Source organism: Panthera onca, assembly GCF_046562875.1.
Source record: "Panthera onca isolate mPanOnc1 chromosome Y unlocalized genomic scaffold, mPanOnc1 haplotype 2 h2.ChrY_unloc_1, whole genome shotgun sequence".
Taxonomy (NCBI): domain Eukaryota; kingdom Metazoa; phylum Chordata; class Mammalia; order Carnivora; family Felidae; genus Panthera; species Panthera onca.
This window is the reverse complement of record NW_027675864.1, coordinates 2,096,235-2,168,323: the sequence shown is the minus strand read 5'-3', so window position 1 is coordinate 2,168,323 and position 72,089 is coordinate 2,096,235.

Sequence of the window (72,089 nt, the reverse complement as noted above, 5' to 3'; positions counted from 1 at the left end):
CCCCTATGTCTCAGCACTCCTGTACCCCTTGGGTAAATTCCTAGCAGTGCTATTGCTGGGTCTTCGGGTAGATCTATTTTTAATGATTTGAGGAATCTCCACACTGTTTTCCAGAGCGGCTGCACCAGGTTGCATTCCCACCAACAGTGCAAGAGGGTTCCTGTTTCTCCACATCCTCAACAGCATCTATAGTCTTCTAATTTGCTCACATCAGCCACTCTGACTGGCAGGAGGTGGTATCTCAGTGCGGTTTTGATTTGGATTTCCCTGACAGGGAGTGCTGTTGAACATCTTTTCATGTGTCTCTTGACAATCTGGATGTCTTTTTTAGAACAGTGTCTGTTCAAGTCTTCTGCCCGTTTCTTCACTGGATTATTTGTTTCCCGGGTGTGGAGTTGGTGAGTTCTTTTGATAGGTTTTGGATACTCACCAATTATCCAGTATGACTTTTGCACACATATTTTCCCATTCGGTCATTTGCCTTTTAGTTTTGTTGATTGTTTCCTTCACTGTGGAGAAGATTCTTATTTCGATTAGGTCCCAATGGTTCATTTTTGCTTTTAGTTCCCTTGCCTCTGGAGATGTGTCAACTAAGAACTTGCTGACGCTGAGGCCAAAAACGATTTTTCCTGCTTTCTCCTCCAGGGTTTGATGGTTTCCTGTCTCACATTAACGTCCTTCATCCATTGTGAGTTTATTTTTGTGAGTGGTGTAAGAAAGTGGTCTAGTTTCATTCTTCTGCACGTTGCTGTGAAATGGTGTCTCTCAGCACCATTTGTTAAAGAGACTGTATTTTTTTCCATTGGATATTCTTTCCTGCTCTGTCAAAGATTAGTTGGCCATAGGTATGTGGGTCCAATTCTGGGGTCTCTATTCTATGCCATTAAGTCTATGTATTTGTTTCTGTACCAATACCATGCTGTCTTGATGGTTATAGCTTTGTGGTAGTGGCTAAAGTCTGGCATTGTGGTGCCTCTCACTTTGGTTTTCTTCTTCAGTATTACTTTGGCTATTCAGGGTCTTTTGTGGTTCCATACACATTTTATGATTGCTTGTTCCAACTTGGAGAAGAATGCCGGTGCAATGTGATTGGGGCTGCATATAATGTGAGGACTGCGTTGGGTCGTATTGACATGTCGTCAATATTTATTCTTCCAATCCACGAGCATGGGAGGTTTTTCGCTTTCTCTGTATCTTCTTCAATTTCCTTCACATGCTTTCTATAGTTTTCAGTATACAGATCTTTACATCTTTGGTTAGGTTTATTCCTAGGTATTTTTTGACTCTTGGAGCATTGTAAATTGGCAAGGTTTTCTTCCTTTTCGTGGCCGAATAATGTTCCACATTGAGTGTGTGTGTGTGTGTGTGTGTGTGTGTGTGTGTGTGTGTGTGTGTGAGTGTGTGTGTAATGCTTGAGAGAGAGAGAGAGAGACAGAGAGACAGAGAGACAGAGAGAATGTGTGTCTGCCTGTGGAGCATATTTTCTTCATCTACTCATGCATTTATAGGCACTTAGATTGCTTCCATGTCTTGACTATTGTGAATAATGCTGCAGCGAATATGGGCTGCAGATATCTCTTCCAGATAGTGATTCTGTTTCCTTTGGGTATATACCCAGAAGTCGAATTTCTGGATCATGTGGAAATACTATTTTTAACTTTCTGAGGAAACTCCATGTTGTACTGGTAATGGCTCCATGGTAACAGCTGTACCAATCTATATTTCCACCAGTAGTGCACGAGGGTTCTTCCCATTTCTCTACACCTTTCCAACACTCGTTATCTCTTGTAATTTTGATGATTGTCTGTCTACTCAGTGTGAGGTGATATCTCATTGTGGTTTCCCATGATGTGCATTTCCCTGATGTTTAGTGGTAGTGACCACTGTTTTATGCATCTGTTGGTTATTTGCAGGGCTTCTTTGTAACAATATCTATTCAGGTCCTTTGCCCATTTTTAAAGGGGATGTTGATGATGAGGATGATGAGGATTTTGCTCTTGGGTTGTATGAGTTTCTAAATATTTTCGATATTAACCCCTTATTTGGGACATGGTTTGCAACTATTTTCTCCCATTCTGTACGTTGCCTTTTCATTTTGCTGATCATTTCTATTGCTGTGCAGAAACTTTTTAGTTTGATATGGTGCCGCTTTTTTAAATTTTTGCTTTTGTTGCTTATGCTTTTGGTGTCACATGCAAAATAGCCTTGCCAAGACCAATGTCAAGGAGCTTTTCTCTTATGTTTTCTTCTAGGAGTTTATGGTTTCAGATCTTGCATTGAAATCTTTGTAATCTATTGCCAGCTACTTTTTGTGAATGGGATAAGATAGGAATCCTAACTTCATTCTTTTGCATGAAAATATCCGGTTTTCTCAACACCATTTATTGAAGATGCTATCTTTCTCCATTGAGTATTCTTTGCTCCCTTGTCACATAGTATTACTTGACAGTATATGCATGGGTCTATTCATAGACACTCAATTCTTTTTTTTTTTTTTCTTTGAAGGTTATTTATTTATTTTAAGACAGAGGAAGCACGAATTGGGGAGGGGAAGAGAGAGAGGGAGAGTGAGGGAGAATCCCAAAGAGCCCCCACAACACTGTCAGTACAGAGCCCAGTGCGTGGCTCAAACTTACAAAACCCGAGCCGATCGTGACCCAAGCCGAAACCAAGAGTCAGGCGCTTAACCGACTGAGCCACTCAGGCACCCCATGGGCTCTCAGTTCTGTTCTGTTGGTCTATGTGTCTGATTTTGTTTTGTTTTTGTTTTGCCAGTATGATACCGTTTTCGTTACTATAGCTTTGTAACAGTTTGAAATACGGAAGTGTGATGACTCCTTTTTTTTTTTTCCTTTCTCAAAATTGCTTTGGCTTTCTGGGTGTTTGTGATTCTATGTGAATTTAGGATTGTTTTCTTTATTTCTGTGAAAAATGTCATTGGAATTTTGGTAGGAATATCAGTGAATCTGCACATTGTTTTAACTACTATGGGCACTAACAATATTCTTCCCATCCATGAACATGGGCTATCTTTCCATTTCTTCACGTTTTCTTCAGTCTCTTTCACCAATATCTTATAGTTTCCAGTACACAGATCTTTCACCTCTTTGGTTAAATTTATTGCTAAGTACTTTATTGTGTTTGATCCTATCATAAATGGGATTATTTTCTTTTTCAGACACATTGTTGTTAGTGTATAAAAATGTAATTGATTTTTGTGTGTCAATTTCGTATCCTTCAACTTTACTGAATTTAGTTTGAAGAGATTTTTGATGGAGTCTTCAGGGTTTCCTATAGGTAAGATGATGTTATCTGCAGAGACAAACTAACTTCTGATTTATAAACATTGTATTTCTTTTTCTTGACTAATTGCTCTGGCTAGGATTTCAGTACTAGGTTTAATGTAAGCATCTTTGTCTTGTTCCTGATCTTACGGAAAAGCTTTCAGCTTTTCACCATTGTATGATGTTAGATGTGGGTTTATCATATATGGCTTTTATTTTGATGAAGTTCATTCCCTCCAAATCTAATTTGTTGAGAGTTTATCGTGAAGGGATGTTGAGTCTTGTCAAATGCTTCATCTGTGTCCGTTGAGATGAGCATATGGGTTTTATCCTTTATCCTTTTCATACAGTGTAACACCTTTGTCGATTTGTACATAGCGAACCATCGTTGTCTCCCAAGGATAATCCCCACTTGATCTTGGTGTATGGCTGAGAAGGGCTGGCCATTTCAAGGTACACACCTGGGACTGAGATCTATGGGCCTCTTAGCCAGTGCAGATATGGGTATAACTTCTCCCAGAGCCCTTGACGTACGGGGCTGGTGACAGGAGAGATGGCAGATGGCGCTATAGCTGAGCCTGCAGGGGCATGGACCTGTTTCTGGGTATATAGTTGAGACTGCAGTCAGTGAGTCAGCCACCTGGCTATGGGCCTCCATTCTCAAAATAGCGCTTGGACTGCATAGGGTTTCAGAATTTCCTACCTGGATCCCAAAGCTCCCAGAAAAGCACTGTTGTCTGTGGATAGATGCCAGGTTTTTATTGCTGAGGGGGGGTGGGGGGGGGTGTGGATATGAACAGGGGACCTCCTGTGCTACCATCTTGCTGATGTCATTCTCTCAGCCTGGTTTTTAAGAGTCAGCACTGGCAAGCCCTAGATAAGCATGCTAAGGGAAGTTTAGAGGCAACTTCAGATAGATGTGGTTACTTCCCAGAATTCAGGAGGTTCTGTGAGCAAAGACCAGGCTTCATAACTTGTGTTTGTCATGAATATAACACAAGTGGCTCCTAACTGCTCCATTCTTTAGGACTCACTAACTCCCATTATTATCCAGCTGACAACAGAAGGGCCTATTTCTTGTTTGACCACTGAGGCCAATCTTTACTAGATCAGGCTTCAGGAAGGAAATAGACCACAAACTGGCAAAACAGAAGAATCAACAGAGATATTGTCCAGAGAGCGGCACATCGAGGAACCCCTGGGCTAGTGATAATGGAAGAACCATTTCCATCCCAGGACCTGAAGGAGTGGGGAAGGGGGCAGTTACAGGGCTCCATGGAGGAGAGCTGTAGGGAGCCACGGCAGAACTGAGAGCTTCAGAAGGAGGACGAAGCCAGCTTGCAACAGTGGAGCAGAGAGGAAACCAGAGGAATCAGTAACTCAACCATTCTTCCTCTTCAGCTGGGCTCTCTCGTACATGGGCCAACCAAAGCCAGCTACCAGCCCCTCTGTACTTACAGCACCTCCCCAGCAACTTTCTCAGCCAGCATCTGATGGTTCCAGAGAAAGTCCCAGGGATGCTTTGCATTGGCCAGGATTGAGCCAGTAGGAGACCACATTCTGAGTGGCTAAGTCTGGTGTGCAAAGGGCTTCAGGCTAGAAAGAGAAGTTCTAATGCCAGAAGAATGAAGACAGGGAAGGGAACCGAGGAGGATTATATCCATTGACATCCACTGTACTTGTTCTTCTCAGACAGACCAATGCTCTGCCCTCCACACATCACCAGCATTTTGCAGTTACATTCTCCGGAAGGGTTAAGGTCCTCCTCTGTTTCCTTAAAGTGGGATTAAATCAGGCTCCTTTCATGTTTATCAAAACTTCACGGAAAGCTTGGAGGGACCAAAGTTGAAAGAAGGCTGTGATCTGAAGCCAGGTCCACCATAGCCGCGGGTCCCTGCTAGATGTGCTTCTCTTTAACCCTCAACCTGATACCATGTTTCTGCATCCAGTGCACCAGTCCCAGGACCCACCTCTTGCCTGCCATCAACCACAGCATTTTGGGATCAGCAGAAAGAATGCTGCCCGCTTCCCCCTATCCCCCCACACAAAGTCCTAGACTCATCTCCCACATTACACTCCCAGCTCAAAGTTGAGTTCCATGCACAGCAGTGACACACTTCACATTATCACGCAAGGCTATTTCACATCTCCTTAGTTAGAACCTCTCCATTCCCAAATAGGGGTTTGACTTCTCCTTTGTAAAATCAAAAGGCTCATTGAAATGCTTTGGTTTGTTTTGTTTTTTGGAAATAAAGAGCAGTCTTCCTTTCCAAAGATGGTTCAGAAAATTGCTGAGAGATTTAAAATAGCAGCATGTCCCCACTCCCACCCATCAAGTATTAAAAAATATGAGGGTCTAGACTCAGAGTATCCAATTTACACAAGGATACATTAAAATCAAAATGCTTTATTGTAAAAATCTGCTTCCTGCTGGGAAAAGTTGACCTGCCATGTGTCAAGGGGGAAAATTCTAGAGAGACACCACAATTTTCCCTATCCATAGGGAATCATAGCTGGTCCTCAGGGAGCTACAGGTCAGGAGCTCTGTCAGTTTGGCAAAATGCATTCTTTTTTCCTCTACCCATATCTGGAGCTACCTTGTAATCAGTCCCTCCTGAGTCCCGTTCTCATGTTTTCTTTTCTTTTGTTTTTAAGGTTTCTAACAGATGAGTTCTCTGCCACCCCCAGCCAAGTCCTTGCAGCTTCCATAATCACAGAGGTAGTAGATCAAAACAGAGGAGATTTTGTTCTGAGGTTGGGAGTGCATCTCTGGCAGTCGGGGACATTTTGCCCAACAGAGATTTAATTGCTACCTTTGCATTCTGAATATAATGCTACTCCATTATCTGTTATTGTTATAAACATTTTATGATTTTAAAGACAATATTTCCTCTTCTTTTTTTTTAATGTGCCTATGCTCAGATTTCCTTGTTGTCACTTTTATTTGGGGAATGTTTACAACTTCCTCTGGAACTGCTGATTGTCAGTGAGGAAACCAATTGAGATCAATATGGGCGTGAAGTATTGATCTACAAGTGGGGGCAATCCGTGGTACAGACCTCCAGGTGCTACCATGTCAATACAGTGCCCCCCCACCCCAACTCCTGATTCCTCCCCAAGATGCCAAGACATCCAGCCTGCCTCCTATCGAAGCCGCACAGTGCCAGCGTCTGATTGTCCCCATTTCTGGGTTATGCCGAGCACACTGGGAGGCTGTGATGGTTTCAGCAAGGGGATGGGCCTGCTTCAAACCATTTCAGAAGTTCCTCCTGGGTCCCTGCTCTTTGTGCACAGTCATAGGTCCCAGTAGACAGCCAAAGAACTCTCTGATGAGCACTCTTTGTTGGAGAGTTATTGACTTTCTATTCATGATACTGAGCCCAGGTCCAGTGAGCAGCTAAGTGTAAGGCAGAGACCGATTCTAAGGTGCTTCCCAGGCCCCAAGCATGTGGTCACCATCTCTGTAGGGACCCAGGGAGGGGCAGTGTGTGTGCTCAAATGTGGGCAAGCCGTGGGTGCAGGGTGGACGTGAGAAGGAACGTTGGATGCATGCGGCCACCTTGAGGGGGTGGGAGGAGCAGCCAAGTCTTCAATCCAGGCAGGTCTTTCTTTTAATCATGTATTGAACACCTAGATACACTGGGTACCATTCTAGTATCAAGGCTACAAATGCAGCAGGGATTCATCAGGTTCCCAACTCTGAAGTGCACGGAATACCTAACCCCCTTACTTTCTGGCCATCAAAGGAATGAACAGGCTGAGCCTTCATCCTTCCTGGTGAGAGGAAAATTCAGCCACACTTCTTCTTGGGGGTCAGCTTCTGTCAGGGTTTTGGAGAACTTCCCTTGTTGGAGGCTGTAGCCAGGCGTGGGGGACACTGCTCTGGCCACTGGTCACTAGGCCAGAGTGCTTGCGTCCCAGCATGAAGGTTCATGCTGTTTTATGCCCGTCCTGGACCGCAAGAGTCTTTGGCCAAGAGGTCTGCGGTGTGAAGCAGGTGTACTGCACAGGTGTGCCCCTAAGATACAGCCAAGGCTGGGGCTGCTTCCAGAGCCCACCTAGTCCCCTCCTCCCTGCCTTTCTGCTCCCAGAAGACACTTCTTTTCCTTTTTCCTGCAAATTCAACTCCATTTAAGCTTCTCCACCTCATCTTGTATTCTCCCTGCTCTCTGCCACTTCTAACACTTGCTGAGGTCTTCCCTGACCCGGAGCCTTTGAACCTGCTATTTCTTTCTGTCATCAGTGCTGTTTTCCTTGGTTTAGCTCTGCCCTCCTAATTCTGATCTCATCTCAATATGATTTTCCAAAGGGCTTCCGTGGTCACTTGATTTCCATAGCCTTCAGTCATTGTCACTTCCTATCAGGCATGCTGTTGGCTTCTCTTTATAAAGGACACTGCCATCTTACTGTTTTAAACTTACTTCTTTGTTACAAGTCAGTCCCAGCAGAATGTAAGCATTTGAGGATAGTCTCATCCTGTCCTGTTCACCATTGTGTCCTTCTCAGTGGCCAGCATTTAGTAGTTGCTCAATAAATACCTGTTGAGTGTGGGGTGGACAAACCCAGAATGTCTGGCTTCTTCCACGCTAAGTAGAGCTCACTGAAGATTCCTACCTCCCTCCTCCAGAGTCCCTCTGATTGGGGTGGATTGACTAGAGAATAGGGCTGTTTTTATTTCTTTTCTGGATCTCATAGAATACATCTATTTCCAGCTTAATTAAAAAAAAAAAAAAAAACAAGAGACAATAAAAACGCATTGTTACAGATTGGATGGGTAAAACAATTGGCTTGACAGAAATCTAGGAATTTAATTATAGCAAAACATGCCCATGTAATACCCAGACTTGGGAAAGAAGAGTTGAAGGGGTCCAATAAATCATTGTTTGTAAAAACAGAAGAAGCCTTTGTAATCGTCCAGTTACTGCGGATGAGGCCACAAAGAAGGCCTAAGCAGGCTGGGCACCATGCATCGAAATCTTTAATGTGCAGGCGGCTCTTTGGAATGGGGAGCTGTCTGGGAAAGAGCTGAACTATGTGGTTATTTGTCTCCAATGGAAAGCAATCACTCACGATGGTGGGAGCTATTTAGTGAAGATCCTTCATGGCCAACCGCACGGTCCCGCACATGTTTGGGCAGGAGTCTAAAGGAGCAAGGGTGGGGGGGAGACAAAGATGGCCAGGAAGCGCTCGCAGCCCCACTTGGGCAGAATTCCCTGGTAGACAGCTTCTGGAAGCTCGCCTGCCCCCAGCCGGGCCTGCGAACACATCCTCCGGGATCCACTGCCCGGCGAGCGATGCCGGTCCCCAAGTGCCCCTTCACGCCTCTTTGCGATGGCACCTCCTTCATGCACCAGCTCCTCAGAGAGACCTCTTGCCTGTCCACGTAAAGAACCTGCTGCCACCACCCCTCCCCCTCCCCCAGTCCCTGGTTGATTTTCTTCAGAGCATTTATCACCGTTGGAGAGTGTCTTACCTGAGGGTTTGTTCACACATTATCGGTCCCCGCAGTGTGACGTAATCTTCGAGAAGGCGGGGGCTAGCTCACATTGCCACAGCCCCACATCTGGTACCTGGCACGGCGCCAGGCCCGCTAATGAGTGCGTAGCCCGTGGAGCGGTTCTCTAGCTGACCCAGGGACAGGATGTCCTGCCACCCACCCCCTCTTCAAGAAAGTGAGTGTGGAGAGGGCAGTGCAGGGGCGTTAGACACTGCCCGAAGGACCCGTGGCTTGGGATCATAATTCATTTTTAGTTTTTTAAAGTGCTTATTGTGGACTAAGCCATGTGAATTGACTCCTACTCTCACATACATGTGCACACACACCACACATATGCATAGAGGGGAGTGTGCGTGTGCACGTACACCTGTGCACGTAAGTATATGTACATGTAATGTTATCTCTATACACAGGCAATATGATATGTATACATATACTACATATTATTATTGTTTATGAGTGCTCTAGTCGTTAGTATGAAGCAATACTCATTTCTCTGTAGATGGTAGAAATACATCTATGTATATGGTCCCTCTCTGTGTATCTGGTAGAGTTACCTTTCCTGGCATGTCCCCTGTTGTGGGGGGGAGGGGTCAGGTGACCACTCCTAGGTGGCCCAGGAGTTGTGAGTGGAGTCAGCACGTGTCACTTCCACTGCTGGTGTGACATCCACGAGGCCCTCCCTCCCTCCACTGCCTTGAGCAGCAGAGGTGCTGGAATGGGGTCCCACTGGGGAGCAGAGCAGAGCTCCCACCCACCCGCAGACAACGTGTTGCTTCCTCAGACATAAACCTTTGCTGTTTTAAGCCCCCGTATTCAGGAAACCGTTTGTGACTATGGCATGGAGTTTACAGCCTGGTCCGTCCTGACTTGCAGTTTTTTTGTGTTTTTTATTTATATAAAAATAAAGTACAACATTCAAATTCTCATATCACAGCAATTAGTGGAATTCTTCCAGGGTGCATGCGTGTGTGTGTGTGTGTGTGTGTGTGTGTGTGTGTGTGTATGTGTGTGTGTGTGTCTGTGTGTGTGTGTGTGTGTGTGTGTGTGTGTGTCTGTACCCACACCATACGAGGCAGGCAGACACACCTGTGTGTCTATATGCCAGACTCTATCATCATGCTCAGTGCTTCTACTTCCCGGTCTTCCAACCCTAACAAGTGGGCACATCTGAGCACAAGGCAAGGTCTTCATGCACTGAAGGTCTCTGCACTGAGGAACAGAGCTGCCTGGGCCCCAGAGTAGATCTTCTGACTCCCCAGAGAGAACCGAACTGCCCACCTAACCATTTCCATCATTTCTCAGTTTCTCCCAGTGATGGGGGTTTTCCATTGTTTTACCTTGGAGCATGGCATCGAAGGTATTTCAGACATCTTCATTTCTCCTCAGTAACCGAGCCCTCATTCATCTTGCGTCACACCCTTCTTTTCCTCTGATTCTGTGCATTGCATGCATATCCTCGGGCTGTTTTCTTCTTCTACAGATAATGAAACAATTTCCCAGGCCGTGGTCACTTCTCCATGGATTCAGCCTGGCTTTTTCAAAGCACTGTTCAAGGGCCACGTGCGTCAGCATTATGTGGGACGTTGGCTGCACACTCAGATTCCTGCCTTGTCCTGCGGACCTCCTGCAGAGTTGGGGCCCCAGTTCTGGGCATGTTGAGGGGTCCCCTCCAGGAGGAGGTCTGCTCCCACCCTGAATTGCACACCATCGAAATGATTGTTAAGCATGCATAGTCCTGGGCCCATCTTTCTTCACTGTAAGGTAAGCATTAGGCGACTGGGGGAAGCAGGGCAAGGTGGGACTCGGTATTGAGGAAGAAGCCGAGGTGTGGGAGTGACATTAAAGATATGATTTGTCCTCCAGTGTCTTTGACACGGTTGGGTCAGTGGGCAGGTATGCTCTTCCCCTACAGTGGACAGCCGCTCCTGGGTGTTGGGGTGAGGGTCCTCACAATTTCCTTTGGGGGACCACTCTGTTCCCACACTTTGTCTGCGTGGTTTGGGTGGGGCTAATTCCACCCCAGCCACAGAGAGCACACTTGGCCCAGGCCTAGCCAGTCAGCTCTTCCACTCATTGGCCTGTTGAGTGGGCCCTGGGAATTGTGCTCAGCATCCAGGAAAGGCTTCTCTCTTCACCTGGACAGGAGCCAGTGCACTGTGTCACCACCAGGGAAGCTTCCCCAGAGTGTAGTCCATGGAGGTGAACATAAACCTGACAGCAGAGGTTGGCCCCCTGAAGCCGGCTTGGTGCTGAGTCGCCAGGTCATGGGAACCAATAATGTTCTTGTCTTTAATAAACCCGCCTGTGTTTAGTTTCTGTCACTTACAACCAGAAGGGTCCTGGTAATGCTGGGGCGGCCCCCTCCCCATCCTTGTTCTCCAAATGCCTAGGATGCTTGGCCAGGGGCTGTGAGCTGGCAGTGGTTTCGGCAGGAGGTGATGGGCATTCCTGCAGGGCCTGATTCCAGTGACAATCAGGCCAAGCGACTCTCGCTGCCAAACGCATCACCGGGGACCGTCACACACAGGTGGTTGCTTTGTCTCAGTGGATGATGGTACAGGCCCCCTCTGAGCCAAGACCCTGAGCCTACAATAGACCAATCTGTCTGCCCCATCTCCTGTCGCTTCCCGAGGACACAGGGACTCCTGCTTGGAGGCCTTCATGATGTGCCCAGAGGGCCTGCCGCTCATTTCCTGCTGATCATGCAGACCCTGGCTCCAGCACACAACTTCCTGTCTCCTCCCCTGAGGTGTGGAGGGGGAAGGGAAAGTGCCTACCCAGGTTTTACTTTGTCTCCAGTTTTAAGGATAGGGCAAAGCAAGAATGCTTCAAGGCATTCTAGTTGCAAAAGATAAAACAGGAAAACTTCTCTTCCAAAAAAAGACTGAGTTGTGTGGTTCCAATAGGTTGGGGCGACACTGGTTTAAAAGAAGTCAAATAGGGGCACCTGGGTGGCTCAGCTGGTTAAGGGTCCAACTTTGGCTCAGGTCATGATCTCATGGTTAGTTCAAGCCTGCGTCGGGCTCTGTGCTGACAGCTCAGAGCCTGGAACCTGCTTTGGATTCCTTGTCTCCTCCTCTTTCGGCCCCTCCCCTGCTCATGCTCTGTCTCTCAATAACAAATAAGTGTTAAAAAAATGTTTAAAAGCAGTCAAGTAGATGTTGCACAACAGGAAGATGCTGAATTACTAACACACCATGTGCTATGACCCCAGAAGAGTATGTGACTGCCTTTGCTAATCTCACGTGCTCCTAGGACCTCTGTTTGGGGAGCATCTCTTGGGATCTTGTGTTCTGTAGAAGACTCCTGGGGAACGTTTTAAGGAGAAAGGTGCAAGAGTCTTCTCTCTGCCTTTGGCTTGGAAGTTCTGCAGGGTGACTTTGTGGGACTGGACCCCACGGTATGAGGAATAGATGCTCATTGTCTACACACTGGTTCATAAGCTTCAGGTAGCCTGTCTGGTTCACCACTCTGTCTCCGGCACTGACCGCGGCGTCTGATGCGTGGTGGGCCCTTGAAGCGTTTGCTGGATGAGGGAATGAACAGTGTGTGGTCGAGGCCACATACACCCAGCATGGGGACAAGGTGGAGCCGGAGAGCTTGCTTTCTGCCACCTCTGAAATTCTTCCGTGTGAAAGGAGGGATTATTTGTTCCCTTTGTGGCTTTAGAAAACAGAGCTGGAGTTGGGGCATCTAGCTGGCTCAGTCGATTGAGTGTCTGACTGTGGCTGAGGTCATGATCTCACGGTTCATGGGTTCAAGACCCGTGTCAGGCTCTGTGCTGACAGCTCGGGGCCTGGAGCCTGCTTCGGATTCTGTGTCTCCCTCTCTCTCTGTCCCTCTCCTCCCCCTCCAAAATAAAAAAAAAAAATACAAACATTAAAAAGAAAAAAAAAAAAAAAAGGAAACCAGAGCTGGGGTGCAAGGGTGGAGTTGGCACCGAAGAGGAGTTCAGCCAGGAGGGAGAAAAGCATCTCCAGCAGTAGGCAGTAGCTCAGCAAACGGTAGGCTGTCTCCAGAGGCAGGGGCCCCCGTGCGTTACTGCAGATGTACTCACGCCTCAGATGGGGGCTTGCCCTGTGTGGTCTCCAGGGGCAAGTCTCTGCACTGCGTGCGTGAAATAGCGACACGTTCTCCCTGTGTGACTTCCTCAGTGACGAGCCTAGCTGCCTCCAGAAGCTGTTGGCACTGAACTCCACGGTTCCTGAGCTGCCTTCAAATATTTGAGGACACTGGGAATGTTTCTTATTTGCCATGAGAAGCCCTGGGTGTGTTTTCCTTTCATAAATTCAACCTAGATAACAACACAAGAAGGAATTAGAAGACCCAAAAGAAAAGCATGTCTTGCATTTCCTAGGGCTCATTTGTGGAGTGACCTCTTTCTTGGTGAGCTGCATCTTGGGTCAGGGTGTCCGGAAGCACACTCTGAGCAGAGGATCCATGAGCAGGTGCTTCAGTACGAAAGTGATCCTGGGGAGACTGGCAGGAGGAGGGGGGAGGGGACTGGGCTGGGGTGGGAAGGGAGGGAAGAGGAACCCTTCCTGACCCCACAGGTGAGCCCCAAGTGCAAGGGACCAGACCTGTCAACATCAAGGCCAAGGATGTCACTGGAGAATGCCCTGGGTCTCGGAAGGTGCTCAATGCTTAAGTAACAGGGGTAGAGGATGTGGTGTCTGTAAGGAGCTTTCTTTTCTAAAAATTTTTTTTTCAACGTTTTTTTTTTATTTTTATTTTTTTATTTTTGGGACAGAGAGAGACAGAGCATGAACGCGGGAGGGGCAGAGAGAGAGGGAGACACAGAATCAGAAAGAGGCTCCAGGCTCCGAGCCATCAGCCAACAGCCCGACACGGGGCTCGAACTCACGGACCAGACCGCGAGATCATGACCTGGCTGAAGTCGGACGCTTAACCGACTGCGCCACCCAGGCGCCCCTGTAAGGAGCTTTCTAACACTTCAGCCTAAAAGAAGAAAAGTGCCTTTATGTATATACACATATAAGTGATTTTCTGTTAAAATTCCCTACGTAATTATTTTATATATATATATATAAATTACATTTACATAATTTATATATATTCATATATAATATTTCTATATACATACTTATAAATGTCCCATATCTATATATCCACGTAGATACATAAAACACACGCGAATCATGCAAGTGAGAGTTGTACTTTTCACTCTTCTATAGGCTTGAAATTTTTAAAACAAAATGTTGGGGAGAAAGTGAACCACAATTCCACCTTCCGAAACTAAGCACTGCGTGAGTCCTGTTAATGTTTCAGTCTGTGGTTCTTTCCTCGCAGCTGCGGGCACATGTGTCCAGGCACATGCTTGCAAGATGCATCGGGAGTCTCTGTTAGCCTGGGGAGTTGGTTCAGGGATTAAGGTGTGGTTTGCACACAGGACCCTGGGTTGCCCAAACCCTCCCCGAGCCCAGGCACTCGTGTCCAGAAGCCCAGGCGCAGAGCACCAGTGAGCTGGCGCGGGAGGTTGAGGGAGTCTCCCTTTCGTGCAGGTCCCCTGGAATGCCCAGCTCCCCCGCGAATGACCCGGGCCCCCACGGTCTGAGGAGGCCAATGGCGGCCTGGCACCTGGCTAGGCAGTATGCATGTGGTAGAGCCCCGCGTCCTCCTGGAGGGGTGGGAGGCCCAGCCTACTCCTGATTCCAGGACTCATTTCTTAATTTATAACCCGGGAATTTAAAAAAAACAAGAATAAACGAGTACTGTTTCACTGTTGCATCATAAGACGCAGAACAAACTGTGTGTCATGAGGTCAGTGTCATGCCTCCTGCCCCAGGAGCAGACTCACAGTGAAGCCTCCAAACTATAAGCTTACGGTGAAGCTTATAGCACAGTCCTCCACATCAAGGCACTGCAAGACCTGTGAATGTGAGGCCAACCAAGAGGCAAACGGGCTGTTCACGGAGAGCTGCAGACACATCACACAATCTCTGAGTTGACTTACCCAATGTACGTAGACGTGGGATGCTCTGCGTGATGTCATCCTTGCCCACAGAGGGCACGGAGGTAAAGGTCCTTCTGGGCAGCTGGCGTCCTCCCTGGGACAGTGCCCTTCACACCTGACATTCAGTCTTTCATTTGATGCACTTATTGGGCACCAGCTGCATGCCATATGTGACATAGGTGCTGAGAGGAAATCAGTGAACAGATCATTTCCTCCCTTCCTAAGAGGGGACGGCGGCTGAGCTTGTTCTGCCCCAGGATGCAGAGGGCTTCCATCCTGTAAATTCACTCCACACATTCTAGTACTCACCGCACTAGATGCCTTTACCACAATTAACGATGTTGGCCATTCCTCCTTTTCCAAACACCTGTCCCCTTGGAACTGCGAGAATGAAATGATCCATGTGGGAATCCAGTGGCCAATATGGAGAAGTTTTTGCAAGTTCGTGGGAATTCAGATCAGGAACAGGCTATGGTCTGATTTGTTCTTGGTTAAGACACTCTGGCTTCATTGTGGGGGCTCATGAGAGAGAGAGGAGGTCCTTCTGACTGACTTCCAGATGGGACACATGGGAAATTCTCCTCACTGTCTTCTGGACGAGAGAGTGGTGCTTCTCCAGACCGACTTCCGGATGAGAGAGAGGGGAGGTTCTCCTGACTGACTTCTGGGCAAGAGAGGAGGGTTCTCATGTACGAGAGAGAGGGTAGGTTCTGCTGACTGAGTTTTGGACGAGAGGGGGAAGATTCTGCTGACTGAGTTTTGGATGAGAGAGGGGAGGTTCTCCTGACTGACTTCCTGGCTAGAGAGAGGAGAAGTTCTCCTGACTGTCTTCTGGACCAGAGAGTCGAGGATCTCCACACCGATTTCTGGATGAGAAGGGGAGGTTCTCCTGACGGACATACGGATGAGAGAGGGGAGGTTCTCCTGTCTTACTTTTGGATGAGAAAGAGGGGAGGTTCTCCTGACTGACTTCCTGATGAGAGAGAGGGGAGGATCTCTTGATTGCCTTCTGGAAGAGGGAGTGGGGTTTCTGCTGACTGACTTCCGGATGCGAGAGAGGGGAAGTTATGACTGACTTCTGGAGGAGAGAGGGGAGGTTCTCTTGACTGAATATTGGAGAAGAGAAAGTTAGGTTTTTCTGACTGACTTCTGTACCAGAGAGTAGATGCTCTTGAATGAGAGACAGGGGAGGTTCTTCTGACTGACTTCTGGGCGAGAGAGGGGAGGTTCTGCTGATCTACTCCTGAACGAGAGATAGAGGATGTTCTCCTGACCGATTTCTGGACCAGAGAGTGGAGATACTCTTGACAGAGAGAGAGAGGGGAGATTATCCTGACTGACTACCAGGGAAGAGAGAGGGGAGTTTCTCCTGACTGATTTCTGGACCAGAAAGGGGAGGTTCTGCTGACCGACTTCAGGATGACAGAGAGGAGCGGTTCTCTTGACTGATTTCTTGATCAGAGAGTGGAGGTTTCTTGAAGGACAGAGAGGGGAGATTATACTGACTGACTTCCAGGAGAGAGAGAGCAGACTTTCTCCTGACTGATTTCTGGACCAGACAGGGGAGGTTCTCTTGCCTTACTTCTGGATGAGAGAGAGGAGAGCTTCTCCTGACTGACTTCTGGGCCAGAGAGTGGAGGTTCTTGAATGAGAGAGACGGGGGAGGTTCTTGAAAGAGAAAGATGGGAGGTTCTCCTGAATGAGTTCCAGATGAGAGAGAGGGGCGGTTCTCCTGACTGACTTCTGGACTATAGAGTGGAGGTTCTGCTGACCGACCTCCAGACAAGAGAGAGGTGAGGTTCTCCTGACTGATTTCTGGACCAGAGAGGGGAAGTTCTTGAAAAAGAGAGAGGGGAGGTTGTCCTGTATGACGTCCAGACGAGAGAGAGGGGAGGTACTCCTGACTGACATCTGGACAAGAGAGTGGAGGTACTCCTGAGTGACTTCTGGACCAGAGAGGGGAAGTTCTTGCACACGAGAAAGGGGAGGTTGTCCTGTATGACTTCGGTACGAGAGAGAGAGGGGAGGTATTCCTGACTGACATCTGGACGAGAGAGGAGAGGTTCTCCTGACTGACTTCTGGACCAGAGAGTGGAGTTTCTTGCATGAGAGAGAGAGGAGGTTCTCCTGATTGACTTCTGGACCACAGAGGGGAAGTTTTTGAACAAGAGAGAGGGGAGGTACTCCAGACTCACGTCTGGACGAGAGAGAGGGGAGGTACTCCTGACTGACATCTGGATGAGAAGGGAGGTTCTTCTGACTGGCTTCTGGACCAGAGAGTGGAGTTTCTTGAATGAGAGAGAGGGGAGGTTCTCCTGACTGACTTCTGGACCAGAGAGTGGAGTGTCTTGAATGAGATGCAGGGGATGTTCTCCTGAACTGACTTTTGGAAAAGAGACAGGGGAGGTTTTCCTGACTGACTTCTGGACCAGAGATTGGCAGTGTTTGAATGAGAGTGAGGGGAGGATTTCCTGACTGACTTTTGGACGAGAGAGGGGAGGATCTCCTGACTGACTTGTGAATGAGAGAGTGGGGGTTCTCTTGAAATAGAGAGAGGGGAGATTCTCCTGACTGACTTCAGGCAAGAGAGAGGGGAGGATCTCCTGACTGACTTTGGTGGAGAGTGAGGGAAGATTTTCCTTACTGACTTCGAGGTCAGAGAGAGGGGAGGTTCTGCTGACTGACTTCTGCACCAGAGAGTGGAGGTACTGCTGACCAACGTCCAGAATAGAGAGAGAGGGGAGGTTCTCCTGACTGATTTCTAGTCCAGAGAGGGGAGGTTCTCCTGTCTTACATCTGAGTGAGAGAGAGGGGGGTACTCCTTACTGACTTCTGGACCACAGAGCGGAGGTTCTTGAACAAGAGAGAGGGGAGGTTGTCCTGTATGACTTCTGGACGAGAGAGAGGGGAGGTACTCCTGACTGACATCTGGCCGAGAGAGGGAAGGTTCTTCTGACTGACTTCTGGACCAGAGAGTGGAGTTGCTTGAATGAGAGAGAGGGGAGGTTCTCCTGACTGACTCTGGACAAGAGAAAGGAGGTTCTCCTGATGGAATTCTGGACCAGAGAGTGGAGGTTCTCTTGAAAGAAGAGAGGGGAGATCTCCTGTCTGACTTCCAGGCGAGACAGTGGAGGTTCTCCTGACCAACTTCCAGGTGAGAGAGAAGGGGGTGGGGGGTTCTCCTGACTGACTTCTGGACCAGAGAGTGGAGAGTCTCCTCACTGACCTCTGGACAAGAGTGTGGTGAAGGTTCTCCTGACTGATTTCTGGCCCAGACCAGGGGAAGTTCTCCTGTCTTATTTCTCGACAAGAGAGAGGGGAAGATTTCCTGACTTCCGGACCAGAGAGGGGAGGTTCTTGAATAAGTGAGAGGGGAGTTTCTCCTGAGTGACTCCCGGATAAGAGAGAGGGGAGGATCTGTTGACTGATTTCTGGATGAGAGAGGGGAGGTTCTCCTGACTGACTTCTTGACGAGAGAAGGGAGGTTCTCCTGACTGACTTCTGGACGAGAGAGGGTAGGTTGTCCTAACTGACTTTTACACGAGAGAGTGGGGAGGTTTTCCTGATGTCTAGACCAGAGAGGGGAGTTTGTTGAATGAGAGAGATTGGAGGTTCTCTTGACTGACTTCTGGACAAGAGAGTGGAAGTTCTCATGAATGACAGAGAAGGGAGGTTCTGCTGACTGACTTCTGGGTTAGAGAGAGGAGAAGTTCTTCCTGACTGACGTCTGGACCAGAGAGGGGAAGTTCTTGAATGAGAGAGAGGGGAGGTTTTCCCGACCGACTTCTGGATAAGAGAGAGGGGAGGTTCTCCTGACTGACTTCTGGACGAGACAGAGGGGAGGTTCACCTGAGTTACTTCTAGACCAGAGAGGGGAGGTACTCCTGACCAACTTCCAGATGAGAGAGAGGGGAGGTTCTCCTGACTGACTTCTCGATGAGAAGGAGGGGAGGTTTTCCTGACTGACTTATGGATAAGAGAGGGGAAGTTCTCCTGACTGACTTCTGAACGAGAGAGGAGAGGTTCCTCTGGCTGACTTCTGAACCAGAGAGAGGAGGTTCTTGAACAAGAGAGAGGGGAGGATCTCTGAATGACTTCCGAATGAGAGAGAGGGGAGGTGCTCCTTCCTGACTGCTGGACGAGAGAGGGCAGGGTCTGCTGACCGAATTCTGGATGAGAGAGAGGGGAGGTTGTCCTGATTGAGTTCTGGATGAGAGCCTGGAGGTTCTCCTGACTGACTTCTGGACCAGAGATGGAGGTTCTGCTGACCGACTTCTGGACGAGAGAGAGGGGGGAGGTTCTCCTGACTGACTTCTGGACCAGAGTGGACGTTCTGCTGACCAACGTCCGGATGAGAGAGTGGAGGTTCTCTCGACTGATTTCTGGACAACAGAGGGGAGGTTCTTCTGACTGACTTTTGGACGAGAGAGATGGGAAGTTTACCTGACTGACTTCTGAACCATAGAGTGGAGGTTCTTGAATGAAAGATAGGGGAGGTTCTCCTGACTGACTTCTGGATGAGATAGGGGAGGTTCTCCTGACTGACTTCTGGATGAGATAGGGGAGGTTCTCCTGACTGACTTCTGGATGCGATAGGGGAGGTTATCCTGACTGACTTCTGGATGATAGATGGGAGGTTCTCCTGACTGTGTTCTGGAGCAGAGAATGGATGTTCTGCTGACCAACTTCTGGATGAGAGAGAGGGGAGGTTCTCCTGTCTGAATTCTGGACCAGAGAGTGGAGGTTCTCCTGACTGACTTCTGGACGGGAGAGAGGGGAGGTTCTGTTGAGTGACTTCTGGACCAGAGAGGGGAGGTTGTTGAAGAGAGAGAGGAGACATTCTTCTGAATGACTTCCGGATGAGAGAGAGGTGAGGTTCTCCTGACAGAATTCTGGACCAGAGAGTGGAGGTTCTCTTGATGGAAAGAGAGGGGCGATTCTCCTGACTGACTTCAGGCAAGAGAGAGGGGAGGTACTCCTGACTGATTTCCGGAGCAGTCAGGGGAGGTTTCCCTGTCTTAACTTTGAACGAGAGAGAAGGGAGGTTCTCCACACTGAATTCTGTACCAGAGAGCGGAGGTTCTTGAGAAAGAGAGAGTGTAAGTAGTCCTGAATGACTTCCGGAGAGAGAGAGGTGAGATTCTCCTGACTGACTTCTGGACGAGAGAGGGGAGCTTCTCCTGACCGACTTCTGGATGTGACAGAGGGGAGGTGGTCCTGAATGACTTCTGGATGAGAGAGGGGAGTTTCTCCTGACTGATTTTGGATGAGAGCGAGGGGAGATTTTCCTTACTGACTTCTGGACCAGAGAGAGGAGTTTCTTGAACAAGAGAGAGGGGAGGTTCTCTGAATGAATTCTGGATAAGGGAGAGGGGAGGTTCTCCTGACTGACTTCTGGATCAGAGAGGGGAGGTTCTGCTGACCGACTTCTGGATGAGAGAGGGGAGGTTATCTTGCAGGATAGAGAGGGGAGGTTCTCATGACTGATTTTCAGGTGAGAGTGAGGGGAGGTTCTCTTGGCTGATTTCTAGACCAGACACGGGAGGTTCTCCTGTCTAACTTCTGGACGAGAGAGATGGTAGGTCTCCTGATTGATTTCTGGATGAGAGAGGGGAGGTTCTCCTGACTGACTTCTGGATGAGAGAGGGGAGGTTCTCCTGACTGACTTCTGAATGAGAGACAGGGGAGGTTTCCCTGAATGACTTCTGGACCAGAGAGAGGAGATTCTTGAACGAGAGAGAGGGGAAGTTCTCCTGAATGACTTTCAGATGAGAGAGAGGGCAGTTTCCCCCAACTGACTTCCAGATAAGAGACAGCGGAGGTTCTTCTGACTGACTTCCAGAGGAGAGAGTGGAGGTTCTCCTGACCGATGTCGGATGAGAGAGAGGGGAGATTTTCCTGACTGACTTCGAGGCGAGAGAGAGGGGAAGTTCTCCTGACTGATATCCGGACCAGACAGAGATTCTCCTGTCTTACTTCTGGATGAGAGAGAAGGGAGGTTCTCCTGAATGACTTCTAGACCAGAGAGGGAAGGTTCCTGAATGAGAGAGAGGGGAGGCTCTCCTGAATGACCTCGAGACGAGAGAGAGGGGAGGTTCTCCTGACTGACTTCTGGATGAGAGAGGGGAGGTTCTCCTGAGTGGCTTCTGGAAGAGAGACTGGAGCTTCTCCTAACTGACTTCTGGACCAGAGAGTGGATGTTCTGCTGACCGACTTCCAGATGAGAGAGAGGGGAGGTTCTCCTGACTGACTTCTGGATGAGAGAGGGGAGGTACTCCTGACTGAATTCTGGATCAGAGAGTTGAGGTTCTCTTGCAGGAGAGAGAGGGGAGATTCTCCTGACTGACACCCAGGAGAGAGAGAGGGGAGGTTCTTCTGACTGATTTCTCAACCAGACAGGGGAGGTTCTCCTGTCTTACTTCTGGATGAGAGAGTGGGGAGTTTCTCCTGACTGACTTCTGGACCAGAGAGGGGAGGGACTCCTGACTGACTTCCAGATGAGAGAGACTCATCTCTCTCAGTCTCCTGACTGACTTCCGGAGTTGAAACCAGGCAGGTGCTCAGCATGGCTATGTCAGCACAAGGAAGCATCTTTACATTTGAAGGTGCTTGGGGAATGATGGCAAGTGGGAAGTGCCAACTACCTCTTCTCAGGTGTAACAACAGTGGTTGTAGTATTTGATCATTTCACCTACAGGCTGAGCAGATTCAGACAAATTGTGCCCAGCCGGCTCCAGGGGGCTGGTGTGAGCAAGACTCTGTCACGATGGTCAGCAGGTGTGAGCAGGTGCCCTGACAGGATGGTCAGCAGGTAGCATGTTGCAAGAGCCTGGCAAGGACAGTGTAGGTGAGCAGTGTTCTGGGGATGATTGCTGGGGTCCTGTCTTTCAAATGGGATGGATGTTGCAACTGCTCACAGACACACTCCAAGGGGAATTACAGGGGATTTGGAAAAAGTTGTAGGGACTAGCAGTCCCAGAGGGTCACAGGGCCTGAGTGGACGGTCTGTCAGCCCAGGTCATGTGTCAATGCTTTCAGGAGGTCAGTACTTACCTGGGACACCCTGGTCCTGTGTTTAGAGGATGGGACAAGGGCACAGTGGGAGATGCCAGCTGCAGATCAGAGGAGGGGGCTGGACTGGAGAAAATCATGTGAGAATCACACATTCCTGTGTGGCTGAGGCCAGGGCCTGGGTGAGGTTCCAGAGCAACAGTGAGGATGTCACCCATGAGGGAGTGAGGCCCACCATCTCTCTGTCTCTCACTCCACACTTCTCTCTGTCTCTGTCTCCCCCATGTCTCTCCATGTCTCTGTCTTCTGTCTCTCTCTCTCTTTTGTCTCCCTCTGTCTCTCCTCTCTCTCCCCTCTTGTGTCTCTGATGAATGCCATGGCTGCCAGCTGGGTAGAAGAGACTATGCCTTACCAGCAGGCTGAGGAGCAGCGGGAAGGACACTGGAGACTGTAGCCAGGGGAGGAGTGTTTCTGGAAGGAAGTCGGCGCTGGGAGGTCCAGCAAGGGTATGGAGGATGGCGGTTGGGTGTGGGTGGGTGGAGGCCTCAGGAGACCCTGGGCAGGTTCCCGGGCCAGCCGAGGGGTAGGAGCAGCGTGGAGTGGACGCAGCAGTGGATGCGCATGAGAAGCTGGCCTGGCACCCTCAGATGCCTCCAGAGTCTGTAGCTGGGGGAGCACTCGAGAGAAGTGGGAGGAGTTTTCAAAGGGAAGTACTGAAGCTGCCTACAGGTTGATGCAGCCAAGAGGGGAGTTTAAATGTGAAAGAGAGAGAGAGAGAGACAGAGACAGAGACAGAGACAGAAAGAAGGGAAACAATAGAGTAATGACCTCTGAATGTCACTCTCCCACTAAGAAAAGATGGCCGAACTGGTCAGAAGAAGCTTTTCCACAACTCTAGAAATTAATCAAAGTCTTACAGGAACATAAGTTTTTCTGTGTTCTGGTTTTCCATTGTTGTTTTGAGGAAAAGCCGTTGAATTTTGTTAAGAACGGTGAGAATTCTGACTTTCCCCATATCGCTCCTGCTCTGCAACTCTGGGTGACCTTGAGCACCAGCAGTGCCACCCAAGAGGTGAACAGAGCCGGGGCTCGCCAAAACCTCCTCCTCAGAGCACTGCCCTCACCATACATGTCCTGCAGTTGCTTGGACACCTCTGTCTACGAGGCTGTCTGTTTGCCTTGACTGGAGCTCACCTGGCGTGAAGTCAAGGAGGGGCAGGTGACAGACAGAGAGCCGACCACTCAGTGATGGAGCACAAGAGTATTTCAGGTGGAGGGCACAGGTGCAGGTCCTGAGGCTGGAGTGAAGCTGGTTGGGATCCCAGAAGGAAGATCGGGGATGAGGCAGGTGTGGGAGTGCCAGAGAGGAGGGCTGGGGACCCTGGATCTCACCCCACGGGCACTGACGATTTCTGGCTGCGTTTTGAGTTGGGGAAACTGCTCTGAGGTGGGGTGTTACTTTGTCTTTGAGCCACGATCCCACTGGCCTGTGAGTGATGTGGGAATAGAGACTACCTCTTACATCCTCAGGACAGAATCCTGCCATCCATCACAGGTCCTGTCGTAGGGGCATTTGGGGAAAGAAAGAAGGAAGGAAGGAAGGAAAGCTAGCCGGGTGGCCGAAGCTCACCCTGTTGCACCTGTGCCCTTAGCATACTGGAGGGGGTGCTCTGATTTGGGAATTGAGGCCTTTCCTGACTGTTTAGTTTAGAATCTGTGCCTGTTGGGCCTGACATGCTTCTAAATTCAGTACCCTCTTCCTCTCATATTTTATGCCAAATTTCTTTACCTTGGAAATTCTAGATCCTTTCTTCTGGGAAAAAAAAATTGCATATTTTTGATGCCATAAAATATAATTTACTGGGAGTTACAGATAGCTTTTCCATTTAATCATTATTTCATTTGTTCAATTTTACATTTCTTCTATCAATTTTATACCACTATGTTTCTCTCGGTTGTTAATTAGAACCAGTGTGTATTCCAGGCATTCCTGGAGTCAGAACACACAGGTTCATTGTTTGCAAAGGTGAATGGGAGGTGCCAGCCTGTGCCTGCCCCCAGTATGCCCCAGTATGCCCCAGTATGCACAGTATACTCTGCGTTTGCACATTCTCAGAAGGCAACATATGTCCCCATATCTGGCTGGGGAAGCTGTTGGTGGCAGGGATGGTCCTCACCTGGTGATGATCTCTTTACTGCATCTGTTAAATAATGTAGTCACTTTTATTAATTCTCAGTCCATCTATGCAGGAGAAAATACCTGAACAGGCATATGGTTGACTTTTAAAAAAAATAGTGTTTATTTATTTTTAGAGAGAGAAAGAGAGAAACAGAGCATAAGTGGGTGGGGGCGCTAAGAGGGAAACACAGAATAGATGCAGGCCCCAGGCTCTGAGCTGTCAGCACAGAGCCTGACACGGGGCTCAAACCCACAAACCGTGAGATCATGATCTGAGCTGAAGTCAGACTTTTAATCAAGCAAGCCACCCAGGCGCCCCCATACGGTTGACTTTTTAATGATTGCAAAATTCCTTTTTTTTTTTCTTTTATGAAATTTATTGTCAAATTGGTTTCCATGCAACACCCAGTGCTCATCTCAACAGGTGGTCTCCTCAATGCCCATCACCCACCTTCCTCTCCCCGCCACCCCCATCAACCCTGAGTTTATTCTATGTTTTTAAGAGTCTCTCATGGTTTGGTTCTCTCCCTTTTTTTTTTTTTTCCTTCCCCTCCCCCATGGTCTCCTGTTAAGTTTCTCTGGATCCACATATGAGTGAAAACATATGATATCTGTATTTCTCTGCCTGACTTATTTCACTTAACATAATACCCTCCAGTTCCATCCACGTTGCTACAAAAGGCCAGATTTCTCATTGCCAAGTAGTATTCCATTGTGTATATAAACCACAATGTCTTTATCCATTTATCAGTCAATGGACATTTAGGCTCTTTCCATAATTAGGCTATTGTTGAAAGTGCTGCTATAAACATTGGGACACGAGCGTCCCTATGCACCAGCACTCCTGTATCCCTTGAGTAAATTCCTAGTAGTGCTCTTGGTAGGTTGTAGGGTAGTTCCAATTTTGTTTTTTTGAGTAACCTCCACACTGTTTTCCAGAGCGGCTGCACCAGTTTACATTCCTACCAGCAGTGTGAGAGGGTTCCTGTTTCTCCACATCCTCGCCAGCATCTAGCGTCTCCTGATTTGTTCATTTTAGCCACTTTGACCAGCGTGAGGTGATATATCAGTGTGGTTTTGATTTGTACTTCCCTGATGAGGAGTAATGTGGAGCATCTTTTCATGTGCCTTTTGGCCATCTGGATGTCTTCTTTCGGAAAGTGTCTATTCATGTCTTCTGCCCATTTCTTCACTGGATTATTTGTTTTTTGGGTGTGGAGTTTGGTGAGTTCTTCATAGATTTTGGATACTAGCCCTTTGTCCGATATGTCATTTGCAAATATCTTTTCCCATTCTGTCGGTTGCCTTTTAGTTTTGTTGATTGTTTCCTTTGCAGTGCAGAAGCTTTTTATCTTGGTGAGGTCCCAATAGTTCATTTTTGCTTTTAATCCCCTCGCTTTTGGAGATGTGTCAAGTAAGAAATTGCTGCAGCTGAGGTCAGAGAGGTTTTCTCCTGCTTTCTCCTCTAGGGATTGATGGTTTCCTGTCTCACATTCAGGTCCTTTATCCATTTTGAGTTTATTTTTGTGAATGGTGTAAGAAAATGGCCTAGTTTCATTCTTTTGCATATTGCTGTCCAGTTCTCCCAGCACACTTTGTTAAAGAGACTATCTTTTTTCCATTGGATATTCTTTCCTGCTTGTCAAAGATTACTTGGCCGTACTTGTGTGGGTCCAATTCTGGAGTCTCTATTCTATTCCATTGGTCTATGTGTCTGTTTTTGTGCCAATACTATGCTGTCTTGACGATTACAACTTTGTAGTAAAGGCCAAAGTCTGGCATTGTGATGCCTCCTGCTTTGGTCTTGTTCTTCAATATTACTTTGGCTATTTGAAGTCTTTTGTGGTTCCATATACATTTTAGGATTGATTGTTCTAGCTTCTAGAAGAATGCTGGTGCAATTTTGATTGGGATTGCGTTGAACGTGTAGATTGATTAGGGTAGTATTGACATTTTAACAGTACTTATTCTTCCAATCCATGAGCATGGAATGTTTTTCCATTTGTTTTTATTTTTTTTCAATTTCCTTCATAAGCTTTCTATAGTTTTTAGTGTACAGATCCTTTACATCTTTGGTTAGGCTTATTCCAAACTATTTTATGATTCTTGATGATGATTGAAAAATTACTGGTGTCACATGAAAGATTCTGGATGCGTGCACATTATGCCTGATTTTCTGCTAACTACCAAACCTAGTTCCAATCCCCTCCTGGGGGACCTTTACTACCTGGCTGTGTATTTAAGAAAAGGGGACAGTTCACAGAGCAGGCACAGAGCTGCAATGCATACTTAATGGCTTGCTCCAAGGAGTAAATGAAGCCTGGAACTGTCACTGTATTAAACTTAGCAGAGCAGGTCTTGAGCATTAAGGAGAGACATTTCTGAGAGAGAGGGTTCATTCTTTCACATTGACTGAATAGTAAAATATAGTGAACTCTGACAATGTGATTTAGCAAAGACTCTAAAACATAACATGTTGGAGTGGCTGTGTATCAAAAGTTATTTTTCTGTTCTATTATCTTTAATGAATAGCTTAGATCACCAAGTATATTCACAGAGCTATGGCCCAGTACATTTTTGATAAGGAGAAAAAAAGTACCCTGGGTTTTGGTGTAATTTTATATATGCCGACGTTGCGTGCTCAGTGTCCTGTGCGTGCAGAAGTGCCTGTCCCGCAGACAGTGTCCATGTTTGTTTACACACAGGGGCACGTGAAGACTTTACCTGTGGGGCTTCGACTGAATCAGGATAGGTTTGATAATAAAGACCTTTATTGTGTTTTTCATCTTAAATAAATAGAGGCGCACAAAACCCTTTCTTGGAAATTCACTGAAGGGAGACACGTCATCAAATTAGTCCCCACAAGGCCAGCTGTGAGGTCAAGTGGTGAATCTATCTCAGATGAGTCACTGCTCTGTGAAAATGCCTCAGATTATTTAGCCCATGGCCTTGAAAGGACTAACTGTCTCCCAATGCATAGTTTCAAGCAGAGTTCAAACCATCCATTCTATATTTTCAGAGTTCAGGTGGGAAGTTTCCACTTGCCTTCTGGGCTGAGTCTCTTCTCCCCTTCCAGCAGCGTCTTCAGCTGTTGGGCGGGGAAGACAGTCCATCTGCCCCGAGGATGGGTCGGCCAGTGACTGCCCTGCTATAGGACCCCATCCTGTACCGGGGACCCCTCACCTGGGTGGAGAATCCTGGACAGGAATACTCTCCGTGGGGGTTGTGGTAAAGCCCTCTCCCCCATCCCCCGCAGGCTTCTGCCTGGTGTGGGTCAGCATGCCTCAGCTGGGACCACAGCTTTGCCGACTCCACGGTCACTGGAGACACCCCCACCACCACCCCTCTGGCCTTTCGTCACGCTGCCCACCCCTCAGGGCTTTTGCTCTGACTGCACCTTTTAGCTGGAACACCCCAAGCCTGGTTGCCTTGTCCACATTCCTCTAAGATTTTTCTATCTTCTGAATCTATGACCATTCATTAATTAATTAATTAATTAATTCATTCATTCATTCATTCATTCATTCATTCATTCATTCATATACTTATAACGTTTATATTTGAGAGAGAGAGAGAGACAGAGAGAGAGAGAGAGCACTAGCAGGGAGGGGCGGAGAGAGAGGGGGACACAGAATTGGAAGCAAGCTCCAGGCTCTGAGCTGACAGCACACAGCCTGATGTGGGGCTCGAACTCAGAAACCATGAGATTATGAACTAACCTGAAGTCAGACAACTGATTGAGCCACCCAGGTACCCCGACACATATTTTTTTAAAATTTACTTATTTTGAGAGAGAGGGAGAGAGCAAGAGCGAACAATCAGAGTGCACATGAGTGGGGATGAGGCAGAGAGGGGGAACCCCAAGCAGGCTCCACGCTGCCAGTGCAGAGCCCCACACAGAGCTTGAACCCATGAACCGTGAGATCACAACCTGAGCCAATATCAAGAGCGGACTCCCAACGGACTGAGCCACCCAGACATCCCACGTCCAATCCATTTTTTTAATGACTTCCTCTGGATGGGAGGCACCAGGTAGAGGTGTGTCTCTGAATGAGCAATATGGGAGGATCATGTTCTAAGCAGGGGAGACAGTATACGTTTCATGGACGAGGACATGCATCACACACAATCTGTCCTGTGCTAGGCACAAGTCAGGCATCACATGGGTTCAGGGGTCCTCATTCGGGCTGTCATAGGCATTTGTCATGGTGTGCACCACGCTGTATGAGAAAAGACATTTTCCACTCCACTGTAAGTTCTGCAGGGCAGAGCCATGCTGTTTTGATCTTTTTATACATAGTGTGGTGCCTTCTTGGCGGCTTCTAGAAAATACTTTCAGTAATCCATCCCACAAATATTTACTGAGCTCCTGCTGTGCAGCTTGCCTCATTCTAGGTACCAGAGATGGAGATAGGTGAGGCTGCCACCCCCTGTGGAATGAGGGGAGGAAAGGAGGCTCAGTCAACTAGTGCACCTGGGACCCACCATCTCCAGAGTCTCTGATCAGGCAGGCGTGCCACGGGGTTTGAGAATGTGCATTTGCAGCAATCCCTGGAGCTGCTGCTGCCGGTGCATAGGACACTTGGAGAAGGGGACGTGGAAATTGAGGCCTGGAGGAGAGGAGGGGGGCAGAGTATTTCAGGGAGGGGCATCGAGGGAAAAGTCCCTGAGTAGGAACAACCGGATCATAACACCAGGGGCCCTGAGCCTGGCGTCCAGTGAGAGGGGAGGAGGGACGTGACACACAGGGGATTTGGTGTCAGGTAGGTTCCCCAACCTGGGGCCACTGAGCTCAGCATGGAGCTGATATTTTTGCAACAGCAGTGAGAAAGTGTTGTGGCCTGTTAAGCAGGGAGTGGCATCAGCTGATGTACATGACGGAAAACATTGGCTTCAAGCAACACTGTTCTTCCCAGCTCCGGGCTCACCTGTGGTCTCATGGGGCTGAAGTCACGACACCCACAGGCCGCATTCCTCTTGGAGGCTCCCAGGGAGACTCCCACCTCCTGGTCTCTTCCAGCCGCTAGTGGCCCTCATGGGCTGGAGTCCGCCTGCTCCTTTGTTCAGACCCATGACGGTGCACCCGCCAGTCTTTCTCTGCTCCCTTTCCCACCTTCAGGGCTGACCCACTTGGGTGACCCAGGGTACTCTCCATATCCTGCGGTCCAAAGACGAGCCATCTTTGTGGGGAGCACTGTTCTGCCCGCACATCTCGTTTACTTTAAAGTGAATACTGTGGATACAGTTCAGAGGTGTCAGCACAAGGGTCCCAAACTGGTCCAGGCATGGAATGCGCGGGCAGGGGTGCCATGAACTGAAGGACGAGGAAGATGAGGGTCAGAGTCAAGTCTGTTCAACCTAGCTCACTTACCAGTATACACACCGGGCTTTAGAAGCACATAAACTTTATTTTTTGAACCAGAAGATGAATCTTGGGCTCTAGTGTCTTAAGGAAATCCATCACTCTGTGGGCTGGCACTGATTGACCTGTGGGACAAAAGGAATCTGCATCAATTCTGGAATGTTTCATAAAGAGAAAAAAGATGTTTGAAGACTGTGCTTGAAAGGAAGTGTGGATTCTGGGATGGGCACAGGCTGACCTGAGTTTGAATCCAAGTTGGCACCTCCTAGTTAAGATATTCCAAGAACTTGGCTGACTACCCTGACTCCTTCATCTGGAAATATGCCCTGAGAAATCAACCTGTGGGGTTGTCTACGACTGGGCATGCTGTACATAAATGCCTCACAGCTCCTGAGACTTCATTCTTACACTCTTCTGGTCTCTGTTGAGTTCTAATGAGTTGGAAAGCATTTGTTCTGACATTAGTACTCTGAGGCAACGGCGTTTTCAGGGTGCTATACAATTACTGATCCAATTGATATGCCCTCGAAGGCTCCTCAAAGCAGCCAATAATTAAAAAATTAAGCTTTGTAAAAAAGTTCAGTATCCTTAAAAATATTTGTATTATTCGCTCTTCTTTATAGGCCAGCAGGTGTTAAGAAAAGTTTTATTTAAAAAAAAAATTTAACTTTTTTTTTTTTTGAGAGAGAGAGAGAGAGAGAGAGAGAGGGAGAGAGAGAGAGAGAGACGGTGAGTGGGGAAGGGACAGAGAAAGAGGGACACACAGAATCTGAAGCAGGCTCTAGGCTCTGAGCTGTCAGCAGAGCCCAATGTGGGGCTGGAACTCATGGACCATGAGATCATGACCTGAGCCAAAGTCGGACATTCAGCCGACTGAGCCACCCAGGTGCCCTAAGTTTTTCTCTTCTTTTTTTTAGATGTTTATTTTGAGAGAGAGAGAGAGAGAGAGAGAGAGAGAGCAGCAGAGGTGCAGAGGGAGAGGAAGAGAAAATCCCAAGCAGGTTCCGCATTGTCAGCACAGAGCGCTACGCGGGGATTGAATCCTGGGATCTCATGAACCCTGAGATGATGAACTGAGCCAAAATCAAGAGTCAGATGCTTAACTGACTGAGTCACCCAGGTGCCCCCACAAAAAGTTTTTCTAATGAAGAATTTGGGAATCTCTGTGAAAGTCCAGCAGCCCTCTTTGAGAGGTAGGAAACGTTACGTACAAAAACAATACATCATCTGATGTTTTCCAAACTGCCTTACTTTCTCCTCCCGTGTTCTCATCTCTATGTACTCTCCCATCTGGCGATGCGCACAAGTACTCGTCAAAAGTCAAAGCCATATTCATATGTTTGTTTTCTCACACGGTTGACAGTGAGTGAACAATTAACAGTTGATTATGGTTTTAAATTCAGTCCCGCCTCCTAGTTGCCAAGCATGACAGGCTTCACGACCCACAGACACTGTGAGTTTATTTTTCATTTGTATTCATGACACTCATGATCTGAAATGGTCATTTTCATGTGTCCCCACTCCTCTTTGCAACAAATGAGTGGAGTCAGTTGCTTCTGGCCCGAGGCCTCGTTTGTTGTGCCAAATGTGACCCGGATGCCAAGTTCCGTCTCAGCATTGGCCTTTATAGCACATTGGACATAAAGAGACCCTGAAGGCCCTTATCTGTGGTCTGGGAAGGCGCCAGCAGTGCACTACCATGGACAGCTGCCTGAACTCGCCTCCTGACACTTTATGTCTAGGGATACAGTGACCACAGGCTGTCCCTCCCACACAATGTTTGCTGATGAGAGGGGACAGCTCCACAGGCTCTACTCCAGCATGGGGGTATTGACGAGATGATTCCTGGTTTTGGCAGGGTTTGGGGCCAAGGAATTTCAAATACCTTTACTTTCCTTGTGATTATTAATGCAGAACCTTCAGGTTGCTGAGTGTAGCATTTAAAAAAAATTAATGTTTATTTAGTTTTGAGAGAGAGACAGAGTGCAAGTGGGGGAGGGGCAGAGAGAGAGGGAGACACAGAATCTGAAACAGCCTCCAGGCTCCCAGCTGTCAGCACAGAGCCAGATGTGGGGCTCCAACTCACAAACCATGAGATGGTGACCTGAGCCGAAGTTGGACGCTTAACTGACTGAGCTCCCCAGGCGCCCTAGTGTGGCATTTTTAACCACTATTTAAAAATATTATAAAGGTAATATATACAATATATGACTTTTACAAAGTCAAATGTAGAGAAGAAGGTAGAAGATCGATGCTACACACAGGTGTGGTTTCTACCGTTCTAAGTAGGATCTCAAAGATGGGGAGGATGTAGAAGCCTAAGTTAGGGTTCTCTCCACCCCTTCCACTGTGTGCTCGTTTTCTACACTTGACCTTCCACTGTGTACTCATTTTCTACACTTGATCTTAGCCAAAAGGGTGAGAAGCAATGTAAGTTTATTTTCTAGAAGTAGTATTTTTAGCTTTTAGCTACTTTATTTCTTATGTACCTTTATAGAAATACGTATGCATTTACCACAATGTCATCTATATAATACATATCTATGGTACTTATAAGGCATCTCCATATGTATACATATGCACATTTGAGAAGCCTGATTTAGATGAACGTTTCCCATTCTAAATGCACCTTTTTCCTTATCCGATCTTGAATATTTCATATGTACAGAAGAGTACATATACTGGGTGCATTCCTTAAAGAATGGCAATGAATGGATTCTCTACCCTACTCAGGTACCCCAAAGAAGCCCATGAACACCCATCAACTGTACCCCTTCTCCTGTTACCCCAAATGCTATAATTATTTCTTTGCTTTTCTTATAATTCGTCACATATGCATACATCTCCCCCCAAAAAACACAATATTTTCTTTTACATACATGGAATCCTCTGTTGTTCTGCAGTTTTCTTTTTTGGGGGTAGAATATTTTTGTGAAATTAATCTAGATTGACTGATAAAGGCAGATATTTGGATTGGAGATAATATGGGCCAATCAGGGGCGATCGATGATGCTGACCGGGACGCTGAGAATAAACACGCCCCTGAGGTTCCCATGGCTCTTTCTTCAACGCATCTGGTTGGACCAGAACCCCGTGATTTCCCCACACAGCACCACCCCTCTGGCCTGGGCCACCAACATCACTCCTGCCTGGGTTATGGTAGCCAGCCATCCTCACTGCGCCCCCTGTACCCATGTTCATGTCCCATCAGCCTTCAGAGCATCGAGGGCCACATTGTATCTCAGCACAGAGCCCGTCCGTGGACTCTCATGTCACCCCAAGCAGAAGTCAGGGTCCCTACAATCCTCTCCACGTCCTGCCCATGAGTCTCCTGGACCTCTGCACCATCCCCCTCCTTGCCCTGCAGCCTCCAGCTGCCCCCGACACTCCTCCCCAGCCAGCTTCCTGCCAGCTCACTAGTCTCTTTTAAAATGTAAAATGGGGCACTTGGGTTGCTCAGTGGGATAAGTGTTCAACTTTAAGTCAGGTCATTCATGATCTCATGGCTGGTGGGTTCGAGCCCCACGTTGGGCGCTGGGCTGACAGCCCAGAGCCTGGAGCCTGCTTTGGATTCTGTGTCTCCCTCTCTCTCTGCCCCTTCCCTGCTCCCGCTCTTTCTCTCTCTTTCTCTCTCTCTCTCTCTCTCAAAAATAAATAAACATTAAATTAATAAAAATTTAAAAAAAAAAGTGTAACCTTCTGCCGAGGGCTCCTTGAACCATCCTCTAAAGAACTACATCCTACTGCCCTCTCCCCCAGCTCCCTGTCCCATGTCCACGGTATGTTTTCAGTACTACTTGTTATCCGCTAACATATCATGTAATCTAGTCATTTGAGCTGTTAGTTGTCTTTCAGAGCAGAACAGAATCTCCTGCTAGAATATTAGTGGGGAGTTGTGTTTGTTTTATTCTCTGATACATATCTACCATGCAGAAGAACGTGGGGCACGTGGTAGGTACTAAATCAGTCTGTGTTGTATAATTGAAAGGAGGAATAAAATGGGACAGCCAAGTGTGCCCCGGATGTTTGTCTGACTGCGTCGGTGATGTGGGCTTCAGGTAGAGCCATAGGAAAGAGATGGACACATAGCTGGTGCCGGTAGCCTGAGTGAGCTCAACTGGGAATGAGCAGTGGTGCAAGAAGAGGATGGAACAGTGACTGTCAGGGTAGGAGGTGTCCCAGTGAGTGTGAGCCCTGGGGGCAGAGGAAAGAACATGCAGAGTGCCACCCTGGTGACAGTCTGACTGTGAGATTTGGTGATGGGATCCCTCGGGTCTTGCTGGAGGAGGTGATGGGAATAGGGTATGTGAACGCCCTTCTGTGGGAAGGTTGCAGGGAAAATGGGAGGAACACAGGTGGTGACATTGAGTATGGTCACAGCCTCTGAGACCTTTTCCATAAAGGGGAGAAGAGAGTGAGGTACCTGCTGTGGGAGAAGGGAGCTTACATGGTTTGTTCAAGGTGGGAGGCATTTTTGACACATCTGTGGCCAGAAGGAATTCTGTAGAGAGGCGAGTTGGTAATGAAAGACAAGATGACTGTGGTTGAGAGGTGGCCTTGAAGTTGTGAGAGGCCCAGGCCCCTGGTGTCCACACAGGGTCCCCAGCCTCCGCAGGGCACATGGGTGTGTGTTTGCAGGAGTGAGCAGGTGGAGGAGACATGGGGACATGGGTGCCAGGCGAGCGATGGCTGGTAGGACCTTTGTCTCTTTCTTGTTGCTTCTGTCTCCCTTGGTGATCTGGGAGGGAAGGCCGTCATGGGGAGAGGGGAGGCCAGCAGCCCCCGGCCCTTGCAAGATGGGTGGCCTTGAGTCCTGGAGCGACCTGGACACATGTCTGTGCTGGCCTACTGCCACGGTCAGCTGGGTGGGTGCAGACACATGTAGGCAGAGCATTTGGGTTAATCAGGGCAGGGGTCTTCTGGGGACATAGGCCATGTGGGCAGAGGCCAAGGGGGTTGACTGCTCAGGAGGTATCAAGCTGCATGAGGAAGGAAGGCAAGGGACCCTAGACAGGCCCCCAGATCTGCATCTCAGAGACTCTCAGAAATGGCTGGGGTTTGGCTGTGAAATGACCAGAGCGGGTGAGTCGCTCTGATACGTGTCTAGATACATGTGGTGTTTCGAGAGTGCTGTGCTCCATGTGATCGAATGGAGGTGGTGTGGCTTCACCAACCACAGGGTTGGGAGAGAGCCATGGGGATGGGTGACTGAGGCATGGAGGGTGAGGTTACTGGAAGAGAGAAGCCAGGAGCTATACCCAGAGTCCTCATAAATGCTGTGGCTTGAGCATGTTGAGGGCAGAGGTGGGCTGGCTACTGGGACAGGCATCCATTTTCTGAGGTTAGTTTTATGGGGAATTAGGATGTTGGCTGAAGGAGTTGGGGAGTGCTTGTGTGTCCTTGTGTCGGAGGTGAACAGAGAGGATATGAGAGTCACAGAGCGACAATGACAATGGCGATGGTGCTACTCACTGTCCTTAGTCACTTAAAAGCACGGGTTTGGTATGTTTTTCGTGACAACCTGAGGAGGAGGGCGCTGTATTACCCACACGTTGCAGACAGAGAAACTCTGGCACAGAGGGTTTACATCACTGGATTGAGATTGAATAGCTCATCAGAAATGGAACTAAGTCCGCACCCCGGAGATCAGATTTCAGAGCCCATGTTCTCATGACTTGGCGTCCGTGCTGGACCCCACCTGCCTGCTGTGCCTGTGCACCCCTCTGAGGGAGGATGACGGCCAGGGAGCACCGAGCAGGTTGCCTAGGCTCACGGCATCTCTGGTGGGCTCAGGGCTCAGGGCCACTGTCTGCAGAGCCAGCTGCATCCAGCAGAGCGGGACACAAGTGCATGAGCCCCGTGTGCGTTCAGCCACTACTTTGTTTCCCCTCCAACGTTCCACCGTACAAACTTCACACGTACGGAAGAGCTGACGGAATTTTACAGTGAAGGCCTGCATGACATTCCTCCATGGAGCTTTCACTATTCTTGTTTTATCACAGCTTCATCCATCTCTCTATCCCCTCCAAGCATCAAACCATCATATGCTTTTTATGTATTTCAGAGTCACTTGTGGAAGTCAGGGCACATTTCCCTGGGTTCTTCAACATACGTGTCATAAACTAGAGTTTAGTATTGATTTAGATTTTTTTTTCTTTTGAGGTAAAATTTGCATAACACTAAACGCACACATTTTAAGTGAATCATCCCATTTCGCTCTGACAAATGCACGTGTGTAAGTAACCCAGACTCCTGGCGAGACGCTGAACATCCCCCTCACCACAGAACGTTCCCTTCTGCCCATCTCCCATCACCTCCCTCTCCCTTCCCACTCCCCAGAAGCAGCCGCTTGGTGGTTATTTTCCACCGTGGATTGTTTTTGCCTGTTCTAGAACTTTATAAATGGTACCATACTGCATGCTGTTTCTGTAGACTTGTTTCACTTGGCATAATGATTTTCAGGATTCAGTCAGGTTATGTACCCACTCTGTTTGATTAAGTTACTGAGCCCCAGTCATTGTGTAGATAGACACACAGATTGTTTATCCATTCTCCCATTCACTGATGTCAAGATTATTTTTAGTTTTTGGCTCCGGTGAATAAAGCTATGGGGTGTGTAAGTCTTTTGTGGGCACCTGTTTTTATTTTTCCTTGGGAAAACGCCTGGGCTGCAGAATTGCCAGGTCATGCTGTATATGTGTGGCTTGATTAGAAACACTGACTGACAGTTGGGGCACCTGGGGGCTCAGTCGGTGAGGCATCTGACTTGGGCTCAAGTCATGATCTCTCAGTTCTTGAGTTTGAGCCCCACGTCGGGCTCTCTGCTGTTCAGGGCATTGCCACTTTGGGTCCTCTGTCTCCATGTTTCTCTGTCCCTCCCCTGATCATGTGCTCTCTCTCTCTCTCTCTCAAAATAAGTAAATAAACTTTATATATGTAGTTTATTTACTTATTTACTATATATAGTAAACTTTATATAAAGTTTATATAAAGTTTATAAAGCATATAAAGTTTATATATAAAGTTTATATATAAAGTTTGTATATAAAGTATATAAAGTTTAGTTATATAAAGTAAAATTTATATAAAGTTTATTTACTATATATATATACATATATATATATATACATACATATATATATATATATATATATATATATATATATATATATAGAGAGAGAGAGAGAGAGAGAGAGAGAGAGAGAGAGAGAGAGATGGATGAAACACTGACCAACAACGTGTGAGAGCCCCAGTCCTTCGACACACACATCGACATTTAATGTTCCCATTCTTTCAGTGGTAGTCATTTCGAGAGGGTGTGATCATTTCCCATTGGAGTTTCAGGTGTACTATAGAGTGAGTGATTCACATCTCTGTACATGCCTCCGTGCTCATCATAAGTTTACTCTCCATCCCCATCACCTGTCTCACCAGTCCCATTACCTGCGTCCTCTCTGGTGACCGTCAGTTCGTTGTCTAAAGTTAAGAGTCTGGTTTTTTTGTTTGTCTCTTTTTTTCTTTGTTCCTTTGTTTCTTAAACTCCACATGAGTGGAATCATATGGTATTTGTCTTTCTCTGAGTGACTTCACTTAGCATTATACTTTCTAGCTCCATCCATGTTGTTGCAAATGGCAAGATTCCATTCTTTTTTATGGCTGAGTAAAGTTCCATTCTATGTGTATGTATATATAGCATATACACATATATCCATGTATACATATATGTACATAGACCAAGTCTTCTGTATCCACTCATCTATTGATGGACACTTGGTCTGCTTCTGTATCTTGGCTATTATAAATACTGCAATAAACATGTATATTTTTCATTTTCTTTGGGTACATATCCAGCAGTAGAATTTACTAAATCATATGGTAGTTCTATTTTATTTTTATTTTTCTTTAATGTTTATGTATTCTTGAGAGAGACAGAGAAAGAGACACAGAGTGTGAGCAGGGGCAGAGAAAGAGGGAGACACAGAATCCGAAGCAGCCTCCAGGCTCTGCACTGTCTGCACAGAGCGCGATGTGGGGCTCGAAGTCACAAACCTGAACCAGTCAGACACTCAACCAACTGAGCCACCCAGACACTCCATGGTAGTTCTGTTTTTAATTGTTCAAGGAACCTCCATAATGTTTGCCACAGTGGCTGCACCAGTTTGCATTCCCACCAATAATGCATGAAGCTCTCTTTTCTCCACATCATAACCAGCACCTTATTTCTTGTGTTTTTCATTATAATAAGCCTTGAAGTCAGGTGACTTTCAATGTTGTTCTTATTTTTTGAGATTGATTTGGTGATTCTAAATTATTCACATCTGCACACACACATTTTTCAATAAGCTGGTCAGTTTCTCAGAAAATTCTTCTAAGAGATGCTTGAAATCTTGTTGAATTCATAGATCAGTTTAGAAAGAATTGATATCTTAACATTATCAAGTCTTCCAAGGTACATGTGCATGCTATACATCTTCATTTATTTAGGACTTACTTCATTTCTGTCAGCTATATTTGAAAGCTATCAGTGCATATATCATGTGGATTTCATCAAATTTATTTCTAACCATGTTTCTATTGTAAATGGAATATTGTGAGTTTGTTATTTAAAGTGTTAAACTTAATATTCTACTTGTTTGCTAAGCACAATTGATTTTATTTATTTATTTATTTATTTATTTATTTATTTATTTATTTATTTATTTACTTTGTTTATTTATTTATTTATTTTTTTGTAGTGAGCTTGTATCCTGTGATTCTGCTAAATTGTCTTATTAGGTCTAACAGTTTTTTTGTGTTTTCTTTTTTTTGTTTTGTTTTGTTTTGTTTTGTTTTGTTTAGATTCCTTAGGATTGTCTCTGAAGCAGTCTTTTTCCCACTCACTGGCCCAACACTGCTGTCTCATGTAGAGCAGAGTTGGCGGAAGTGGGTATGTCTGCCTTGCTCCTGATCTCAGGTGCGCTAGCGTTTCATAGCTCACAGGTATGATGTTAGCAGTAGGGTTTCCGAGATGCTCTTCAGTAGATCAAGGAGACTCCTTTCTGTTTCTGACAGGTTGCTGACAGTTCTTAATCATAAATAAGCACTGAATTTTGTCAAAAGTTTTGTTATTTATCGTACTGATAGGGTAAATTATGTTGACTTTGGAATGTGAAGATGTATTTGTGATCCAGGGATAAACCACATTTAGTTGTGACATGCCTCCCAGTTTGTGTATTTCTGCATTCAGGGTGTTCATGTTGGCCAAGGAGTGTTATGTTCACGAGGGATACCGGTCTGTAATTTCCCTTTTTTATATCATCTTCGTCAATTTTTGATGTCAGGGCTGTGCTATCCTCATAAAATGACTTGGAAATTAATATCCTCACATTATTATTTCTATAAGAATTATGTACAAATTGTGCTATTTCTCCCTTAACCTTTTTTAAATGTTTATTTATTTTTGACACACACACACACACACACACACACACACACACACACACACAGAGTGCAAGCAGGGGAGGGGCAGAGAGAGAGGGAGACACAGAATCCAAAGCAGGCTCCAGTCTCGAACTGTCAGCATAGAACTCGACACAGGGCTCAAACTCACGAACCGTGAGATCATGTCCTGAGCTGAAGTCAGACACTTACCTGACTGAGCCACCTGGACACCCCTCTTCTTTAAATATTTGATGAAATTCACCAGTGAAACCATGTGGTCTTGAGGTTTTCTTTGTACACGTGGTTTTGCTAACAAATTCAGTTCCTTTTAAAAGACAGAGATCTACCCAGAGTTTCTGCTGCATCTTGCCTCAATTGTGCTAAATTTTCATTTTCAGGGACTTTGTCCAATTCGTCTAAGCCTTCAGATTTCATTCATGCAATGTTACTTCCAGTATTCCGTATTTCCCGTGTACACTTGTAGAATACAAATAAGGATGGCACTCCCTTTATCTCTGGTATGAGGAGCGTGTGTCTCTCTCTTTTTTGGTGGACCAGTTTAGGTAAGACCAGTTTTGTTCACCTTTTCAAAGAACCACATTTGGGCACTATGAAATGTCTCTATTGCTCATCTGGTTCCTGCGTCCTGGATTTTTATTGTTATCCTTATAATTCCTGTGTTTACCCAGCACTCTGTTTTCTGGGTATCCACAGGTGGAAAATTTTAGGTCATCAATTTTAGACCTTTCTTCTTTTCTAATATAAACATTTAAGGCTATCCATTTCCCTCAAGTACCACCTTGTCTGATAGGTTGTATGTTTGTTTCCATTTGATTTTGAAATACTTCCTAATTTTTCCCTTGACCCATGGATTAATTAGAGGTGTGTTGTTTAATTTCCAAATACGGAATTGTGTTTTCTAGGAATCTTGTTATTGATTTTTAATTTAATTCCGTTGGAGTCAGAGAACATACTCAGTATATCTCAGTACTTTTAAGTTAACTGATACTTAATCTGTGGCCCAGTGTGGGGTCTGTCTCGGGGAGCTCACTGCATGCCCTTGTAAAGAACATGCCTTCTGCGGTTGTTGAGTGTGGTGTTCTGTAAGATCCATGAAGTCAAGGTGTTTGCTAATGCTGCTCGTATCTTCTAGTATGCATTTATGTATTTGGATGGTTTTGCAATTCCCAAACTGTGTCCAAACTGATGACCTCGGGTGTTGTAACGAACCCACAAGTGTACCCTGGCATATTTAAACATGCTGACATCTGTCAGACTCTGTGTGCGTTAGTGCTGGTGAGTCTTGGGGCCGATCTCCCAAAAGTGGACATAGACCATTATACAATATCAAAATCTCATATTCATCAATATCACCACTGACTTATTCAGAAAAATCATTCAGTCTTGGGTAGCTGTAAAGTTCTTGGAGAAAAATGGAAGTTTTCCAGATTCTTCTCTTTTTCATTTTTTAAATTTTTATTTATTTTTGAGAGAGAGAAAGAAACAGAATGTGAGTAGGGGAGGGGCAGAGAGAGGGAGACACAGAATCCGAAGCAGGCTCCAGGCTCTAAGCTGTCAGCACAGAGCCTGATGCAAGGCAAGGCTTGAACTCATCAACCACGAGATCATGACCTGAGCCGAAGTTGGTCCCTTAACCAGCTGAGCTACCCAGGTGCCCCGACATGTTCCAAATTCTAATTCTCATATCGGTTCCATAGACCTAGGTCTGAAACACCACAATTTGATTCTCAGTCATTTTTTTTTTTTCAGGTAAGAATAGTGGTCTCCAAAAAGGCATCGGTTTAATTAGCAACTCACACAATCACACAAATGTGTTTTCTTAGACAGCTGCCATTGCTGCAGATGTGTTCCAGACGTACTTTCTGTCACATGGGCAGCAAAAGGGTATGTAGTCAAGTTTTGAGATATCATAAAGTTAATATACCCCCAAACTACTCATCTCTACTCCTTTTTCAAGAACATTTTCAAGAGACACCAGCTGTGTGTGCCATTGCACGGTGAGTGTGTGGCAATGTGGAGTGATTGCTGGCAGAGCAATCAGGAGGGGCCCCTGCCACATCAGATCACCTCTGGTTAGAGTCCATGAGATGTGGGTCCAGTCTTGGCCTCGCTCACCAAGAGTGTGACCTTGGGCACATCTTTCTATGCCGAGACATAAATTTGCACCTTACACAACATTTGTGAACATTAAGCATGCAAAGTATATCAAATATCCAGCAAAGAACCCGATTCATATGAAACAGTTGAGAACTGGTGGTGGTTCTTGCTGGTTTAAAATTAACAAAGGGAGGGGTGCCTGGGTGACTCACTTGGTTGAGCATCTGACTTTGACTCAGGTCATGATCTCACTGCTTGTGAATTTGAGCTCTGCGTCAGGCTCTGTGCTAACAGCTCAGAGCCTGGGGCCTGCTTTAGATTCTATATCTCCCTCTGTCTCTTTCTCTCTCTCTCTCTCTTTCACTCTCTCTCTCTCTCAAACATAAACATTAAAAAATAAAATATATAAAAATATAAAAATATATAAATATAAAAATAAATATAAATATCAGCAAAGTGATCAAGAGCCTGGACATTAGACCCAGACCACCAGAGTTTGCACCAAGTCCCCTTTTTTTATTAAGTGTAACTTTAGAGAAGTTACCTAATTTCCCTGAATCCCAGTGTCCTCATTGGTAAAGTGAGAAACAGTCATATGTGTTGCATGAGATCGTTGTGAGGGTCGAAGTGGTTAACATTCTGGAATGTTAGAACAGGGCCAGCCCATAGCCAGAGCCATGCATGTGTTAGCAGTTGCTGTTGCTAGTATTATGAAAACCATCATTGTGCTGTTGTCTTTGGCACCAACATCATCATCGTCATCTAGGGTGACCAGTAGTCCCTGCTGGGCCCAGACTCTTCTCTGGTTTTAGCACTGAAAGTCTGGGGTCCCAGGAAAGCTCTCTGTCCTGGGAAAGCACTCCATTGGACCAGAGTGGAGCCCTGGGTCATGCGAGGCCATGCCCTCACTTTAGTGCCCTCCTCCTGTCATCACAAACCAGAGAGAATCATCATGGAGTTCATGTGGGCAGGCACCCATGGATGTGTCCCCCCCACACACCCTCACACACCATGACAATGGCTCTCCAGCCTTCCCCTGGAGATGTCCAAGATTTACTGGTCGTCTGGGCATCGAGAAGGAAACATTATTTTGCTGTAGGAACATTTTAGTGTGATAAACCCTGCAAGCGAGTCTTAGTTTCTGCTCCTCTGTTCTGGAAGGAGCACCATCATTTAGAGGAGGCCAACAGCTGTGAGTTTCACTCTTGCAAACCAGTCATTTCTAAATAGAGCAATACCACAATTTTAATTTTCCACTCAATGGTGAAAGCAGTCACATTATTCAAAATTATTCATCAGCACTTAGTAATTCACATTCTAGAGCAATCTCAGAGTACTTTAATGTATATATTATGGGCCAGATTTATGGTCGGAATTACAGTATGGCAAAGCATTCTTTAAAATGGTGCGTAAATCACACAAGTTTAAAATACTAATTATGTAAAATATATTCTGAATTTTTAATTTCTACCTTTATTTAACAATATTCTCATTACCAGCGTTGGAAACAGGATAGGTGCACCTTCAGAAGGACTCAACCCTGAACCCATCTGTAAGGCAAACAACTTATTGTTTTCACAATGCTGCCTGTGCCCCAATGCCCCCACTAAAAAAAAAAAAAAAGTGAATACTGACTATGTAAAAGTTACAATCATTGCAAGATAATGGGGCATGAAATTCCGTTCTGAGACAAAATCATCTCTAAAAAGTGCTTGAGAAGTCTTTGATGGCCATGAAATAACTATTTAAGTTAAAAGATAAAATGTAGGGAATATTTCTACTAACGACGTATCTCTGGGAAAAAAAACAAACAAACAAAACATTATCTTCACTTGATTTCTTTTGTGCACCCACAAGGAGAACCTCTGGGAGATCTAGAACCACTTAATTTTCTGTAGCCATTTGTGACAGCCTGGTGGGCTTCTGGGAACCCCAGAGGGTGTTCATGGCCTTGAGGCTGGAGTCTGGCCAGAGGCCACGTTTATACACCTCCTGTCCCAGAGAACCACTCACACACACTGAAGACCAGGCTTTGTTTAAAGCAGCTCTTTCTTCGTCATTGCCAAGTAGTATTATTCCATTGTATATATAAACCACGTCTTCTTTATCCACTCATCAGTTGATGGACATTCGGGCTCTTCCCATAATTTGGCTGTTTTTGAAAGTGCTGCTCTAAACTTTGGGGTACATGTGCCCCTGTGCATCAGCACTCCTGTATCCCTTGGGTAAATTCTTAGTAGTGCTATTACTAGGTCGTAGGGTGGTTCTATTTTTAATTTTTTGAGGAACCTCCACACTGTTTTCCAGAGTGGGTGATCCAGTTTGCATTCCCACCAGCAGTGCAGGAGGTTTGCCGTTTCTTCACGTCCTCTCCAGCATCTAGAGTCTCCTGATTTGTTCATTTTAGCCACTCTGACTGGTGAGAGGTGGTATTGAAGTATGAAGGGAGGGCGGGGGAGAGGGGAAATGGGTGATGGGCATTGAGGATGGTGCTTGTTGGGATAAGCACTGGGTGTTGTATGTAAGTGATGAATCATGGGAATCTACCCCCCAAACCAAAAGCACACTGTATATGCTGTATGTTAGCTAACTTGATGATATATTTTTAAAAAAACAATAAAGGAGCTCAAGATAGACCCCTGCCACAGCTCCACCCCAGGCCCACTGTCCAGTCTCTTGGAAACATGGGGCTTGATTGCACATTGGTGGGCAGGCTGTGTCAAAGACATGCTTCTCCAAGCATCAGTGTCCAGAACACAATTCTGTTGGTGGAGGGGAAGTTGGGGCAGGGATATAATAGGAATAATGAAACCCACCCACATTACTCTTCACAGTGGGCTCTTCTAGAAAGGTGAACTCTTCAGATGACAGCCAGTGGACAGGGATGCCACCCACACATAGAGTAAGCATTTAAATCGTTCTCCACAGAAAGGAGTAGTTTAATGCAAGGGTTTCCCGAACCCTGAGGATGTGTCTGCCGGGTTAGATGGGGGGCATCTTAAGGCTGGCACTAAGTCACATTCATCTTTGTCCCTCCCCCTGCACAGAGCCGAGGACCTAGCCTGGTGGGGCGTGTCAGTGAGCATCTGTTGGCTGAACGTGCAGATGAACTGTGCCCACAGATACCAGGAAGAGTGGCTCGCACCGGCTTCTCATCTGTAACAGGGCCCTCCTCTCCAGGCCTGGCTCTAGAAGTTTCTTCTGTTTTGGAACTTTCACTGTGCAGTTGTCTTTAGTAGCATTCTGGACTCTGATGTCATGTGCTTAAAAATGAGCCAATGCCTGGGGCACCTGGGTGGCTTAGTCAGTTAAGCATCTGACTTCAGCTCACGATTCATGGGTTCAAGCCCTGCATCCAGCTCTGATCTTCGTGCTGTTTGCACTCACAGTTGGCCATTTCTGGCCCACTGCTTCTTTTGCATCAGGGTCTCATCCAGCCTTGGAAGGGACAGGTTCAGGAGCAGGGTCTGTGCACAGGGGCTTGGTCCCTGTGCCACCGCTAGGAGTGCTGACCCACTGTTTTCCTCTCCTGGAGTAGCTGATTCAGATTAGTCAGTTAGCAGCAGGCACCCTGTGCCTACTCCAGGAAGAGCTTCATGCACCCAGGCTCACATCGAAGAAGAGAGAAGAGAGGTAGGCGACAGAGAGCAAGGGCAGGGGGGACACAACTTTCTTTCCCATTGAGGTTGTTTCTTCCAGGGAGGGGATAGCCCTTTCTTAACATTAACATCCATGACTGTGTTCCATCCTGAGAAACATTCACCACAACCTATTGTGTGAACGAAAACATCCATCACCTCCCTCACATAGCATTGTCTTTATGGGGATGCTTACGGTCTACTCTGTTAACAAGTGTCAAGTATAGGATATGGTATTGTTAACTGCAGTCGACCCCAGAACTTACTCCTCTGCACCCTTTGTCCAGCCTCTCCCCATCGCCCTCACCCTGGTCCCTTGTATCCACCAGTCAATCTCTGTTTCTGTGATAATATGTGTGCACAGCGGTTGGGATGCATAGGGAACCACCTGTGTCTGTTGAATGAATGGGCATCTCCAGATATATAATATTTCTTTGTATATGACATATGTAATATTCCATTATGCACAATGGAATCTTGCGGAGCCATAACAGGGTAGGAAATCCTGCCGTGTGTGACCACATGGATGAACCTGGAGGCATTATGATCAGTGAAATAAGCCAGAAAAAGAAAGATGGATACTTCATGGTATCACCTACATGTGGATTCTTAAAAAGAAGGAAGAGTAGGAGGAGGAGAGGTCCTTGAGCATCAGGGACTCAAATCTCTGTAGCTCGGGAGCAGCCATCCCCACGTCTGACTTCGTTTGTCGGCCTGGATGGACTCCAAGGGTGAGTTGGGGAACACGACGCTGTGACCAAGTGTGGGGTGGCGGGGGGGGGGCAGTCCGTGGGTAGCAGGAGCACCCTGAGGCTTGCAGAGTGAGAGGACACACCTAGCGGTGCTGTCACTGTGACAGGTGCATTCCCTCCGGGCAGGGAAACCCTGAGTTAGCACCAGAACGAAGTGGAAAGACCGTGGAGTCATAGCATGGCAGGTTTCTAAAATACCCGCAAGATGGCCTAATTTCCCACGTTCATTTTGTGGAATATTAATTTACAAGACAAACGAGCAAAGTGTCCATTGTTCCCACCTAAGAGGCTCAGACCCTGGGAATCTGCCTGATGAGGGGATAACAGTCTGAGTCCCCAGTGGGTGTGAGCATCACACCGCTTGCTCAGGCTGGGGTGTAAACTCATTCCAGGTAAGTAAACACATGACCTCTCACCAGGGTGGCCACATGCTCTCCTCATGTTGAATCTGCCCCATTGTTGCCCAAATCTCCTAGTTGCACCTGAGATGGGAGCAGGTTCTATGCTTTGGGCATACCCTGGTTCTGTGCAGCCTTCCTCTGGTGATTAAAAAAGAAGCTTCTTTTCTAAAGTGTGTGAAATGGGTAAAGAAGAGGTGTTGTGATTGAGCCTGAATGTGGCTTAATTAAGCTGAATCTCTGTGCAGCCCTACAGCCCGTCGGACGCTCCAAACAGGATTCCCTTCGGATCTTAAGAGGCTGAAGCTCCTTGGGTAGGAGTGGAAGCCAAGTCCGGAAGCCAGCTGGCCCTTCATGCTGCTTCTTCATTAACTTTGATGAAATCCCTGGCACATCGTGAAATGGGTTGGGAGGGCTTCAGTGGAAGAGAGACCCTGAGAAATCAGTCTCCGATTTTCTCTCCCAGTTTGTCAGTTTGTTAATATTACAGTGGCCAAAATAGACCCAAAGTAAAAGTGTGTGTGTGTGTGTGTGTGTGTGTGTGTGTGTGTGTGTGTGTGTGTGACCAGCAGGAGCATGTAGTGTGAAGTGCTCCCACCTTGCCAGGAGTGCTCTCCACACACATTTGGGGCATCATTGACAACCCCCACTCCGGGCAGCCTCCTGAGGGAGAGGGGTCTTCCCTCCGTGTGGGGGCTCTCCGGGAGGCCCCTTCACCAGTGGTTATGCAGGGGATGGTCTGGCTTCCCCGGTGGAGCCATCACTCAAGACTCCACTTCTTTTGTACACAGAGTCTCCTTATGACTTTCATTCCTAGCTTTGGGGTATTTCTTAAGAAGCTGGAAGGAACAATGTAAATTCAAATTCTCTGTCATATCTAAACATAAGGCCTGGGCATTCTTGTTTTTCCTCCACCATATTGTTGAATTGGGGGAATTTTTAAACCGACGTCAACCTGATCATCTTCTGCAAGATACCAAGAGTTTTCTGATTTTTCTCCGCGATAGTTTCTCTACTTTTTTGTGAACACATACGTTTACACACTATATACGCACAGCACCCCCCACACAAGTGCATGCACCACCTCCTCTAATATTTGTACTGTTTCCTATTTAGCAGAATATTCCCTTCTTAGAAGACGCTCTGAAAATTATTCACACCAAAACCCTGCAGCTTTTTAAAAGATGTATTTCATTTTTCTCCTTGTGTCGCACAGAATCAATCAAGGTTCTGATGATTGCTCTGCAGGTGTTATTTCAAAAACAAAAAGTACCCCAAATCAGTAAGTTTACAGGGAGACTTTTGATTACAGGAGCTGATGACTATTATTTCTAAAATACAAGATGTGAAGTGTGACAAAAATCAATGACACCGCCATTAGGATGGAGCTAAATTTACCCAGGTTTTCCATTTGTGAGGTTCTTACCCCCTTCTCTGCAAATACTCACCACGTTGTGACTTGTGAGTGTGTACACTTGGATATTTCTAACTTATCCTGATGATTTGGGGAAGAATTTGAAAGAATCAATGCCCAGAGATCTACTCAACAATATTACTGAGGAGCTGATGGATGCAAGGCTTGACCCTGGGCCACAAAGGATTTGACACAGGGCTCTTCCCAATGGATTTTCTTTTTGAGAGAAGACACAGACATTAAGCCCACAGGTACCGGCGTGCATACATAATCCCAGGATTGATAAGAAATACACGTGGGCACCTAAATATGGAAGTCATATTATGGGAAGAGGCCCCAAGGAACAGACGGAGGGCACACCTTGAGTTATTTAGGGCGTGGAGTCGTCCCTAGGAATGTGGTTGCAGAGAGAGAAAACTAATCTGCGTTTTGAAAAACTCTCTTTACCCCAAATCCTATTCCCTCATGTCAATTTCCAGGACGGCGTGGAGAACTCAGGTTTCAGGGTTCTTAAAATGTGTGCTGTTGCACACCATTATGAGAAGGCAGGGCCTTCCTTTGCACAACATTCTACAAGTTTGTGTCTACTTTGCAAAACTCACATGTCCCCAGTGTAAGGGGCTGTCAGCGGGGTGTGACTCTACCCCTGCCCCTGCCCCAGGGGATGTGTGACAATGTCTGGAGACACTTTCCATAGTCATAACTGGAGGGGAGGTGGTCCTGGCATCTAGTGGGTAAAGACCAGGGATGCTGATAACCACCCAGTAGTGCCCAGGATGGTGAAAGTCTCCCCCCGCCCCACCCCCAACCCCCAGGACAGAGTATCATCTGGTGTGAAATCTCAGTGACCCTTCTTCTCTTGTGTCCCTCACTGGACGGCAAGATCCTCGTGGACAGCACAGCAGGTACCACAGAATCGGCCAATCACATGTCTACAGGTACTGTGGGAGCCGCTGGGCAGCTCCAGCTTCTGTCCTGCCACTTACCAGCTGTGCATGCATCCCGAAAGCTTAAACTCTCACACCTCCCTTTTCTCCTTGGGAAAATAGCAATGCCTGTGTGGCCACAGGAGCTGAAAGTAACTCCTGGGTGGGCTCCTAATAAGTGCTCAGTAAATACTGCTGGTCATTGCTAACCCTGGAGGAAGTTCACAGCTTCCAAAGCCTTATCTTAAGCCTTGTCCTTCTCCCTTTGAAAAGCCAAAGAAAAGGAGCACATGCTCCCACATTGGAGTTGAAGTGAGAATGTAAAATGTTTATTGGCCTTTGGAAAGGCTCTGGGCCTGAAGGGGGCACAGGTTAGAGATAAGGATTATCAGTGTCTCCCCCCACTGGGGTCCTGGGTGCCTCCTCCAGATGCCTGTCATGATCACTGCTGCAGGCCGCCCCTCAGATTCTTTTATGTGCACACCTCTGAGATCACACCATTTGGTTAAGGACTGTGATGTCACACTTTTTCCTCAGAGCTCAGGGGGCTGCCCCCCAGCCCCAGACACACAGCCTTCTCCTCTAGGTCTGGGCCGGCCACCTGCTGGAGAGAGAAAGAGAAGGGACCTTGTGACTGAGCCCTCCCAACCCCCACCTCGTTCCCCTGACTGTCATGCCTTCAGCGTCCATGTAACCACAGACTTCTGCAGGTGTGTGGGTATGTCAGGGCTCCAAAGCTCAACCCAGACCCTCTGTGACATTCCAGACCCTTGGCCAGTCCATTTGGGGCCCAGGGATCCAGTTGCAAATTAGATCCAGGTCCCACCTTTCTGATGTATACAGTCCAGAGCAAAGGAAAGGATTAATTTTGAGGAAATCATGCAAACACATGTAAAAAATGATAATTGGACCAAGTGCTATGGAGAAGGGCAGGTGTTATAGGTACAGGTGACTATGGTCTCATGCAGCAAGCTCATGGGTGTCTGGCCTGAGTGTGTGGCCATGAAGGGGATTGGCCAGGAGACCTGGAGGAGTCAGGGGAGGGGACCACTGTGTGGGAAGTGAGGCTGGCAAGAGCAGAATCCCCTACTGGGCTGCCACAGGCCAACACCACTGACCAGCATCTCCATCCAGGATATGATGGACTAGGGTTTTCTCCATCGGAGGAGAGCCCCATGTAGACTTGTTGTCCTACCCCACTAATCCCTTCCTCCCACAGATGGCACTCTTTGGATCCCACAAGCAAGGGGACAGAGGAGTTTCTGCAGCAGAGGGACATGACCAAACCCATGACTGAAAACTTCCTGGGTGGTTTACAGGGGCTGGATTGAATCTAGGCACAAGTTGGGTGCTGTTGTGGAGGACGTGATGGTCCTCTGGATTGGAAGGTGGCCATCGGGGGGGGGGGGGGCGGGCGGTGAGAAGAGGCACATTTCCCAGACTTCTGGGAGTCAGAATCCTTGGACTCAGCGTTTGATGGGTTTAGAGGCTGCGGGAAGAGCTGGCAAGCCTGTCGTCCAGGTTTTGGGCTTCAGCACTTTGGGTACAGTGGCTACATGGACTAGTGTGTGGAGGGCTCGCTGAGAAAATCCCCTAGAGCAGTGCCGTGTTGGGGGAGGCGGGGGCACTCCAGAGGTGTGCTGGGGACACGCAGCACAGTCTCATCCCTATACATCATGTCCTAGACAGAGTCCATGCCTCCCCAGCTGGCCCTCCATCCCTGCTTGAAGTACACCTCCCTTCCCTCCCCGTCCCCATACACTGACCCTGTGTTCCTCCTTCCTCTTGCTTCCTGAGCTCTGCACGAAGCCACCCCGCACACCTCCAGCCACTTGTGGACTCACAGGTCCACGTTATCTCAATAGAATGTTGGGGATCAAAAGAACTCCAGGTCACCAGTTGCCATGACCTTTTCCAGTGCTCCACTCCTCAAGGTCAGTGGCCATGGATCCTGTCGTGTCCCATAAAGGACAACTATAGAGTTGTTCTCTCTTCCCCGCAAGAATGTCATCAAGTCTTCTCTGCCAGGCAGTCACCTGGCCTCTGCTTGTGTGTCTGTGGATGCTGGAACGTTCCCCCTTGGGGCTGTTCTTCCCCAAATGATCAGGTGGGGATCTTCTCCCACCAAGTGGAGTGTCTTTTCCAATTGGGACCTTAGGAGTTGGCCGCCTTCTCTGTGGCAGGACCGGCCTTTCCCCAAGCAGGAACCAGGGGACTTGTTACTTGGTAAGTGGTCCTAACGCGGAGTTGTCCCCAAGCTCCTGAGGGCAAAGTCCCCTTTGTGCCCAGTGTTTGCTTCTGGGCTGTCCTTGTGTGTTGCTCCTGGAAAAAGGGGAACAAGCAGGGGAGTTTCACCGACTAATGCAACCCCAGTAGACCCAGAGGGGTTAGCCCAGTGACAGTGTCTGTCTCATGTCTCCCTGCCCATCTCACAGGGACCTCGCCTCACGTGATTCTGTGTCCCTAGAGCACATCCCTGGTACATGGTCAGTACACAGTGAATGTTTGCTGAGCCTGTGTCTCAAGAAGGAGGAGATTGCAGATAGTTGAGCATCTCCAGTCCTCACCGCACAGCCACCTCCAGGAGGATCCACATTCTAGCACATTCTGTTCATTACAAGCAAGCCACTAAGTACACCCCATGCTTAAGGAGACAGGAATTACCCCCACCTTTTAACATGAGGGTTATCAAAGGGGCTCTTGTGGACGTCCTCACAAGAACAAAGGGCCCAGACATGGAGGGACTTCCTTGTAGAGATCTGTCTCTTGGTCCTTCTGTGCTCTCCAGACTCCATCCTCATGTGAATCAGAAATAAATCCTCTCATCTTTCCAGGTGTGCAGTATGGAAATTGAGCTTCCCCATGCTTTAAAGTTGGCCCCAGCAGATCTGAGCTGTGAACTCACCCTTTGCTGACCATTTACACCGCGGACCATTCAATCTGCCCATCAGAGTGTGCACACAGTACTCACCTGCCCGCAGCTTAGCAGCTGAAATTTAGACAGCCACGCCCGGGGACCTCCACCCTGCTGGTAAGGTGTGTGCTCTAGCCTGTCCAGTGGGGAGCGGGAGGATTTCTCCATTAAACAAAGAGGCCAGCCCTCCAAAGCAGCGATAAAGCCAAAGCCACACTTGATATTTGCTGATCGGTTTAGCAAAGGCATATACGTTCTCCCAAGTCCCACTGGAAAACACCACGTTCCCACATCTTGCACCATGGATTTTGTTGACTGCTGTGGGTTTCTGCCTTGGATGGTGTCCTGAAGGCCTGAGTTCTTCTCCAGAGAATCATGCAAGGGCTTCAGGAATTTTCTGAATTTTTATGCAAGCTCTGTGTTTCTTATATCTGTATCTATAGATATAGATATAGATGATAGATATAGATATAGATATAGATATAGATATAGATATAGATATAGATATAGATATAGATATAGATGATAGATATAGATATAGATATAGATATAGATATAGATATAGATATAGATATAGATATAGATATAGATATAGATATAGATATAGATATAGATATAGATATAGATATAGATATAGATATAGATATAGATAGATATAGATAGATATAGATATAGATATAGATATAGATATAGATATAGATATAGATATAGACATAGACATAGACATAGACATAGACATAGACATAGACATAGATATAGATATAGATATAGATATACATATAGATATACATATAGATATACATATAGATATACATATAGATATACATATAGATATACATATAGATATACATATAGATATAGAGATAGAGATACAGATACAGATAGAGATAGAGATAGAGATAGACTTATAGATATAGATATAGATAGATATAGATATAGATATAGATATAGATATAGATATAGATATAGATGATATAGATATAGATATAGATATAGATATAGATATAGATATAGATATAGATATAGATATAGATATAGATATAGATATAGATATAGATATAGATATAGATATAGATATAGATATAGATATAGATAGATATAGATATAGATATAGATATAGATATAGATATAGATATAGATATAGATATAGATATAGATATAGATATAGATATAGATATAGATATAGATATAGATATAGATATAGATATAGATATAGATAGATATAGATATAGATATAGATAGATATAGATATAGATATAGATATAGATATAGATATAGATATAGATATAGATATAGATATAGATATAGACAGATGGAGATAGAGATAGAGATATATATAGATGATGATAGAGAGAGAGATAGATGAGATAGAGATAGAGATAGAGATAGAGATAGAGATAGAGATAGAGATAGAGATAGAGATAGAGATATTAATGGAGAGCCAAAAACTTTTTCAGATCCTTTAGAATCCCTGATGAATTCTCACTGACTGTCCCTCTGTCCCCCATCCAGACACACTCATATCAAAAACAGTAGGTAAGTAAGTGACCCCCCACAATCGTGACTCTCTAACAGAAGACATGCTCTCTGTCCTGAAGTTTGCACCACTGGTGTGTTTGGCCAGTGGACGTGGGTCGACGCTCTGAGAGACTTGTAGCAGCTGCATTTCCCCGATCCCCCACCATGGATTCATGAGCTTTGACGGAAAGGGCCATGACTGCATCTGCTCTTAGCTGTGGTTTCACAGCACACGGCTCTTTGTGGAACAGAGTCTCCACGACCTTGCCAGAGCTTGGCTTCCAGGAGCTGGTTCTGGGCACAGTTGTTCTTGCTGCCATATGCTGGTCTCACCCAAAATAGAGCAGAGTGTTTGCTACATGGCTATCAGCTTGTCATGTGCAAAATAAGCAAGATAAACCAGGAGGCAGATCCAAACAGAATCTAGGAAATAGATGCAATGTTATGGACTCGGCCCCCTTCTGACTGCAGAATTGTCACCTCCTTCCTTCCCTCCTCCCCCGCTCCCTCAGCAAAACTTACCCCGGATTCACCCAACACTGTGCAGAGGGCCAGGAGCCTGGGACAAACGGGGCTGTCTTGGATGTCCCTGTATGGAAGGGGGGACGTAAGGAACCACCCAACACCATTCATAGCCTGAGAACACCCTGGAGGCAGGAACTTGGTACATCCTTGACCTGCCCTGTGATCTGATTTCAACATAGCAGCCTGAGTGTCCTTCAGAATGGGTTGGACCACGTCACTTGTGTGCTTAAAACCACCGGCTGCTGGATATCACTCAGAGCAAAAACCACATTCTTATGCCAGCCTGCAGGGCCCACGTTGTCCCCTTCCCTACCAGCTCCTCCTCCTTCCCCCCCCATCCTCTACCTCTCTGCTCTCTCCCCTGTCTCACTGCTGCCCAGCCCTCTCCTCCCCTCCACTCAGCTCCTTGAGCACTTTGTCCTGGGGCTTCCTCCTGCCCCAGGGCCTTTGCGTTGGCTCTTCTCTCTAACTAGCATGTTTTTCCCAGATGTTATTTTCTCTCTAGTTATTCTGTTCTCACCTCAAAAGGCACCCCTCATGGAAGCCCTCCCTACTTATTATTTTTTGTGGGACACTCTCACTCCATCACTCTCCGGCTCTGTTAACCTTTGGCTGTATCTGTCCTTGCAGGTACACAGGCTTTCTTGGTTTTGCACATGTCAGCTACTGGAACACCATGCGGGGTGGGGAAGGGCAAATTGCTTGTAAATGTCCATGTCCTCAGTGTCCAGACCATGCCTGGCAGTGAGTGGGTGCTGTTTAGTGCCTGAGGTAGGAGAAGGAGGGACACTGTTATTTGTGATTCCCAATCCCTGGCTCCTCCCACTGCCTGCTCCACCCCTGCCCTCCTTCCCTTCTAGAAGGTGCAGCTGGAGTAAGAATCCCTCACATTTATACACTCTGTTGTCAATCTAAGATGTCGACACCCAGAAAACAGGAGGTGCTCAGTGGGCATTGGTTGAATGAGTGAAGGAGTGAATGAGTGAATGAGTGAACAAATGCACAAAGTTTAATCAGAGCTCGCAGATTCCAGCCAAGGGAGTCAAGGGGACTTCCCAGGAGAGCGGAGTTGAGCTCTTTCCTGAGGGAAGACGGAAATCGGCCTGGGAGCTGTGCCCAGGTGTGCCTGTGTGTCCCCTGCACTGGTGGGTCCGAGACCCTCTTCCTGTGTCCTCCCTCTGCCTTGAATAGCTCAGCCTTCCCCTGTGCTGGAAGCCCAGCCCTGCCTTGGCTGTGCCTCTAGGCCCGCCCCCTGTCCCTCCTTTCCTGCTCTCTGAAGTGGACGCCCCCTGGGGCTTCCCTCTCCTCTCCACCTGCTCCCTCCTGAACTGCTTAGAGCATTTCTCCCGCAGAGACATTGTTCTCCTTTGGAGCCTGAACCGTGTGGAGTAAAGGTGGGCAGGAGAGCTGAAGATCAAGAATGTCTGTGAAGAATGAGGGTGACTTTTGAAGACATTGAGGCCGTGGAGATTGAGGCGACAGAAGGATGTTGCCTACGACCATTTAGGAAGGCGGAAATGGGTCCCCTGAGCCCAGGAAAAGAGGCCACCATCCCCATTTCTGAGAGGCAGTGTCTATTGTTAGTGTGCTGGGATCAGGTGCCTGCATCAGGCCCTGTGATGGGGAGGAGGAAGGAGACTGTGTGTATAAATAGGTAGGTACGTGAGGACGTGTGCACAGACACCCACAGACACACACGGCATAATTGTATGTGTCAAGCTACTGCTTTAAAGCCGTAGATCTTACCTACTATTGCTTCAAATGTAAAGGTATCTGCAGTTAGATGCAGAAATTCTACTTCTAGTTATGTGTCCTAAAGGGATACTTACGTATGTATGCGAAGATGGGCAGTCAACGATGTTTATCGTAGCACGGTTGTAATAGCCACCACCATGCCCCCTGATGCACAGGAGACTGGGCAAGTCCAGGTCAAATGAGATGAATAAGTACAAATAAGTGAGCTGTCAGTGATGAGGCAAAAGCATTTACGCCAATACAGGAATATCACCAAGCCCCATCACTGTGTGAAAGAAAACAAGGGACGTTTGCATGTTTGAAAAGCTGCTGGGGGTACGCATCATTTTGTTTAAATTTCCACTGCTTTAAAAAAAATTGTTATTATTTACTTATTTCTGTGAGAGAGATAGAGACAGAGTGCGAGTGGGAGAGGGGCAGAGAGGGAGGGAGACACGGAATCCGAGGTCAGGATCAAGACTCTGAGCTGTCAGCACAGAGCCTGAAGCGGGGCTCAAACCCACGAATCGTGAGATCATGGCCTGAGCCAAATTCAGATGCTTAGCTGACTAAGCCAGCCAGCCCCTCCAAATTTTCACTACTTTCTTATAATAAAATAAGAATGTCCGGTTTTCGTAGGTAATTTAAAGTCACCTCTCCGATGGCAGAGATCGAGGGGATGGTTGGGGCTGATGTGAAGCCATGTGCACGCTCAGTGAGGAGATTCCCCGGAAGCTCTCTTTCTGTCGGTATTTTTTACAAGGAGGAGCTATGGAAGCTTTGGAAGCAAAATGGAGTAGATTCTTGCCTGTCTCCATATTTGAAGGAAAAGGCTCTCCTTTATGAGGCTTCCCTCTGGGACACAGCCTGTCCTTTGGGTTTGAAAATCATTCAGCCTCTGCAAGTTAGAGGTTCGTTCAGACAAGACTACCACATGCCTCGTGTTCCAAATCTCCTTGTCTGCTGGTTGTCCAGTGTACATCTTTGAGCACTTACTAAGAATCGAGAACTAGGCTAGGAATAGAATATGAGCAAAATTAAACACGTCTTTGCCTGCAAAGATGCTGCAAATAGGTGTTCATAGCACACGCAAAAAGCGTGCTATGGGAATGAGTCATGGAAGCTCTGAAGGGGGCCACCTGCACGGTTGTGTGGTCTGTGTACTGACCAAGGGCTTTCTCAAGAGGGTATAATGAGAGGGGACTGAAATCTAGCCCACACTTTGCTGACCAAACCCTGCGCCCTAATGTAGGGCTGTATCCACCTGCTGGGGGCACCACCATCCCTCCCCAAGCCATAAGTCCCCAGGGCTATGTTTGGCCAGAGGCAGCATCCTTCCTAATTGTCTACCCAGAAGGGGAGTCGCATATTAATGCTTGCACTATTGTCTGTAGGCTAGATGTGTCTGTGGATACAGTCTCGTCGGGGATATCAGGGAGGGCTTCCTGGAGGAAGTGACACATGCTCTCTGGATGAGGAATGAGAAGAGCTCTCCAGTCAAGAACCAGTGGAGGCCGAGGGTGGGAAAGGTCATGGTCCTGTGGGTGATGGTGATGGGAGGGGCATAGCGGCAGACGCTGCCTGAGCATCCCTGCCTCTCTCTCTTTTGCACACTTGTGTGAGCGTTCTGCATGACAGATGACTGGACACCGAGCTGCTGACTAAGAGCCTGCACTTTCTCCGAATGCAGCAGAAGCACACAGGACTTACCAGGAGTCTCACTGGGCCCCTGTGGAACAGCTCATCCTGACCCCTGCTGGCCAGAGCCAAACCAAATTTCCCCGCTGGCCTGAAACCTCATCGTCTTGTTCTTCCAGGACATTCTAGTGAACAATTTATTTTATCTATTTTTAAATTTTTTTAATGTTAATGTATTTTTGAGAGAGAGAAAGAGAGAGACAGAGAGAGACAGAGAGAGAGAGAGAGAGAGAGAGAGAGAATGGAGGAGGGGCAGAGAGAGAAGGAGACACAGAATCCAAAACAGGCTCCAGGCCCCGAGCTGTTGGCACAGAGCTGGACACAAGGCTCGAACCCAGGAACCTGGAGATCATGACCTGAGCCAAAGTCGGATGCCTGACGGACTGTGACATCCAGGTGCCCCTCAAAAACTTTTTTTTTTTTAAAGCACCCTCTGAAGGGCGCCTGGGTGGCTTCGGTTCAGCGTCCGGCTTCAGGTCAGGTCCTGATCTTGCTGTCGGTGAGTTCGAGCCCCGTGTCAGGCTCTGTGCTGACAGCTCAGAGTCTAGAGCCTGTTTCTGATTCTGTGTCTCCCTATCTCGGACCCTCCCGTTCAGGCTCTGTCTCTCCCTGTGTCAAAAGTAAATAAAACATAAATAAATAAACAAATAAACAAATAAACAAACAAATAAATAAATAAATAAATAAATAAATAAATAAATAAATACACCCTCTGAGCATGGCTTGTGGGAGCCGCTGGAAGAAAAAGAGAGGAACCCCCTTTGACCGTCAGTTAAGTAGCTACAAGGAGGCGTCAGAAGGTCTCACTATGGACAGGTGCAGATGGCAGTGTGGGGAGCGCTGGAGGCGCCTGCGCATTCTACAAAGTCAACCCCATCGGTGGGCGGAGACTTACTGTCCGGCTACAGGGCACATCAGAGGCACGAAGCCCGTGACTTGCCCAAGGTCCCAGAACTCTGCAGAAGTGCCTCCAGGGAGTTTGGGGGAGGACGGGTGTTCCTGGCTGTTTCTGCTCAATCACAGACACTCTTAATTTAGCTCCCTCCACGATGGGGTCCCCTGGGCATGATGTTTTCAAGTCTCACTGTAAAAACAACTTTGTAAACTGATGGAATCCACCTCCCTTGTTTTATGCAGAAGAGTAACCGAGGGAACAGGGAAACGGAGGATGTCAGTATCACAGGTGATTAGTGGCAGAGCCGGGCCAGGACCCAGAACTGTTTAGAAGATGGAAGTTTTTGTACACTTGAGTTCTGAACCCTGGCTGCACATGAGAATTACCTTGGAAATGTTTTAAAAATTGCCATGTCTGGGCCCAGTCTGCTCAATTGCATCAGAATCTTTAAGGGTGACACGCACATTCGGTATCTTTGAAAGCTTCCCAGGATATTCAAATGCACAGCTCTGACACCACTGCTGGGTAGAAACCTTCAATGGGAGGAATCACAGGTCCTCTGGATGGAAAAGTAGCACTGCTCTCCTGCTGGACTATTCAGATGTTCTGTTTCTACTTGTGACAGTTTTGGTAGGTTGTGTTTTCTTTTTCATCTAAGTTGTCAAATTTATTGGCATAAAGCCATTTAAATATTTCCTTGTCCATTTATTTATTTATCATTCATTCATTCATTCATTCATTCATTCATTCATTCATTCATTTTATTGACGTGTTTTATTTATTTATTTTTTAATTTACATCCAAATTAGTTAGCATATTGTGCAACAATGATTTCAGGAGTAGATTCCTTAGCACCCCTTACCTATTTAGCCCATCCCCCCTCCCACTGCCCCTCCCGTAACCCTCAGTTTGTTCTCCATATTTATGAATCTCTTCGGTTTTGTCCCCCTCCCTGACTTGATCCGCTGAGCAAGACCGAATGCCCCACTGTCCTTCCCTGCACTTGTGAAGCTCGGTGTCGCATAGCTGCCTTTCGAGCCAGAGCCTCGTAATGAAAGGAGGATGCCACTCGAGGCCTGATGGGTGGAAAGGACCCCAGAGACCAGGGACATAAAATCTTCACATGGGGTTATGAACAGCACAGGCATTTAAGTGGAGCACTCATGGTATTCCATAGAATAAATACTATATTCCGTAATGAGTGAATGAGTGATGTTTACAGTGTGACTTTGGCCTTCTGATAGCTGCTAACGTCTAAAAGTTGGAATTACATTTTTAGTCACTTACCTTCCATACTTTGACATTATAAGCTATTCATATTTTATTTGTCTCTTTTGTAGTAAGTCAGCTGTTAACCCGAAAACGGGTCCACAGATACAAGAGGGCTTGAATGTGCAATGAGAAGTCAGAGGAAACCTACATTTCCAAGATTTTATTAACTAATTGCCAATGGGAATATGCATAAACTTGGAAGCAATTTGTTTGGTTAAAGAAGAAGTTCTTCATCCAACTTGCAAAATCACATGGGCTTCACATCAGGGCCAAAGTTAAAAGTGACTGAATTGGTCATTTGAAGGAAAATCTTCAATTTATGTTTTAATACGGTTCTTTTAAAAGCTGAACTATTTGAATCATTAACCAAAAACCTACAAACAAACAAGCACACAAAAAATGCCCAGGACCACGTGACTACCAACGAACTCTAACAGACATCTAAGCAATCAGTAGCAATCTTTCTCAACCTCTTCCAAAACATGGAAGAGAAAGGAATACTTCCTAACTCATTCTATAGGGCCAGCATTACCCTGATACCAAAGTCAGCAAAAGACATTAAAAAAAGGCTAATGTGCCCATGAATAAAACACAAAAATCCTCAACAATACATTAGCAAACCAAAGCAAGTAGCAATAGTAGCAATATGCACCATGAGCAAGTGGGATTCACTCCAAGAATGCAAGAGTAGTTCAACATACCAAAACCAATCAGTGTAATACCTCACACTGATAGAATGAAGAAAGAAAAGAAATCACATAATCATTTCAATAAATGCAGATTAAAAAAAAACAAGCATCTGGTAAAACCTAGTGTCCTTTCAAGGTAAAAACAAACAAAAACTAAACTAAACAAGGAATAAAGGGAACTTCCTCGATGTAATGAAAAACATTTATGTAAAATCCACAGCTAATATCACACCTGAATGAAACAAGAATTCACACTTTCACCATCTTTTCAGCATTGTACGCGAAGTCCTAGCCAGAGCAATTAGGCAAGAAAAAGAAATAAAAAGACACCAACATTGGAAAGGAAAAAGGAAAGTTGTCTCTATTTATAGAGGATATAATCGGTTGTAATTCTGTAATGAACTTTCTGAAACAGAAATTAAGAAATCAATTCCATTTACAACAGTATCAAAAAGAATTAGGTACTTAGGAATAATTTGATGAGGTACAAGTCTTGTACAATGAAAACTACAAAATATTGCTGAAAAAATGAAGGCAGCTAAATATAGACACCCTGTGTTCATGTGATAGAAGACAATAGTGTTGAGATTGTAGGACTCCCCCAAACAATCTATGGATTCCTTTTAATAGCTATCAAAATCTCAATGGCTTTTTGTAAAAGTAGTAAAGCTGGACATACATTTGTAAGAAAATTCAAGGCACATAGAATAGTCAACTCTATCTTGAAATAGAAGAACAAAGTTGGAGGACTTATACTTGTTCATCTCAAAACTCTTTCCTGCATCAAAGGACACTATTCAGAATGAAAAAAAGAACTCACAGAATGAGGAAGAATTTACAAATGACATATCTGAAAAGGGTCTAGTATCCAGTATATATAAAGGACACTTACAATTCAACAACAAAAAGACTAAAAGCCCAATTAATGCATGGGATATCAACATGAACAGTCATTTGAGGAATGCAGATAAAACCACAATGAGATAATGCCACTTCACACCCACTAGGATATCTAGAATCATAATCATAATCCATAGGAAATAAGTGTTTGTGAGAATGTGGAGAAATTAGAACACTGTGCATTGCTGATCAGAATTTCAAGTGATGGAGCCACTCTGTAGGACACTTTGGATGATCCTCAGTAGGTTAAACCTAGAATTGCCACATGACCCAGCATTTCCCCTCCTAGGTATATACCCAAAATAATCGAAAACAGGTGTTCAACCAAAAACTTGTATGCGAATGTGTGTTGCAGTACTTAATACAGTAGCAAAAAGGTGGAAACAACTCAAATGCCCATCAAGGGATGAACAAATAAATAAAGTGTAGTATAGCCATACAACGGAATAGCATTCTGGTATAAAAGGGGATGGCGTACAGATACATGCTATAACACAGATGAATCTTGAAAACTTTGTGTTAAGTGAGCAAAGACACAGAGGCCACATATTGTGTTATTCCACTTACATTAAACATACAGAATAAGCAAATCCATATACAGAAAGCAGATTTGTAGATTTTAGGGGACAGGTGTATAGTGGGTTGGGAACACAATGTGTACGGGATTTCCTCTTGGAGTGATGAAAATGTTCTGGAGCTACATGGTGGTGGTGGCTGCACAAGGGTGTGGAAATACTTCACTGCCACTGTGTCGTACACCCTCAAGTGGTTAAAATGATAAACTTTATGTTTTGTGTATTTTACCACAGTAAAAAGCTGAGCTATTATGGCCAGTTTCTCCAAAGCAATGAAATTATTTTTTTTATTATGCATCTTGGCAATTTTATACTTTAAATGCCTATTTTTTTCTTCTGATTAGAAAAACAGTATTTGTTTACTAGGAAGGTTTCAGCCACACAGAAGCACTATGGGAAAAATAAAACATACCCATGTTCCCACTACTAACAAGTAGCCACAGTGAGTTTTTAATGTCAATCCTTCCAGGCTTTTTTGTCACGGGCATAAGGGTGTGTGCACACACTCATGGTTGTTATTTGCATTTTTAACAAAACTGTTATTATGCAGTACATAGGCTGTTATAATCTGCTTTCCCTCTTGCTATATCATGAGCATTTTCCTATTGTCATTTCATGTTCTCCCGCATCACATTAAATGGCCAGATAGCATTCCATCTTATGGTTGTAACATACTTTATTTAGCCAATTTCTATTGTTGGCTAGATCCTAACATTTTAGAGTCGGAATACACTATAGACATTGTTGTGTCCAAGTTATTTCTTTCCCAAGCTTTATAGCTGCAAGCCTTAAGCACATGGCACACAAAAACCATTCGACATTTTGAAAACAGTGTTAATTTTTCACTTTCCAGCTGGATTTGGGTATTGCAGGGGCTTTGGATTTGCCATTCAGGAATCTAAAAGATGGAAATAGTGGATGGGTGGTAGGAGGGGGGAACGAGCCAGGTGTGAAATAGTGCCCAAGGCATCAAAACTCTATCCTGAATGGTTTGTGTCCCTGAAAAATAGATATGGCAGACCACAAAATAGGTTCTATTGAATCTGTTGATGACAGTTCCATCATGCAAAATGGATAATGCCTTGACAGAGAAGAGACTAAGTAGAGAACGGGTTGCGGTGAATGTGTCTCTCATAGTCAAGCAGCACTTTCTCTTCCCCACAGTTCATGGAATGAGAACATCCAGTCATTCGGTCTTGCTGTGCTGAGCCTCTTTGTGTTTCTGGAGGCACGGGGGCCAGGCAGAAGTCCTTCTTGACGCTTTTTTTTTTAAATGTTTATTTTTGAGACAGAGAGAGACATAGCGTGAATGGGGGAGGGTCAGAGAGAGGGAGACACAGAATCTGACATAGGCTCCAGGCTCTGAGCTGTCAGCACAGAGCCCGACGCGGGGCTCAAACTCACGGACCGCGAGATCATGACCTGAGCCGAAGTTGGCCGCTTAACTTACTGAGCCACCCAGGCGCTCCATTGACGCTTTCATTTCAACTGCCCATCAGTGTCAGAGACTTCAGGATATTCTCTGATGATGTCTTTAAACCCAAATGAGTCACATCAAGGTAGAAATAACTGCGTTCCTTGAGGTCTACATGAAATGTGACACATACTCTGGATGTTGGAGGATTATGGAAGCAGTTGTATGTGTTTCCTGGGGTGTCCCTCATGGGACGGAGGCTTTCCAATTAGAGTGCTGCACTCTCCCTGTCACCGAGGCATTTTCCACAATAGGGTGGCTTCTCAATAACACCCCCCCATTGGCTTAGTTGGGTTTGGTAGAGGGCACAGGAGGCCACCTTGCCTGGTCTTAAGCTGAAGTTTTCAGTCCAAGTTAGATTGGTTTTATGAAGAATCATTCATAGACTATTTTTTTTCTATTGTGTAGAATGGATTTTTCTTATTGAGTTATAGAAAATTTTCTATCTCAGGCAGCAATTATTTTTCTGTTGTGTATGTTTCAGTTTATTTCCCCATCTTTTGCCGTCAAACTATGTGCATAGTATAGAGAAATTTAAGAATCTCATGTAACCAAACACGTCTTTCTTTCCTTCCTTGTTTCTGTACTTTATGACTTAATTTAGCAAGGCTTGCCCTCCCCAGTAATTAGCATTAGTTTTTAATTTGTCTTTGTATTTTATTCCTAGGCTTATATGACATCCCCCTTCCATTTCGCTCTATTATCCACCTGAATTTAGATTTGCATGTCATTGGAGGCAGGGGATGAAGAATACTGTTTCAAGACCACCACCTATATAATCTTATGTTCTCCAGTAACAAGTGTGTCTTCAGGATGCATTTCCTTCCTTTGGAAATTAAATCTAGAAGCAAGTCTTGCTTGTGAACAGTCAGAGAAGCTTCATTTGTTGGAATTCCCAGTGGTCTTACTTCAAACCAAGGCCAGTACAAAGCCTGGACGCTTATTTCAGTGATCCTTTCATCTTCTTTCCAAGGGAAGACATTGTAAGGTCATTCACAGATTTATAAAATGTGTTCTCATGGCTTGTGCTGGCTACAGAGGAATTTCTAGTATGGCCCAGTATGCCTTGAAGAATTTGATGAGCTTTCCAGAATGCGTAGGTAAGTCTGTGCTGTAAGATCAAAAGCCCTAAGTCCAGATCGCTGTCTTAAAAAAGCCTTCTTCTGAGTGCCTGGCCAAGGGCCTTTGCTTCTTATGCAGTGGTCAAAGGTAACAACAGGAGAGCCACTGGCAGGTGAGGCCTCCCCAAGGTAGGACTTAGAAAGGACTTACAGTGCTCACCCTTTGCAGGGAGGGGCATGGTCTAGAACCTCAGTGATCCTGGCTCCCCCCTTTTTTTCTTTCACCAATTTCCTTGTTCAGGGAGAGGTTTACCCCTGCCAGAAAAAGGCTCCTAGTTCAAGCATACATCTGTCTGTGGGGACACCGTGTCCCCTCTTTCCCTTACCAGACCACAGACACTCAACCAAGAGCATCTTATAAACACATCAGAGCCAGGTAAGGTTAACCAGAAGGAAGGAAATGACACTGAGTGATTGGGGTGCAATGATCCTGGGTCAATCCAAATCACCACAGCTTGAACTCACAAAGTCTGTTCTTTGCTCTTGGATGTCTCCCACCAGCACCTCTGGACGCCCGGTGGAAATATCACCACCCACAGAAACTTTCCACTGCTGGTTCGAGAGCCTTTTTTCCTAACATAGCAGCACAGATGGATGGTGTCAGCAGAGGGCTAGGTGAGTCAGCAAGGTCAGGCCAGACCATTCAGCCCACGTCTGTGTCTAGTTGAGCAAACAGCAGAGCCTAGGGGATGCTGTCGGGAGTATTCTAACACTGATGCAGTTTGTCTCCCTGACGGTGATCTCTGATGTAATTAACAAATTCATAGTGAATGTGTACCTCATAGCTTTGTGCCCTGGAAACTTCTTGGAGATTCCTCTCTCTCCTGCACGTTCTAAGAAGCTGGTGAAAGACAGGGAAGGTGGAATTTTTATAAAACGCAATCCTTCCTGGAGCTAATGCTGAGTTATGCTTCCTGCCCTCTAGACACGTGCTCCCATTCAACTTCAGCAGGAGCATGAGGCACTTGCCTGTCACATGGGCACATGGTGGGAAATGAGAGAGAAAGAGAGAGAAAATACAGATATATATATATCTGAGAGAGAGAGAGAGAGAGAGAGAGAGAGAGAGAGAGAGAGAGAGAGCACGTGCCTCAGATGTCTGCTCCAGAATTTTCCCCTTCATCCCTTTACTTGCTGGCCGCCAGATGGAACATGTAAAACAGCACTGCTGCAGGAATCCCTGTGACTGCCCGGGGTCCTGAATGATGTCTTTTGCCAACTTAGAGACTGGACCTTCTCCAGGTCTGAGGCTCCTTGTAGAGATTGAATTCCAGGATTCCAGAAGGCTCTCCCCTTCTTACAAAAGGAAACGATTGTCCAGGCAACAGTCCATTCACATCTGGAAAAGGTACAGACAACTTCTTGGAATCGAGCTCAGTATTTTACAGCTGTGGTAGCTCGAATGCTCTCTTGGTGACCACTAGACCCAGCCTTCGATCTTTCTTCTTTGCAAGAGAGGGTCTCCCGGAAGTCCAGACGTGTGATGAGGCATAAGGAGAGGTGCACCTGCTTACCGCATTGTGGTCACCACAGAGAAAGTTAGGGGGAAGAGGGCTTTGGGTTGGCTGGGGACGCTTGCTGCCCTTGGCTTGGCACTTCCACCATCATGGTTGGGAACCTGGCCAGGGAGTAGCAGATGGGCCCAGGGCTGGAAGCAGCCAAGAGACTACTTCTGCACCCAGAGTGCTTGTGGATGAGCGAGTCTCTGAGTCACAGCATCAGATGAGTTTGCCTCCATGGCCTCCAACCCTTGGCTGAAGGACGAGGGCTCTCTCCATCTGCTCTGGAATTTACAGAGTGGAACCCTTGTCGAGAAGACCACTAGGGAGGCCTTTCTGAGAGCTGAGTGAATGTTCTACAGTGTGTGTCGACAGCTGGCCTCGTAGGAGGCCCATGTGCTGGGCACCCTGGAGAAGTGCATGGCAGTGCTGGCAGGATGCAGCTCTGGGAGACAGTGACATGTCCCCTGACAGCCTAGGTGACAGAGGGCTGTTCGTTCATTGCCTGGGCTTCAGACCAAACACTTCCCCAGAGCAAAGAGACACCGTTTAGCAAACTTGAAGCCAAAGCTAACATAAGAGGCAAGGAAACTCCATGCAAAGGGCGTCAGTACCAAGGGCTAACACCCGATTAGCACTCCCGGCCTATGAGGCCATGTGCTATAGTGGCCATAATGGACACTGTCCCTTTCATCTTCAAAGCAGCCCTAGGAGGCCAGTGCTGTGTCATTATTGTGCCTGTTTGACAGCTGAGACTCAGGCTCACAGAGGCCCAGATGCTTGCCCTGAGTTGAACAGAAGCAGAGGAGACAGGACCCCAACCATGGCTGTGTGATGCAGCAATAACATTGACTCCTTCAAATCTGTGCTATGAAAAGTGGTGGTATCGATACATTCTTTGCAAACTAACTAAAGATAGTGAGAAAACAGAAAGCGCCCTCTCTTTCCATTTGAGCTCCCCACGCGTCCCTCCCCATCTCCCCAGCAGCCGGGCCCTGTGGCCCCCGGAGACAAACTTACTTTACCACATGGCTGCTTCTGGCCCTCCTGGAATTCCCTGGGAATCTCTTTTCTCTTATTCCCCGTAACTGCTCTTGGTGTATAGCTCTTGGAGGTGAAGCTTATCCTGATCCATTCACCCCCCATATGCCTGGGTTTCTTCTCCCTTGGGGTCTGACCCCCACGTCTCCTCCTTGCCCTCACTGGCATTGGCCTTTGCAGGTTGGAAATCGGAAGGCGCCCTGCAGTCTCCCTGCTGGCACTGAGCTGGAGACTGGGGTGGGTGGGCACAGTGCACGTCCGGGGAAACCACAGCCCGGTGAAAACGACAGCTGCTTCCTTACAAATGTGACCGAGCAACCCCTCCTTCTCTACCTGGAGCCCTGGTGGGGCTTATTGTTTCACAAAAACAAGTTAGAAAGTGTGTGTGTGTGTGTGTGTGTGTGTGTGTGTGTGTGTGTGTGTGCGCGCGCGCGTGTGTGCATGTGCACATATAAGTGTGGGCACCCGCATGTACACTCAGCTTCCTGGTTGCTCAGATACAAAAGATGAAAATGTTGTTTTGGGGTTTTAAGGTCTCTTATTAATATATATTATATATATAATAAACATATAAATATAATATTATATGTTATATATAATAAATATATATAAATATAATTTTATATATAAACATATATAAGTATATATATGTGTGTGTCTATATATATATATATGTATAACATATATATATCCATATATATGTACATATATGTGTGTGTGTGTGTGTGTATGTGTGTGTGTGTGTATAAATCTAGCATTCTTTCCATGACTTATAGCCTACAGGTGCAGGAAGTGCCTAGCCTGAGTCCCCATTCAGCCCCTTCACTCTGCAGAAGGGTGTAGACATTTCTTCCAGAAAGGTTTGGTGCTGATTGGCTGTTACGTGCATGTACTTAGCAAGCTCATCGATTGCTCATTTGCAGTCAAAATACCGAACCCCCAGCCTCTGGGGCCACCATTCTGTCTTCCTGTTCTGTCCCCTGCCTCTCTTCCATCTAGAGCAGGTGGCGTTTCTGCCGCAAAACTAACAAATATATTTGGGGGCTCCACCTTGAGGTGGGGTGCTCCTTCAGGGTGATGGCGAATACCAAGCACCAAAGGAAGCTTCTAACTCGTTTGAGAACGGAGTAGAAGAAAGTTTCAGGAAGCCCGTTGTCTCGGTTCTGAATGCCAGAACCAAATACCACAGACGGGACACTCAGACAAAGGGAATCTGTATCTCAAGGTTTTGGAGGCTGGAAGTCCAAGGTCAAGGTGCCTGCAGAGTAGGTCTCTGTGAAAGTCCCTTCCTGGCTTGTGGCTTCCCATCAGCTCCCGGTGTCCTCCCAGAGCCCATGCTCTGTGCTTGGTGCCTGTGCTCTTGGCACAGTCTTGTTGGATTAGAACCCCAACCTCGTGACCTCATCTAACCTTGATTACCTCCTTGAAGGCCCTACCTTCAAACACAGTGACATTTGGGATTAGGGCTCCAATCTAGGAACTCTGGAGGGACACACATTACTACAAGTTACTACAATTTAACTATAACCTAAAAGCCAAGAAGAACATATTCCTCCTACACATGTAGATTTCAATGAGTTTCTTTCTTCCCTTTTTCTATTCCAGTTGGGAGAGTGCATTGTGCACCAAGAAAGCTCAAGTCCCAGTAGGCAGAGGGGAGAAGTACCCTACAAACCCTCCCATGCCCCCTGTCTCCACTGTTACCAGGGACACGATCATAGCCATGCATGCCGGGACAGATGCCCACCAGCCTGTGCCCTCCCGGTGAGGGGGTCCCCGCTGGCCCTGCTCCTGGCTGGTGTGTGGGCGTTGGGTCTCAGACTGTCTCACACCTCACTCAGATGTGCACACACCATGTGGTTGCTCCGTTTTTGCAAGCGGCTGCTCCAGTGTCCTCGGGGGTCCCCCATTTGCCATGTAGCAAGTGGGGGGAACCTTCAGCCAAGCCCAGTGAGCTCGGTCTGAAGAAATAATTTACATCCGGTAAAACCTTGGATTGCAAGTGACTTGTGCTGTGAGTCTTCTGCAAGACGAGCAAACACTTGTCATAAATTTTAGCTTGATAAACGAGCGATGTCTTGCCATACGAGTCGTAGGTGGCACTGAACGTTCCATGATCACAACTGAGCCGATGGTTCTTGAAATTCACCTTGATCTATGAGTGCTTTGGATTCCAAGTGTGTTTCTGGAACGAATCACGCTCACACACCAAGGACTTACTGAATTTAGTTTAGCATGTTTGGTCTCTTCATGTAAAGATTCAGACTTGGGTCACATTCCTCTGTCCCTCTGCAGGGTTGAGGAGGGTGGGTGTAAAGGCACATCTTGTGGCCTGCTGGTGGCAGAGGACAGAGGGAGACCGTAGGCTAGGGAGGCACGGCCCCCTCTGGCTGTGGCCTGATGCCCCTTCTACACCTGGGACATGGACGATGCCCTGCCTTCCCAGGGAGGTGCCTGTCTCCGGGGACTTTCACACCGTGGCGCCTCGCCGGCACATGCTCCCCCTTTAGAAGCCAGGCTCCTTCTCACAGCCTCAGCCTGAGCCCCAAGGGTGTCCTCATTAGGAATCTTAGAAGGGTGGTGCTTTAGGGACAGGGGACCTTCCCCCACTCCTCCTGTTCCCTGCTCCCCGTGGCTAAGGGGTGCCCTGGCTGGTGGCGTGGGGAGAGGGGGGCTAATGAGGCCTGCTGGAGAAGTGTTTCAGTTCAAAGTCTGAAACGTTGCAAAGCTTCCCCCAAATCGCACACCTCCTTTGCACTCACAGCCTTTTGAAGTGGCTCAGCTGACTTGAACCAGAGAGATTCAAAGCTGAATTTCAACCACTGTTCATTTCTTATTTGAGAATAGGGAAGGCAGATCCTTAGACGGTGAATGCACTGTGTCTGTTCAGGGGAGAGAACGCGAGCTGCTGTGGGACCTCTCGGGGATGCACAGCCAGGCTCCTCTCTGGGCTCGGGGCGTGCGGGGGGCGGGGGGTGGGGGCGGTGGGGGGTGTCGGGACAAAGCCATTCAGACACAGGGCACAAGTCTGCAGCACCTCACTACAAATTTAGCAGCAAGGCAGCGATCACACAGTGATGATAAATTAAAAGATGAAAAAATAGAGATTAAAAAGAGGGAGAGAGCAGCTCAGCTCCTGAACAGAAGCCAAGCAGGAATTTGCTCCCAGAGTGGTTGGCGGTGCATCAGGGGTGAGTCAGGCTTGCACCCACTTCCTCCTGCCGCCGCGGGCAGTCATCTCCTTTATTCTCTCTGGAAGGCACGCAGCATGGGGCGTGCGTTCACCTTCAGGGCTTGTGAGCACATCAGACGTCTCATCTGGATGTAACGCACCCAGGAGTGCAATTTCTCAAGTTGGCAATTTAAGCCATAGGTGGAGAGGTGGAGTGATCTCCCTGCTCCCTCAGATTCTGGGAGATGGGAGGTGACCGGAGTCCCGCCCCAGGCCTGGGTCCAGTGCAGACTCAGCCCTGCTGGCTGCTTGAATCCTGGTCTCCTTCATTTGCATGCTGATTATCCAATTAGTTAATGTTCCCTTCTCCAGCTGAGTGGACTGGGGTGGGGGGAGTGGAGAAAAATAGTAGGGTGGAATCTCAGGGCCATAGTAATGGCTTCCTACTCCTTGAGAAGCATTTGATGGGTGTTTTTCCACAGAACTTAATTCAGTTTTGAATATGAATCAGGATGAAAACAGAACAAATCTAATAGCAATTAATAGAATTTCGCCATGGTGGATCTCGGGGTCATTTAAGATGAACTGGCACAAGGCAAGCTAAATCAAACCAATAAAGGCTTCACACCGTTACCAGAGAGGTCGGACAAGGGATTCCTTTAGGGTAGAAGTTCTTAGCTGGGACCTCACAGCTCAGCATTACGGGGTCCGTGTAGTCCTGGATATGGGATTCCAAGCCAGCTGGTGTGTGCATTTTGGGGGGAAAGGATCCTTAATTTTTTCATCAGATTCTTAGAGCAGTGTCAGGTGGTCCCCACTGGCTTTGGCAACACTGTTTAAAAGAAGATTCAGGTATTGATTAGAGACCACAGGGGGAGAGATGTTACCAGACCTGGGCCTTGGAGATGCAAATTGTTGCCCTGAGAGTGTGTGTGTGTGTGTGTGTGTGTGTGTGTGTGTGTGTGTGTGTGTGTGTTGGGGGTACACTCATACCCTTGTGCGGGTCTGCCAGACATGCTAGCAGAGTGAGAAGAGCACTGGCCCAATATCTCAACCCTGTTTCAGTCTCCCACTGTGTGACCTCAGACAAGTTTCTCAACCTTCCTGTGCTTCAGCTTCTTACCTGCAGAATGGGGACAGTCGTGGTGCGCATGCCATAGAGGCTTTGAAGATTAAAAGCATCATTCCTCACAGAGATCTGCAGACCACACAGCTGAGACAGAGACACAGTGGTCTCCGGCTGCTTTGTGCCTCTGCTTAAGGCAGTGTCGCCATTTCTATTCTCGATCCCGAGCGCTTCACGCTGCCGGTCATTTCTGCGTTAGGTATGGGCAATGAGGCACTCGGCAAAGTGCCTGGCGCGAGGTGAGCATAGTGGAGAGTCAAGGCATGTTTGTTGGGGTGCAGTTCTGTCTGCCAAGTGCAGCCGCGCAGTGCGAGAGCCATCCAGGTTGCCTGGAGGAGCCCAGACTTCAAAGCTGGTGACGGCCGCACTTCTGTGAAGCCCTCCTCCTCTGTGCTGATGGCGACAACTTTTATTTGTATTTTCATCGTCTTTCTCCTAAGAGATACATTTTGTGGCCTGCCATTGAGTCTGCTTACCAAAATGCAGCCTGGAGATTTTTTTTTTGTTTTGTTTTGAGATAAACTATCCTGTGAAGAAAGATAGATACTATATTTTAATCTGGGAACATTGCATTCAGAACCTCTTTTTTTTTTTTTAAGGTAACATTAGTGGTGCTATCATTCAGAGGATATGGACGTTTCGAGGAAATTTACATCCAATCGTGCCTTTGAAGCTTTACCAGCCCTGGGCAATATCATCTTTCTGTCTGGAAACAGCAGTGGCTATGGATGTAACACATGATCCTGGATCATAGTGCCCACACCACGAAGGTCCGTGTCCACACATCTCCAGGCCTGTTGTGGCTAAGATCCTTACACGGGAGGGCCCCTGCCCTGACAGATGTCGTGTACCTATCGGAGCGAAGCCAGGGAGGTCTGCTGCTTAGAGCAAAGGCGGTATCCAACCAACAGGGAGGACACAGGGGCTGGCATTGAGCCACTGGGGAGCACGCTGCTTAATCCTGCCCCATTTTGGAAACAATGGGGAGGAAGGTGAGCTTGGTGGTTGAAGGCACCTAAAATTGTCACCCTGGGGTGTTTCCCAGGTTGAAACTAATTGCCTTTTCTCATAGCAAGAAAGATGCAAAAAAAATCAAGACCCATTAGTTTTGGTCCAGATAGAGCTGGGTGCTTCTATTTGATAAATATTAACCTGTAGAATAAGATGGTCCCCTGTGGGTTGGTTCCACCTCAGAACTCCCTGAGAACCCAAGCATGGTCCCCTCGTCAATGAATCTTCCTGGCTGGTGCCCTCGAGCCCCATGTACAGATGTGGGGCCCATCGATTTCAACATATGTAGGAGAAAATGCACCTGCTAACAATAGTCTTCTTGAACATCTGTGGGATGTACAATACACTCATCTCCCCACAAACCAAAACGTGACCCTCTGCTGCAGACTCGGGGAGCACCCCACAGTGTGCCTGATGTGATGCTTCTCAAGGAAAGGAACAAAACTGCATGACATCAGTGTCCACCCTTTCCAAAGACTTTCAATTCGCCGTGGTAATGGGGAGCGGGCCAAAACATGGGCAAGACAACACCAAAGATATATTTTTTTAATTTTTCTCCAATCGTTATTTATTTTGAGAGAGAGAGACAGAGCTTGAGCAGGGGAGGAGCAGAGAGGGAGGGAGACAAGCCGAAGCAGGCTCCAGGCTCTGAACTGTCAGCACAGAGCCCAATGCGGGGCTCGAACCCACGAAAGCAAGATCATGATCTGAGCCAAAGTCAGATGCTCAACTGACTGAGCCCCCCAGTCTCCCCGATGGTCTTATTTATGGAAACTGTGTGACATTCCTTCCATCCCCAGCCCCTCCCAGTGGGCACCCCGTCTGTGATTTGCTGAAACCTACAGTGGTTTTTATGAGGATGTGTGATCCCACCAAATGGTGGAAACTGACCCAGGGTTCAAATTTGGTGGAACTCAGTCTGTGAAATGGATTACATTGCACCTTGCTA